The 72,089-nt window shown below is 39.8% G+C and overlaps 1 protein-coding gene and 1 long non-coding RNA gene across 2 annotated transcripts; one reads left to right on the top strand and one right to left on the bottom strand.

The window, feature by feature from the left end:
- Positions 1 to 15,852: 15,852 nt before the first annotated feature.
- Positions 15,853 to 44,766, bottom strand: LOC124174033 (homeobox protein Nkx-3.2-like). Its single transcript, XM_046553174.1, has 2 exons — positions 43,720 to 44,766; positions 15,853 to 18,006 (listed from the first exon to the last, which is right to left on the bottom strand). The coding sequence occupies exons 1-2, from the start codon at positions 43,955 to 43,957 to the stop codon at positions 17,303 to 17,305; spliced, it is 942 nt and encodes a 313-aa protein (XP_046409130.1). The 5' UTR covers positions 43,958 to 44,766; the 3' UTR covers positions 15,853 to 17,302.
- Positions 44,767 to 55,411: 10,645 nt separating this feature from the next.
- LOC124153605 lies at positions 55,412 to 59,503 on the top strand. Its single transcript, XR_006863704.1, has 4 exons — positions 55,412 to 55,708; positions 55,794 to 55,975; positions 57,686 to 57,810; positions 57,907 to 59,503. It is a non-coding gene; the product is annotated as an uncharacterized LOC124153605 (long non-coding RNA).
- Positions 59,504 to 72,089: the final 12,586 nt, after the last annotated feature.

The raw sequence follows: 72,089 nt of genomic DNA, 5'->3' as shown, positions 1-72,089 counted from the left end.
ATAAACAAGACCTTCTGAGTTCGAAAGCCGACAATATGGGCCTGTGAAATGAGAGAGAATTTTAATTTTAATGCTATCAAAATGTAGTTTAAAATAAAAAAAATTACATCCAATATTGTCCTACAGAAGAATCTCTCTCTTATTCCAATAGTAGATATTAATGCCAATGTGTTGACAAAATTCATACTGCTACATTTGGGCAATAGTAAAAATTGTTGGACTAGTGTGCTTCTCAATATTTCTGCTCTTCTAGGTGCCGAGGGATTATAGGTATGAGATCATAATTATTAGTCAACAATCCTAAGATTGATTTGACGCAGCTCTCCATTCGTCTCTCCTACCCGCTAGCCTCTTTATAGCGACATATTTCTTCCCTTTATCATCCTTTATAACCTGTCCAATGTAACTCATTCGGAAGCGTCCCTTGCCATTCTTCCCTTCCACCTGTCCTTCTATGAATGTTTTCATCAGGCCATCAGGTCTCATAATGTGGACAAGTAAGTTGTCCCGTCTTCTGCTTAAGGTTTTTAGAAGACTTATTTTTTATCCCACTTTGTTTGCACTCATTCATTATTTACACGTTCGATCAATTTTATATTCATCATTCTTCGGGAGCACCACATTTCGAATGCTTCCACTCTTTGACTTCTCTGCTGCTATCAACGTCTAAGCCTCACTTCCTTAGAGAATCATACTCCATATGTAGCATATGATGAATTGTTTCCTTACTTCTATGCTTGTATTCTCAGATGTAAGAAGATTCATCTTTTTGTAGTAAGCCCTCTTCGCCAGCGCTATTCTACTATTTCTTTCTTGCTTCGTCCATCGTTGGTAATTCGGCTTCCCTGGTAAGAAAACGCTTTCACCTCTTCTAACTTTTGATTTCTTAGCTTAATGTTTGTCCTAGCCTCCTCTCTTTTGCTCCATACTAATATCTTAGTCTTCCTTTTGTTGATTTTCAACTGATATCTGGCCATATGTCTTTATATATTTGTCAAAGTCTTTAAAAATTCTTCTCTGTCTCGGCTATGACTGCTATGTCGTCAGCGAATCGTAGCATGCTATTTTCTCTCCGTTAATATTGACACCCAAAGCCTTCTCCTTACAATCACCTAAAATTATAAGGTTTTCTTCACCTCTTACCTGTTTGATTACTGCTGTGATATCTTCATAGACGTCTTTAACTTCTTCATCCAAGTAGTCCGTCGTAGGTATGTTAACATGCACCACTACGGTATCTACCGGCTTAGTCTCAAGCTTTACCATAATTATCCTTTTATTTAGCGCGGAGCCTTTTTCTATGAATATCGATCGTATGATCCTTATCTTTTACATAATTAACGGAAGGAGGAATATTTCACGCAGTTTTTCAAAGTAAATTAGTAAAGGCATTAGAAATAATTTATCCCCTACGAAATTAAAGCGGGCCAAATGTTGGCAAAGTCGAATCCATTAGTTCGTAATCAGACATAGTTTAGTCCCAAGAAGATACATTGAATGAATTACACACAATTTGTACGTTGAAGATGTTGTTATAACATTGAAATCTAGGTCACATTAACTTTTCTTATAATCGTGGAAAATTGCAAGTGTTTCTTTCAATATGGAAAAATTCCGCTCCATCACGTTTGAATCTTCGGATTTTATTTGTAAGTTGAATTAAGTATATGTTTTGATGTAGAGCGTTTTGAAAATCATTAATCATTCTACCAAATAAAGTTGTTAAGCATGGAACGGCAACTAAAAATTATCTACCGTGTAGTGGTTAGAGTTATTCGTAAAAGAGGATATTCCAGCGTCACATGCAAAAGGATTTGTGCTCTCACTCATACAAAGTACTACATTGAACAAGCAAATTTGTACGCAGTCACGCGCACGAGTGCATAGTTAAATACACTAGTGCATAGTTAAATAAGTATGATAATCGACATGAAAAAATCATTTGACTAACCTGGGATTCGAACCCGGATATCCCCGATGGCCGGTTAAATATGCTACCACTTATACCACGAAGCAACCTTTTTCCTTGAATATGAAATTCACTGACTCTTCAATGACTCTTTTTACTTGTGTCTTAGATTCGCCTAGAAAAATTTACTTGGTAATGTAACGGACCGGCAATCGGGAGGATCTGGGTTTGAATCGCGGCTAACATAAGCGAAATGTTGTTGAAGTTTATTCGGGATTGCCACCGGTTAAGGTTCTCCATCTCTGCCGACGTTTCGATGGCCGAGTCGTCCATCGTCATCAGGGCATCGTCATCAAGCCCTGATGACGATGGACGACTCGGCCATCGAAACGTCGGCAGAGATGGAGAACCTTATCCGGTGGCAATCCCGAATAAACTTCAACAACAGCATACGCCGGGAAAACCTCAGATCTTTCTTCATAAGCGAAATGTTTTTTTCGTGGCAAATAACAGTCTTGGTATATATGTATTCTCATTCATATTAAATAATAGTGGAGTATAAGATCTAAAATTCCCTTCGAAATTAAAAAAATGGGAGACATATTAAGTACAAGACCTAACTTCAATGCAGGGTTCCATCCCGGAAGGGTCATACAGTGTACTCGAGGGGTAGAGAAAAATTGATCGGGTAATGCTCCTGAGAAATTTTAGTTTCTTCCCAATGACTACAACCGCTCTGCGGTGATGTTAGAATCATTCTAAACTGAAGAACTTTTAATGATATTACATTTAGTTGTCATAAATTTCTAGACGTCTTATTATGCCGAATAATTTCAACAGTTAAATATAATGAGTCTACCTGATCCTGCGCACTAGTATTTTACATGAAGTCTCGCATATTTATATCGCAATGTGGTCGTTTACTCTGGCACGAAATCTTAATTTTAGTTAATAACTCGGTCGATGGATGGGTAAAAATAACTAACTACCTCGTTCAGTCATTCTCACAAAAATTAGCATTGAAAAATCGCGGAAGTTGCCGCCCACTTCTGAGAAAAGTTGCATTCATCATCAGAGTTTCGGTTCATTACGACCTGTAGTGAGAACAATTCATTGAGAGAATCAATCGCTCAGAAGAGTGTAAGCAGCACGTGAAACAGGTTGTTGGTGAGAGATATAACGCGAAGTTAGTTTGCATAACTTCACTCGAGCGAAATAAATATCCCACATTCGAGTTTTATCCGTGTGTATTGTTTGTTTTCTCGTCACTCCTGCTACACAAGTAAAATTCTTGTCTTATACTTGTAAAACTGGTTTGCAGGTTCATTGGATCTCGTGTATCTAATTTTTGCATACAACAAGCATATTTACGCAAATAGTTAGATAGATAGTTAAAGATTAAATTCGGTCATCTAGACGTCGTCGCTGTATTACATCGACCAAACATCAACCCCTGCTTAGTGATACGGTGGTTCAAGTTCAAATTCTTTCTTTTGGGTGACTCATGTAATGATTAATAATATTAATTTTAATAAATAAGAATATTTTTATAAGAAAATAACTTTTCGAAGTTTTCTCCCTCGGTTGCAAGTTATCGAGAAATATATATATGGCGGAAATACGAGACAAATAAACCAACGTGATACTTTTCATATCGTGTTTTGATGACATAACGGTTACTTTTGAAAATATTTAGACACGAAATGAAGATATGCACGTTATATTACCTACTCGGTGAAATATTTATTCTTGGTTAGCGTCAGCAAGAACTTAAAAGGCAATGGTGCAACCTAGAATCTAATTTATAATGTGCAGTATATTCTCTGTATTCATCTTATTTTCAATGCTTGGTTACAAAAAATTAATATATTATAGTCACAGCCAATAAATTATCGAGAGGTAGGTACTTACTTTAAAGCAGTTTCTCCTTCTGTAGTGTAAATAACATCTATTATTGCAGGTTTGTAATGACTAAAATGGTTAAAATAATTTGATAGTCTATTTCTTAGCTGCATCACGTTTTTACAGATTTTACGTGGATGAAAATACGTGTCTAAATATATACTAACTGTTAATAATGTAGCACACTTAAAAAGGATTTATACATTCACCATTATTCCCAGTACTTCTTTTCCACCTTCCCACAAAATATATGCTTCCTCTTTGATTTCCTTTCACTTTCCATGCATAAGAACAGAAAACTTGAAAACTCGCGCTAGCCCCGTTTCAAACATGCCGCTCGCAACACAAGAACACAGGGCTTCGGATAATAACGAAAAAAACTGTTGGCCTGCTGGGGCCCGACCACGGGTCAGACGGGCAAGCTTAGGTCGAGGAAAGCATAGAGGAAAAAAAACAGATGTAGGGGACACAAGAGACGATGGAGGGGAGGTAGTGAGAGAGACTGCTGTGGGGTGAGAAGCTCTTTCACCGAGAGTGGGGGTTCATACAGCAGCGCCATGGAAGAAAAGATCGTAAGCGCTTGACGTTGAGAAAACACGCTCGGGAAATTGAGCTATAGTGTGGTTATTACAAATATTACATTGATGAAACGTATCTTATTTCCAAGAAGAAGGATGAATGTTCTCATTTCCCGAAAAAAAAATTCAAATCGCGTTTTCTACGTGGTAGAATTACATCGAGAAAACAGGCGTTTTATTGTGTTTTTCAGCGCAAATAACTAATTAACAAATGCTTTTCAAATAATTTTTTTTCACTTGCCAATAACAATAATCTTAGCTTAAACCATATCCAAAACAAGTTCTCTCCAGAGTGTATAATAAGCGAGCAAATGGCGAGCAACCTGAAGTCTGCAGAGCCGTTTTTCGCGGAGGTATAGAACACCCTTAATAATATTTAGAACGGTATCATATTATATCTCAAACAACTGCACCTAAATACATCTCACTGTAGTGTTACTGTTGCTCGAAGGGCGATGTACAGGAGAAAAAATTCTCAAATAGCCGACCAGTATCCATACGATGGTCCTCCGTTGCTCGAGTGACCTCCTGCTCTCCGAATTGTGAATTTCTGATTTCAGTAGTCATCTGTTTTGATTTTCTTGCCACTGATTGGCCGGTGAAAGATATCTCGATCTTCAATTGCTATCCCGCCAAAAGTCTTCCCCCTCATCTATTCCCCTCATTTCTCCGCCGGCACCCCTTTCCCTTCATCGCTCCTCCCCTCACCATGCGGGCTCTTTCAGACGGACCGCAGAGGGGCTGGAGCTGGGGGGGGGGAAGGAGAAATGATTCTCAATGGGTGTCATATTACACGTGCCACCGACGCGTCGACGAGCTTCTCGCCTCCGACTGATGTGAGGAAGAACCCAACTCTGTTCCCTTTGCTTGGGAAGGAGCGTCAAGGAATAAGATAGGCGCAAGAAACAAAATTTCGCTGGAAGAGGCGCGGGATCTAGCATAAGTTATTTGTTACCATATTTTACATCCGAGCCCATTGGAATATGCGAATTTCCTCAAACTTTTTTTATCGGGGCGTTTGCATTTATCTAGGCAGGACGAGGATATGGTTCTCTATTTTTTCAAAATTCACGATAAGAATACTGGAGAATGAGAGTGAATCTTACGCAATGGGAGAGGTAAAGGTATTGAATGGCAAATATTCCGAAGTCCTCGCGGTGGTTGCGAGAGCAGTGGCGGATTCATATTGGGGGCGCGCGTCCCTTGCAGGGCCTCCCGCATTGCCGAACATTGACGAACCAAAATTGCAACTTTTTTATATCATGATATACTATTGCCTTGTACATGTGTACAATCAGTTTAAGTAAAAAAATTCTTAAACTTTGTATGTTACTTGATTATTATTTTTATTACGATAAAAGTAAAGGTAGCTCAAGATATCTTTTGCGCCACCCCTGGTGTTTTTTTCTGTATCCGCCGCCGTGCGAAAACTTGAGTCAAAAGAACGAGGTTGACCAAGAAAGTTACCGTGGAAAATAGAAAAACACTCCAACCAAATTGAGGGCACCATAAAGGCGCGATAAATATAATGAGTTTTCCAACACAACAGTTTCGTGAAGCTAATTTAGGTTGTATTTAGATGAAATATAATTATTACCGGAATTCAAGTGTAATTAAATTATTGCTCATTCCTCTTTAAGTAAAAAAAAATCCCATAAACCGTTCGAATGCAGTCATCTTAATAATATTGGCAAAATTCCACAGAATTATATTTGAAGTGCAGCAGAAAAGTGTGCGAAAACGCTTAGAGAATTGCGATGAAAATGTGCAGCCACAATGCCTATTCAAATATTGAGCCGAATCCGACTGGCGAGTATGCCGGGGTGGGCCACTCTAAATATTTCAAGCTACGATAGCCCACAGAGGGTTAGAGATGGAGGAGAAGTGAGTGGAGTAGGTGTGTAATGGGGAAGGGAGATGCAAGATAAGTGGGAGTAACCAGGGATTAAGCAAGTTTTCGACTTCAACTTGCCTTACCCGTTTGATGTACTATCGTTTTCAAAAGTATGTAGACACCCACGAGCCCCACTTAACTGATGTGGTAGGGTCGGTAAAAACTTGAAAGGTTGGCGCATGAGGTAGCCTGCATCTCTCACCAGTACGCCGACAAGAGCCGACGAGAACGGACGCGGGGGCGATCCAAGGTGGTAAAGGAGGTAAAGTGGTGGTGCTTTCTATCACCTTGGGGGCGACCGGGCTAGCGAGACAGGAGTAAAACTACAGGCTCATATGCCTCAGCGGACAGAATACACTGAGGAAACTCACGTCCACGCACAGGTTGGGCCGTCGGAGTGTTCTTGCGAGCTCTGTGGCGAGGATTTCCTCTCTTCAGATTCATATTTGGACTCACCGTGAACATGGAATGTGTATGTGGCTTCGTTGCTGAGTAGGATTACTTCACACGCATTTGATGCACTGAAGTTATGGGGGGGGGATTCGAATCTAGTTCCGACATAGTTCCGACGCTCCGGTGGATGGGAGTCAAAAGTCACCCCCACTTGGCCATAGAACTGTCAAGGCAACTTCCTACTTTAGCTTTGTCATAAATGAAACTAAAAATGACAATTGCCTATGAGTAGAGCTCAGAAAAATAGCCTTTTGACTCTCTGTAAAAAGGGGGCTACCGTGCTTTTAAACATAAATCTTCACGAATTTCATCAAATAAAATATGTTTCACTCTGTGTTAATGACTTTTGTTAGAAACGTTTTGGAATATTTTCGGCCTTTTCGGCGTTCCGAGAAATTTTCTGATGAAAAAGGCTTTTATGGGGCTTTTTATTTTATCGTTCATCATCATCATCATCATTGGTCAGAATTATAAGATTTGTTCTACGCAACTCTCCACTCAACTCTCCGGTCTGTTAATCTTTTCGTGCCTGCATATTCATTCATTTCCACACCTTTACCTGTTTTATCTATTTTACTCGCTTTCGCTCGCTGGGGAAGGGATCTCATTTTTTTCGAGCTCTACTAATAAACATTCGGGATTTTTAGTTTGATTTACAACTTACAATAAGGTTATTATTTCTGCCGTTTATTCCTTGAAGATTTTTTTTCGGTGATATCTTCCCTACTTAAAATTAATCCAAGCAATACCAAATAGTTACTGGCTTCCAGGTTTTCTGACTGTTACAAGGTGTGATTTAATGGTTGTCTCTATGACTTTGGTGATATTAACAAGCTTCTCCGCAAATTTAAATTCCAAATTACATCGACTCCCAAATTCCAGACAAAGAAGAGGTAAGTATAGAGAGAGTTGGCAACACAGAGATAAATAAAAAGTTCTAGTCTTCCGACAATTTTTCATTGAGTTTCCTACGATTTCGGAGGGGGTCGATTGTATTAATTTTAGCCGTTTCTCGTCTAGTTCACCCTGTTTGTATGAATCAGTCAGTCAGTGGTAGGAAGTGGGTTTTATAGTATTGAGGCTACCCATAGACATTTCGTCAAGCCTATCCTTGGCAACTACAGGCATCCCGAGATTAAGGAAATGTGGAAGATCCTAAATACAGGGTGCATTCTGAAAATAATACGATTATGTCTCTAAAAGTAATTTTCTGAATATATTGGAACAAACAATTTAAATTCTTCAGTGTACTCTCCTTGGGCCAATACACATTTTGTCCAGCGACTTTGCCCTGACCAGTATGTGCCCTGGAAGGCTTCATCGCGGACCACTTGCAAGGTCTTTGTCACGGGTGATTCGATCTCCCCTGTGGATGAAAAATGGGTTCATTTCAAGGCTGCCTTAATCCAAGGGAACAGAAAATGCCTGCTGGGGTCACTTGAGGAGTGAAGATTATTTTCGGAGTATTTACAGCACATCCATGTAATAGGCAACGATATCTGAGTGTCCTTCAGGAAAAAAATTCCTTATGATCAACTCATTTGCTGTCGAAAAAGGTAATGAGCACTTATTTCACTTTTCATTACTTCATTCTTGCCTTTTTGGGAGTGAACCTCCCTTTAGCATTAAGTAAAGGCCTTTAACCCAGGAATGGAAAGTGAAAGGAAACGAATATGTTTCATTTCGACCCGGAGAGAAACGAAAATACGAGGCCTAGGTTTAGTTTCGCTCCTGCTCAAAATTAAAATCACCAAGGAGTTTAGTTTCAACCCGGGACGAAACTTTACTCCCGGGAGTGAAACTAAATTAATCGAAACTCCGCTGCTCATAGAAGGACCATGGCTCATAGTTAAATTTCCATCCCAAAAGTTGGTTAGAGGGGGAAAATAGAGAACAGTTTCGATCCATTACGTTTGGCATACGTCTAGAGATTGTCAAAACATTCAGCTATAAGATTGAATGGCCAGTTTGCGTTCACCGTTCCCCCGTTAGTGGTAAAAGTATGAGTGCCTCATGCATCTAATGGCGGTAGGCCGAACCTCTGCTTCATTCAACCATACTTTGTATTCGTTGCGTGGATTGAAACTGAACTGCTCAAAGGTGACGCACGTGGTCCCTCCGGTGCGAAACATTATCTGCGTTTCGTTTCGTCCCAGAGTTTTACTTTTGTTTCGACCCGAAGTAATTTTGACTCCGAGTTCGTTTCGACCCTGAGTTTAGCTGCCCGGGTTAAAATCCATTTCGTTTCCACATTACGAACGAAACGAAAGGAACGAAACTATTGAAATTTTACTGGTTTTGACTTTCGCTTAGTTTCTGTTGCCATCCCTGCTTTAACCACCTCAAACCCCATAAGTAGGACAGTGCAAAGTCTCCGTAAGCCTCATCATCATTTTTTTTGACTCCTCAAGAGATTTTTTTTCAGTTTAGCACAAAACTTAAACTTTGCTCGATCCTCGATTCCATTTTTTTCGTTACACAGGCGACGCTCACAGGTTTGTAATGATAACTGATAATGTTTATAATGTAACCTGACGTGCTGCCGTTTTTACAGCTTATAGAGTAATGAATCTGGTTTCGCAGCAAAGCTTCACGTCCACCCCATCTAATCCACGTGGTTTGATCCCATTTTACCTAATGGGAGTGGCGCGGGAAATTAAATTGCAATATTTTCGGAACGTACCCTGTAGATTGGGCTCAAAGTATTGCAAATCTCTGTGCACAGGTTGCGTTTCATTTATAGTGAGAAATTACAGTTCAAGACGAGATTCACCACAGTGAAATTATAGCAACGGGTGATTCGTTTGTTGACAACAAATATTATCAATTCATAAAAATATATTGACCACTTGCAAGTGCATTTTATTGTCCAAACATAGCTAAAAGGAAACGAGAAATGAAGCGAGTAGTAAAAAAAAGGAACGACCCCATTAGCCGTGCCTCACTCTATCGGTCGAGCAGCTCGGTGGATGGTGTAATCTTCCGCCGAAAGGAAATGGCCTCCGGTCAGTGAGGGCCTAACATTGATGGTGGAAAATGGGCCCAAACCTATATAAAGGAATGCCTACCCGCGAGCGGCGAGCATTATTTTGGAAAATCTCTCGTCGAATGTTTGGCTGAGAGGAGAGCTGCTCCCGGGAGGCGACCAACGGCGCCGTTTCTTCGACCACCGCTACCTCTTGCTGGCAAGGTAACATCCTTACCCTACCTTACCTACCCACCCCGAGTATTTATTTTGTATCTTTAGCGCCACAGTTCAGTAAGTTCTTTTTTATTAAATTTTTTATTCTCCTTTCAATCGTGCCTTTTTTTTTTAGCTTTACACTCCTACGCATCTCCCCCGGGCCTCCAAGTACGTTCCACCCAGGTGAGCTCAAACCTCCAACCTTTAGTTTAACAGCCAAACGGGCTAGCCGATTGCGCCACGGAGGCGATGCGAATAGAGTTATTTATAAATATACATACTGATTTTTTTGCGACATCAAACCTCACCTTAGTTAAAAAAAATAGATACAAATTTAGTGTTTCGAAAATTTTTCCTAGGGTTTCAGACGATTTAAGAGGGGGTAGAAATGACCGTAGACGTGATGGTGAGTGTGAAATCCCAGGAAAATAGTCAAAGCCCCTCTTTTTCGGAAACGTGAGGAAACAATCTCTCCTTTTTCTACAACTGCGGTTGATGATTGAAGGAAGAAAAATGTAAGAGGAAAATATTAGGTGCTTGATTTGGCTCTGCATAAGGTGATGCATGTGATTGATCAGTCATATTCTGAGCTCCGCGAAATCAATTAAAAATAGACGAAAATAGTGACTGTAGTCCGGATTGTGGGACCAAAAGCAAGGTATTTGAGGTTCAAGATAATACTAGGTGGGTAGAAACTTAAGCAGAAAGAGCAATTCGACTACTTGGGCAGCACATTAGAGGAAAACGGATACAGCAGTAAGGACTTACGGAACAGAACTTCGCAAGCAAATGAGGTGTTCATGAATAGGAAAGATATAATGGTAGGATCGTTGTGTGTAAGAGTTAAAGAAAAGGTTGGTGAAGAGTTTGATCTGGATTGTAGCGTTTTACGGTGCGGAAACATGGACACTTATGAGAACGAGAATGACGCGAGGCCTTCGAGATTTGGGTATGGAGAAGGATGGAGAAAGTGAAGTGTACAGAGAGGTGGAACGACGAATTGCTGGATATGGTGGGTGAGGAAAGGCAGCTTATAGATGGGAAAAAGGAGGAGATAGAAATTTTGAATGGAGCGAGTTCTTAGCGGAGAGGGGATGCTGAAAACAGTGTTAGAGGGTAGAATGTTAGGTAAGCGAGGTATAGGAAGGAAGAGAATAGTATTATTAGGTAGAATAAAAGGGAGTTGACCTTATTGTGGATTGAAGAAGGAAGTACATGAAGGAAGGAGAGGCTGCAAGAATGCTTCTTAAATACTCCATGGAAAACTCTCTTGAACGGTAGAATGCTTTTATAATAATACATTGATGATACCTTTAAGGAAAGGAAATGGTTCTAGCCACCGTATACCAGACTGTGGAAAATATTGAAAGGGAAATACAAATTAATGTCAAGTGAAACTGAAAGCGAACGGTAGAAATACATTTTGTACGCTTGTAGGTACTCACTCTAATAAATCCTTGAATTGTAACTAAGGCCGTAGATTTCAAAGAATAAGCGCGGGTAATAAAACGCTACCTACTTGTAGCGAGGAACAGGGAAGGATTCCACGAAGTCATGCAGGCAGAGGAGGATGTTATTTCCCGATCGATCGCCTCTTTTCCTCATTGATACACGCCGAAGAGGACGCCTCCCGCAGCTTACGCTTTCCCAATCAATCGCCGCGGGAATTGAGGCAATGGGGGTCGAGGAAAAGAGGCGCTGCCGTGATGCCTTGATCCAACAACTAGCTTCCTCACAATCTGAAAATCTTAAGTTTTCACAATCATAGAAACCTATACAAATGCCTGAGTATTCCGCTAAGAGAGTTACAATAAAAAATTATGCTAATTTCGGCAACCGTCATCTTGTTTTTTTATTCGGCGTCGTTCTATCAATAATAGTAGACGTTCAATAATATACTTGTTAATTTTCAATGATGAACGGGTCGTAAATTTAATGAATATTGATACATGTGATTGTACGCAACCTCAACTAGAAACACATGGGATGTGAATAATTTCTATTTCAAAAAAGAATCGATTACGAATGCTGAAGGAAATAGTTTGGATAGCCACATTAGTTGAACCATACGATGCTTGGGAGTGGGAACAAGGCATGAGATCAAAGTGAAAAGGATGGAGGAGAGACCGACCAAGAGGCGGTCGCCGCAGTGTATGGGACTCCCTCGATCGCCCGCAACTCATTTGCCGAAATAGCCGGCCGCGACTATATTTGAAACAGATGAATGTTCTCTCCTCTTCCCATTCCTCTCGATCGACTCCGCGTACTTACCACGCACAAGATCGATGAATCACAATCAAGAGGAAACTTTTCACACAAGGGGATATACCTACCATGTTTCGTTCTAATTTCGTTCCTCCGTTCTGTTGAGGGCGTTGTTCTGACGATTTTCGAGAAAAAAATGAAGGGGTTAGAATCCAGTCCGATGCTCCTTAGTGGCAAAGCATACCTGGGCCACTGATAAACAAGGTACCGAGTACATTTTTCTTTGTTGTAAGATGCTGAATCAGACTATTGTTTTACTTACGCGTACCGCATTATTACCTCGGAAAGTTAAACACCGTCCCCAAGTTAAATGCTAATCATTAAATCACCATTATATTTTTTTCTTTTTAAGCCAGCTTTTACCGCAAACGATTGCAAATATTAATCGATTTGACTGTTAGATTTAGGACCTAGTTTATCACTTAAGCTTGAAATAAATTTTATAACATATAGAGCAGGGGTGCCCAAACTGGGGGGCGTGGAGAAAGTCCAGGGGGGGCGTGACACCCAAATGAAATAAATAAAAAAATCACAAAAAGAATTTCCTCAGATACGTACAATTATTGAATCTTTCCATTCTGCGTTACCGCATTCAACAGTGAACAAACAAATCTACCTACTCACCGTATCAAGTAGGCACATACTTGTACGAGTACAAGTACTTGTACAAGTAGAAGTTGGTATGTACGGCACCGTGGAAATAGGGTATTGCAAAATGGAAAGCTTATATGTGTAGCGAGGGTGCGTGGTACAAAAAAGTTTGGGAACCCCTGATATAGAGTCAACATTCATAGCCGAGAAAAACATTGTTACATCCGTTGTCGATGTGTTTAGGCTGCCACATTTGTATTTTACCGCTTCATCCCATACCCTAAATTCAAGGCTGTAGCCAAAAATTCCGTGGTAGGATGAGGGGCGATAATAGGAGAGGGAGCTCACCTAAAGGAGGCAAACCTAAGACCTGTGTTCCTTCCCAAAAATTCGGAAAGGGAACCCTCGCTGGCTACGGCCTGGCCTACATGAATAAAAATTACATAGCCAGTGGCGTAACTAAGAAAATACCTTGGGGGAATGGGGGGGGGGATCTATCCCCTCATCCCCCCATAGTTAAGCCCCTGCATATAGTTGACATCTTGAGGAAACAATGTGGGAAAATGCGTAAAGAGGCAGGCAAAAAGTTCGGTGATAACTGGTATTCTTGAACATAGTTGGATTTACAATCACAGCAACATATTGTGCATGCATATGATCAGTGGCGTAACTAGGAATATGCATTGGGGAGGATGAGGAGGAATGAAGAAGGGCGACCTCCCACCCTTTTGGTAAAATTTTGTAAAAATGACACGCCTGCAAATACATTTTACATAATTTTGGCACTCAAAATTTGGGTTTCATTAAAATATTTCGTTAAAATTTACCATAAGTCAAAAAAAGACAATAGTTTTGAATTTTATTTTTATTTCTCTCAGGCTTTGGGGGGGATCTATGCCCCCCCATAGTTACGCCACTGCATACGACGCGACGATCCTTTACTGGAGTCTAAGTTCTCTCCACCAAGATAGGGCAGGGGAAAGGGAGTCATAGGGGGAGACAGGAAACCCTTGGCGAACCACGCAGGGGGCAAGAGAGGGTGGGTCGCAGAGAGAGTATTGGATTAAATGGCCGACTCTCCCGTCCTATGCGCTGCGCATGTCTCGGATTTCCGATTCCAGGAAGAAGGAAAAACGAGGTCGGAGCGAACAAGAGCAATGGAGGATCCAAAATGTCCAAGGTTTAAGACGGCGCCGCGTGATTGATTATTCGTCGCAGAGTTCATTTGTTCCAGTAAGTAAGATAAAATATGAACAGAGGAGGAACATGAACTCGTCGTCATCAAGAATCGTAGGTTAGCTCTCACCTATTTCTTTACACGATCATACATGGGGATATTTAAAACGCTTCATTACGCCAACGACAAGATAAAATTATTAATTACCTTAAGAGAACGCATTACGCTTTCGAAAGGGCGTTTTTTTTGTCTTTTGCGTGGCTAATAACTTGTTTAAAACTTACGTTAATAATATGACATTTACCAGGAATTCAGATATACTATAATCCAGATTTTCTTGTATCCAAAATATAAAGATTTTACACTTGAGAAAATACTGATGCGAAATTTTAGTAACAGGCCACTATTCTCATCTAGGTACCCTGTATCATTCAGGTCTCATCTACGTACCCTGAAATATTCGAGACAATATTATATGTTTTAAATGGGTATTTAATCACGAATAAAGACTGATTGAGCGGAAGAGATGCTCCCTCCGAAGCATTTTTCACGGTCATTTTTGACCTATGACTGCAGGAATCGTGGTTTGGGCAGCCAAAATGACGGTTTCCGGTTATCGCCATTTTCTAAGACATGGAAAGTGATAAGAGACTATTCAAATCTCTTTTCTCCATCATTTGTGGCGGATGTTTTCGGCATCATTTAACGCGCATGACATGCATTGCACGTATTAGGCGATCATTTTCCCCAATATTGAAATGCTTACCTATCCTAGAATTGTTCATGAGACATGATGCTAGCTTTTAGCTGCTGATGAAGCTGGCTAAATATAGCTATGGAAATATTTGTTTTTTTAAGAGGTTTAAATTTCTTAGAGAGTTTGGGGAAATCGCTATACATCAGAGCAAGACAGGTTTTCCGGCGCGCTCACTGTAGTAGAGATATTATAATGGCCAAGTTTTCGTTCGCATAACTCAGCGACTAAGGCATAATGTTCCCATGATACAGAAGTGAAGTTTTAGAGATCAACTCCCTCTCAGCTCATTAAAAATGGCATGGTCCTTTCCATAAAACATGAATACTTTTAAGACCATCTCTGCCATCACCTCGTAAAGTATCAGGACAGGCATCTTTGGGGTTGCGACCACGTATCTGTTCGTCCCAGGATAATTTGGCCAGCTCTCTCGAGGGAGTTTTCAGGCGAAGAATATTGACGTTCCCTTACAAGGAATGACTTACTCTTTGCGCAGGAATTTTAATAAAGTGGCAATAGATAGATTGGAACCTACTCATTTGACAACTCACGCATGTATTTAAAATTCAAATGCTAACGCTGTGCTGAACACTCTATGTTCACATCACTCAGTATGCTCACCACCAATGGCCTCAAAAATCGCAGATTCATGCTCATAGTTGCGATTTTTATTGGAATATTTTGTGAAAAATTCTTCAGATCATGATGATGAAATGATCACTTTTCAAAACACACCTCATGAATAGGCACCAACTATTTGTACGTTTCAAAGTAAACACGAAGTGCTCAACGAAAAAAGGGAAAGGAGATTTTAACATTTTTGTCGCCTGAATGTGTGTTTCAATTCTCTATTAACCCATAAATTATTACGAAAAGTTAATATTCCCGACATCAATGCATCTAGCGCTATCAGGATTAATCATGGAGACTTCAAAAGACCCAAATGATATCTTCCGCACGTTACATCTCAGGATCTAGGAAGAGGCGCACTATTTTCTGCAAAATGCACAGATTACGTTAACAACAATTCTATGTCTTCGTGCAATTCATATTCCTTCCTAAGATTAAATTCTTACCAGGTAAAATAGCATGCATTCGCTTCGTCACCTCAAATTTGTTTCTTGCGACCCAAGGAAAAATAATCATTAATACTGGAAGTGATTTTATTGAAATCAAACAATGTGCACTTAATATTAACACAGAAACATTCGAGTTACATCCAAAGTAATGAAATATTTGGATGACTCAGCACATTATCAATTTTAAGAATTAATTTTCTTTAGATATTGCTAACACGGTGAATATCAACCCTTTAAACAGTTCGGCGTAAAAACGACGAAATAACGCGTGATGACACTCTTTGTACATGGTCAGGGAATAAACACAAACAGCATGACATTCCGAGGCCGACACGAAAATGTTCATATCAGCTTCCAAAGTAATTGAATGACGTAAAATGAATGTACATGACATGGGCTTCTATGACGACACTAAAATATTAGGAGGCCTTCTATTACTCTCACATTAGAAAAAGAATTTTTAAATAAAATAATATCAAATTTATTAAAACATTAGGATGCAGCGTTCGTTAAAGTAACTCAAAATAAAAAGATTATCTAAGAACTAAAATCGTCATGAAACGATAAAATTCAGAAAAGGTTATCCTCTTCATAAAGTTTTTCCAGCTACACTTATTTCTTTCAATTATTCACCGTTGCATCTACCTTGACCTTCATGGCTTTTGTCTCGATAACATCTTTGGTATTGAATACTGGGGGTGCATACCTTTGAGACTTCGTAAAAACTAATTGTCCCATTAACCATTCCAGAGAAAACAGCACGTAACCAAGGAATGGTGAATTATCATGGGCAAAAGTAACACACTTTCGAACGTGCCCGTTTCACTTTACTCGGACGTCTTTTTCATTGACAAGCCGATGCCAAGCAATGTCATTGGGACACACTGATAAAAACAATCCCTTGACTATAGAAAGAGAAAATAAGTTTCGCGAGTTTTCCGCTCAGGACGGTACATGGAATTCAGCACAAACAATTTCACGAGAAGGATAATTTAAGTGTCTCCCTTAAGCGCAAATCCGGCGTATCTTAAAAATATTATCAACAAATAAAACGTTACGCCAGTCATTTGGTGGATCGAATTTTTGCACTGCGATATCTTTGGCTTTGAAGAATGAGGTCATTTTGCCGTTGCTTCCATTCTTCGCATCATCAGGACGACACTTTTCTCCATCTTGAGCCACATTTCGCTCATATAGTCTCATCTTTGGCTTTAAATAGCAGAAAATTGCGTTATGGTTGCTATATTTCATAAATAATACGGATCGAGACAACTTCACCTCAATCTTGAGATGGATCAAAATAATCCTGACAGAGGTGAACATCTACCTCTATGGCTCTGAAACATCGCCAATCAACACACAACAAGTCCTTTTTGAGATGCATCGTAACTAGGACAGGGTGAAGTCTTTGGCTTGGAGAATTGTTCATCGTGGTTTCCTTTCTCCGAAGATACTGGAGTATGTCCTAGCCTTTCAACATAAAAAAAACACGTCACTCAATAGTTAATGATCGATTTCACTGCGAGCAAGGAACGGAGGATACAGGTGGTGGGGGCGGTATCCCTTGCTGCAGAGGAGGTAGGCTTGAGGGTGGTGGAGGAGGTACTGGTGGAGAAGGGGGTGGCAAGGGTGGAGGCAAGGGAGGACAAAGTAAGGGATGGGGGTAGTAGTAATAAGGGAAGGTCAGCGGGGGCACCGATGCTGGGTGAGGTCCGTGAGGGAGGTGGTGATGGTGATACACCATCGGTCGAGTCAAGTCCTCCGGCTTGTACACCAACTGGTCGTCTCTCATGAGCACTTTGACGGCGACCTTCTTGGCCGCTGCCGCCGCAGCAGCGGCCGCCGCGGCCGCTGAAGACATCGCCGACGCGGAGCAGTGGACGTTGGGGGACATCCCGCCGTTCCCCCCGCTCCCCGTGTCCTGCTGTAGCTGCTTCCTCTTGGTCTTGTACCTCCTGTTCTGGAACCAGATCTTCACCTGAGTCTCGGTGAGCTTCAGTGCATGTGCGAGGTCCGCCCTCTCCGGTCCCGAGAGGTACCTCTGGTGGTTGAAGCGGCGCTCAAGTTCGTACACTTGGGCGTGGGAGAAGGCCGCCCTGGATCTCTTCTTCCTCGGCTTCCCGCTGGGTGGCTGGGAGTTCGATCCCCGCTCCGGTCCGGGCAGCACGGGTGACGGTGGAAGAGGGGGCACAGCGGAGGGGAATCGGCTCGAGAAGTCGTCTGAAAAAAGAAAATAAGAAAAGGAAATGAATGAGGCAACCCCGCAGAAGATAAAATAATTATTTGATTTATTCTCAATATCTTCCCAGAGACAGAGATAGCATTCGAGGATCTGCTGACATTTTATCACCATTGCAGATGACGTGTCACTTAATCTTATATCACTTAGTTTCTTGATAAGTTTTTATAAAATAATGTCGTGTCGTTTTTGAATGGAAGGTAATGGTATTCCGAATCTCATGGTGTTTATGTTCGATCCATGACCAATGATTAGAGACTATTTATGTACAAAGACTTTCAACGCTCGTCGATTTGCGCCGAACTCTCTCAACGGTTGATCTATGTATTTTGTAAATAATCGAAAATTCAGATATTAACGGGAGCTAGGTTTGGGTGAAATTATGTTTCGATTATCAATGATGAATAACGTGACACAGTGTGTCACTGACACACTGACCATATATTTCTTCATGTCAAAGGTTTGCGGGTTGACTTTCATTCCAGGAAGACTTTTCTCATCTCAAAGCACAATATAATGTCACGACTGTAAATTGAGAAGTTTCCAAAGAACCGCTGTTAAGTAATATTAACCAATTAATAATTTCACCGAATGTTATACCTAAAAAATCAACATAACAAGATAATTATCATTATACCTATCTTATAACAACTACAAGCTGTAAAGACAATAAAACGCATGAGTAATTGCTCAGCCATTTGAATGTTGTCAGAATATTTCCAGGATGATCAACTTTAAATCAAAAATACTGTTGAAGTTACAATTTCAATCTCAGGGGAGAATAAGCTACGTAGCTATAGCAGTCCTCCTAAAAACTATTCAACTGAAATCTACAAACTCAAAATCGTATCATAAACCAAAAAATTACTTCTCTTTTCAATATGACGATTTAATTCCACAGCTCGGACGGTAGAAACTAGACTAAAAATCTGGAATAGTTTTAAACTCAATTTCCTCACTATTACTATTAAAAAATCAATCCTCTTGAGCCAATTACAATTTTCTGACAAAAGGAAGATGAAAATTTAGCGAAAATTCAGAAAATCAATAGCAACACATGGACTGTATGAATACAGATCATCTTTTATGCATCCTTGCTTAGAAGGGATAATAATTTTATCCTAATCAAAGACAACTAAAAAAATCACTAAACAATATTTTGGCAAATCCCCAAATTCACTTCTGAGAGATAAAAGTCCACTTCAGAACAAATGATTGATGCATATTTATTTATCGATTTTCTGATCAATGGACTCTGTTAGAAGCCCAAGTTTTATTTTGTTCAACATACCTCAGATCTTACGTTCTGCTTTCAAAGTAAATCGCCACAATCGATCTACATTTCTATGGCAACACAGGCTGCTTTATTTGATTTCCCTCTGTAGGAGACACTGAGTAAACCATCAAGTAGACGCTTTCTGGACCTGGTATTTAATATCAAAGGGAACCGCAAGTCAAGGAAAAAAAATAAATAGCGGACCACGCAAGATCGGCGGATGGGGGTCGTTGGAAAAGGATGTATCACCTAACGGGAAACCTCAAATACATGGCGTGAAAAAGACGCATATCTACACACAAATATAAAATAATCCACAATCACACGCTATTGTGTGTACAAACAGTGAAGTCTATGTCTCAGTATTTGCATCCAAAGCTTCTTGAAGGACGGTCGGAGTGAACAATGAGGGTTTCCTTTCGCAAGGCACGGATGAATTCTAAAGAGCCGACGAAGGAAGAGGGGAATACTATTTTCACAGCTGAGCGGAGAAATAAGCCGATGACGGCAGAGATGGCGGCAAAAGTGAGAGAAACGAAAAGGAGAATGCGAGAAGAAATAGCACTGGGAAGCCAGCGAAGAGAGAGAAATGGTAAAGATCTGATTTTTGAATGGTTGAGAGAATATCTACAAACTTCAATTAATCCAAATTTATGTACCGCACAAAATGACTGAAACGGAACAGTTCAGGGACAGAGCGAGTGAAAATCGGTCTCTTCAATGCATAGATAAAAATAAATGTTGATAGAGAGATTTAATACAAACGCATTTATAAGATAAACTGTCCAGTGATGTATTGATAATTATCTCAAACCTAACGACAGATTAAAAATACATAATGGTAAACATAACACATACATATATAACCCACTATTTCCTTACTTCGAACTCTAGCGCTTTTTCGTCGTTTGCAAAAGATGAAAAACTAGGTTTGAAGATAACACCAAGCTTAATATGGAAGAAGATAATTAATGCTATTTAAGTGAAAGGAGGGTAATTTAAGCGCGCTTGAATGAAGTTAAAAAATCCTCTACTCCGCTGCTAAAGAATCCGTAAGAAGAAAAGGACTGACCAAATTACGCTAGAACCATCTTCTTGCGGAAATATTTATAGGAGAGTGAACAAAAAGCATGTTGATCAGGAAAATCCAATCGCTTCGAGGGATGTCAAGAATAGGTGGCCGGCACATGAACAACGTGGAGAATTTAAGAGATATAGAAGAGGATAAGAAAAGGATTGGAGAGAGGTGTGAGGATTTACAAAGCCAGCTGTGTAAATGAGAAGAGGAAAGGGCGCCATGGAGTATATCTGACGAGAGAATGGAGAAACCAACGCTAAATAAATGAAGAAAAGAATGAATGGGACGCGGGAGGCAAGAGGAAAAGTCATGCCCATGGAAATGAAATAGAAATGGGAAGGGAATGATGGACGGGCATTTCCGACTGATATACTGAATTATTGAAATTAAATTGAGTTTTAGATTAAATTTATTCGACATTCTTCGCATACATCCGGAAACAGCACTATACCGGTCTTTTATATCGTTTTTTTTAAACACGTTGACAATTAATCGTACACACGAACATGGACGCCTTGGAGAGGGGAAACCCACCCAGGAGGGACTCAAACCCGCGACCTATTGTTTGGCAATCGAGGACTTTACCTCACCCCACCGAGGCCGGAAAATTCCTTAATGGAGATACTGCATAAAGGTTAAAATAAAGACCAAGCACATTTCATTCACCCCTAGCATTCCCATTAACTGGAGTGAAATAACTAAAGTATAATTTTTGTTTTTTTCCCTGCGAACAATTGTAGAAGTTTTCTCGGGTTTCGCACCGGGTCAGGTCCTCCATTTCTCCTTCCAACGTTTCGATGGTCAACTCACCCATCGTCTTCAGGGATTCAGGATTCCAATTGGATTGGCTTGGATTCCTGAATCCCTGTAGATGATGGGCGAGTTGTCCATCGAAACGTTGGAAGGAGAAATGGAGGACCTGACCCGGTACGAAATCCGAGAAAACTTCACTACAAATAACTGAAGTGCTCTCTTACTGTGCGTCAGCATATTTTGTACGAATAGCTAGGAACTAATTTAAATCGTAAAATTATTATTTTACGAACGAGAATTATTTAAGAACCCCAAGAAAAATGCCTAAGGAGGGCGAAACCTCTAATTGGTAAGGGAATAATAAATTTCTTCCTTGAAATGACGGATGTGATTTCCAGTCACATAAAATCAGGGTACGTAATACATCATTTTGATTGTAGCAAAAACTAGTTAACTTAATCTTTTCTGTGTCATATTTATTTCTTCAATTTTTTATTGTTTTAATATTCGTATCCTAAAATAAACTCTCAGTTACGGAAAAAAATATAGTGAAATAAGACCACTACAGCTTTTCTATTACCAAAAAAGCATGAGTATTCTAGAAAACATGATAGATTTAAGGTAAATATTATTCACTGCAAACAGATTATTTAAACCACGAGGGACGCGCGAAGAAATGCTTGCCTCGAAAACCTTTACATCATTATAAACCATTGATGTGCAGCTGTGATTAATTCACGCATTAAAGATGTGCCTCGTTGCATACTTGCCTGCATCCAAGGTTAAATGAAGAAAAACGGCTAGAGGTAAACGGGATTGTGGAACGCCCACAAGTAGGCAAAATACTGGACGAAAACAACAAGAACAAGAGAAGGATAAGCTAATAGGAGGAGGAGTGATCTCGAGAAAGGAAAATTTTCAGACTGGGAACGCGCGATTGAGAACTTGTGTTGTATATTTACCCTCAGTCTGGCCTCTCTTCGGTCCAAGGAATCCCTTTTCTTCTGCTGCCCGGCGGAACACCTGACTATCTACCTGCGCAATACGAGGATGGTGGAGTTCCAACTGACGTGAATGCGAAATTCTAAGGAATCCGAATTGCGTGTATTCTCTTTTTCTCTTTTCTCCTATAGTTTCCTTTCTCTAACTAATTTCCACAAAACAGCAAACCCTCTGCAGCCCTTTGTTAACAATTCACAAATTTTATTCAATACGCAATACTTCCATGAGCTTGTCTTCCGCAGCAAGGGATAGAGGCGTGTATAAGCTTAAACAAAATGTATAATTGTAAGATTAATTTTGGAACATACATATATTCTATCGTCAAATTTGCGAGGCATGATATGGTGCGCAACTCAATTTCCCGCATTTCAAAAGTTCCCTTGGAGTTTTATTATCCAAGAAATAATTAACTCCTCGACAGAATTTAAAAATACGAATCACATCTCTTCATCAGGATAGTCAGCTCTCATACACGCTTTCTAATGCTGTTACAAGCTTTCAGATCCGAAGCATCGATAAGGTCAATCAGATTAAATCATAGCCAATTTTCATTGATGCCTAAGGAGTCGTTACCACACGAAAATGGACTGTGTTTATTAACATCCAAAAGGACAGTTGTTCTTCTGTATCTAAAGTAGGAGGGAAAATGCTACAACAAAACTATGTCCATCCTAATCATGTAAATAATAAAAATAATATAAAAAATAAATATAATAATATCCAAATATTACGTACGTCCAAAATAGTATTTGTTTCTGTTTCTTGGACATATTTTTTCCAAATTCATTCAGCAGAAGTTAAAACTCAGTGTTGGTAAAATTAGGTTAACGAAGTGGTAAGAATATTGTATCTTTTTTGAGTTTTATAATCCGAAGAGCATATATATACTTCTGGACCGAAGAAATAATTTGGATCACATCTCCCGTCAAAGGGATGCGTTGGCTCTTACGCAAACACAAAAAATCCCATCCCTTCATAAAATCAATATGTATGCTAATGAAGTAGCCCTGAAATTAAAATACCACCCTCTTTCTCATAAAAGAATAGGTCGAAATTTTTTTTGCACCTATATCTTATGAAGCGATCTGGAGCACGAATTATCCGTCACCTCAAAAGCTAAAAGGTCGACAAACGCGATATGGTGCGAGCAGAAAAAAAACCTCTCGACTGATAGCTTAAGAGAGATAGTTGCGACCCGCAATATTTAGAATGACGAACGCAAGCGGTTTTCCTTCAAAACCTCAACATTCGCTCCCACTCACAAAACCCCATTCATTCTTACACGCACCAAGTCCATCTGGGTGGGAGAGGGTGTATAAAAAAATGGATGGATAACAGATTACTCTAGGGACAGCTTTGTTGATTCATCTCTTTCATACGTGTCTCCATTATGTCGGAAAACTGGCCGAGGAGGCGTAGACTAAACGGAATTGATGGAGCTGAAAAAGAGAGGAAATGAAAGGGGTTGGGAGGAGTAGCGCCTGGAGGGGAACTCAGCCTCCTTGCCATCATCTTTACGCCCTCTTCTTGAGGTGGAGGGGTTAGGGTGGGGGCAGGGAGGGTGTTGCGTCTGCGCGCGGGAGAGGGTTACGCCAAAGGGGGGGGAGGGGATAGGATATAGAATGGGGGTGGGAAAGGTAAACACACACACGGGAGGAGAGACGGTGAGAAATACAGTTAGAGAGAGAGGGAGGAGTGGGTTGATGCGTCGGCAGTTCATAAAAGAAAAATCAAATGAGCACACGCCACTCAATTCTCCTACTGATCATCAACTAGAACGAAATTTAATGAAGTCTCCTCGGAGATGATCACTTATACAGGATTTTTTCAGCATTCGGAACTCGAAGAAATCTCAGTACAGTAAATAAAGATGTCTAAGGAATGAAATATATACGACTACTATAAAGTTTTGTAATCGGAAAGTTACTAAACATTCGCAAGTAATTAAAAAATGGGACAACAACTCTATTCACGAGAACAAGCTAGCACTAGCACAAATACAATAAAAACTCATCCATCTCAGGCTGCATGCAGCAAACAAAATAAATAAATCACTCGGAAAGTAATAGATAAAATTTCCACTCTCTCTTTCCCTCTCTATTGAAATAATAGTTGAACAAAATTCATTGCCTTTATATCTTTGACGTCCCTTAGGAGCGAATATTATTCGTCAAATGAACAACAACCCTTTCTTCCCTATTTTCTTCATCTTAATATTAAAACTCCTCTTGACAAGTGGAACAGATGAAAAATTTTCGGGCTATCATGCGGATCGGGATATCAGAGGCCGACACGAGGCTGGCAGGAGAATTCGTCGAACTGTTGATATCATGGCCAAAAATCCTTTGAGAGTTCATCTTCATTTGCATGCTAGGATTAGCTTCCTAAAAGGATTTCAGAAAATATTATTAAATTGTTCGGCGGATCGGAGTAGCAGAAGGAGTTAGGCACCCTCTCCAGCTACGGTAAAAATTTCATTAGAAGAGTGAATAACGCGGAGAAAAGTGATATCAAGTTGATTCTGATTTCAGCATTATTATAAAGTAAGCTCTCTAATAAAAGAATCTTAAAAATATTTAAAATAAAAATGGAAAAACTTAAAAATCAACTCAAACCGGAACCAATGAGAGGAATAGGGAGGCCACGAATAATACGCAGAACGCATTGAAGAACAGACTACGCAAAGACCTGGCGGACATCCCTACACTGCCAGATAACAAACTGATGAGATAATGCCACCCTATAGGTATTCATGGCTTTTAACTGCAGAAAACATTCGAGAATTGGGCTGAACGCAATCCAACCATGACAAAGAATTAACTTACTGGTACAGAATGGGCACAGCCGGGAAAAGGTCCGAAAAGAAACTTGTCAAATACTAAGTGCCCTCCCGTTATATTTCTGAATGGCCAGTGAGTATAATGCATTGTTACGTCCATACATAAATAATTTTGAGCACCAACAAACGGAGTCATCAGGAAATATATAAGCTTAGGTAGTGTAAAACTTAATTCATTTATAACATAATAATAATAATAATAATAACTGTTACCTTCCCAATTCCATATAGAGTACGATATGTTCTAACGTCACATTCAGAAAATTATCTTCATGAATTAGCATACATTTCCCAGTGAAAAAATCAACTCCATTAGTAATCAATGCTCAAATGAAAAGCTTTTGTTGTGCCTCACAGAATTTTAATCGTTTAATTGAGGAACAAATTAAAAGAAAAATACTACTCGGAGAATAAAGAGAAGTATAAATAATATCCTAAATCCAAGCGTAATTACGGTTGGCATCAGAGGCGAAACCGATTGAGAGATTGAAAGTTCCTGAAACCTAATCAGAGATGATAACTAAGTATTGGGTCCCAAATATATAAAAAAATAAATGCTCGCCCTTCTTGAAACTGTTACGATTTAACCGGATAAATATGTCACCCGTGCGATAAAGCCTAATTAAAAAACGCATGATAAAAAAGAATAAGCAAGAAAATACACTGAGAAATACTAGGGAAAGATAGTTGAAGATGGTGATCCAGTGGAAGAGTCTACGATGAGAAAAAAGTGTGGTCCTGAGATTTGCACCTTCTACCGAGGGCTGGAGGAGAGAAGTGTGCAGGAGGAACATATGGTAAAGATGACAAAAAATAGGTTTACGAATGTAACCAGTGGCTTACGAGATGCACGACAAAAGGTAATAGAAATACAGAATCCATAAAACGAAAAAATATTTTTAAAATTAATTTTATATTAATAATAATTCTTATTAGTGTTAATAATCTCTATTACTTACTGTGAATATAATAATCATAATGACTGATTTAAACTCCACGCCTTTCTAATGAAACTCAAACCTTCCCTGGGGCAAAAAACCTTAGTAATGGGATACAATTGCTGCATATCGAGCCGTGATGAAAGATTCATGATTCTACATGTTTCCTTGACGTGTTGGGAATTGAAGGGGACGAATATTCTCATTCTCTCCGAGATTCAACCCGAATTTCAGTTTGGATGGGTAGAGAATAACCGGAACGAATGCACACGTCGCATATTGCTAATCCTTGAGCCCTCCTCGATACCAAAAAAATTTCCTCTACATTGCGGGAAATTACGATGTCTTACTGTGAACAATCGGATATAGTAAAGCAAGGAAATCCAACCGAATCCACGCGACTTCGGAAAGAGTATATTTTAAGGAAAAAGGGTGTGACGCAGGCGTGTGGCGCGGAGGCAGATGAGAAAAAGGGGAAGAATGAAGAGGAGCAAAATATACTCCACCACTACTGCGCCTCGCCTCTCAACGCCAACCCCTCATCGTGAGCACTCCTCGCCCTTCGGAATTCCCCTTCTTCCCCGCCCGCGGTCTCCATATAACCCTTTCCTCTCTCTCTCTCTCTATCCTATTCCTCAGAACTCCCGGCACCTCGTTGGAATAAATAGAAAAACAAATACATTTCCTGGGGATGGGAGGACCCAGTGGGCAGTGAATGGAACAGAAGGGGGGGGGGAGAAGGAGGGAGCTGAGGAAGAGGAGCGGTTGGCTGGCATAGTGGAACGAGGCGTGCGATACCCCAGGGTCCTCTCTGCCCAGTCCGCTTTGAAATCCGAAGGGGTCGCGGCGTATATGCCGGGAAAGAGGTCTGAATAGATCACGGAGAGGGGAAGGGGAACTCTAGGGTTTAGTGGGGGGATTAGGGGGGATGGGGTAGGCCAACTGCTCCGCTTGTTGTCACTCCTCCCTCACACGCCTGTCAAACAACCGCACACGGAGGCGACCAGAAACCACGCGGGGCACTGTTGTGTCGTGCGGCGAACGCTCGTCTTTTATCTTCACTGAAGCGATTTCTTCTTTCTCGGGTTCCTACGATGACAACGGCATTTAAAGCAATCAAGAGCACTACCGTTGGTATTCTTGGAGTTACGAGGTGGTGACGTGACCAATGACGTTTTTCCTCCACCCTCGTCGAACTATAACGACCAGTGGTAATTGTTTTGAGTAGAGTGCGTTGAGGTCATTGAACACAACTAATCGTCATAGTTATTTAAATCGTATGGAGTATAAAAAACTGAACTATGCCAACAAACTGATATAAAACAATAGATAAAATTGCTTTACATTTGTACTCTCCCAAAAATATTGACGTTCACTGAACGACAACTTTCTGGGGGCAATTATACCATAGAATGAGATCCGTTTCTCTTCGCTAGTCGATAATATTTTATAAGAAGTAAGCGACTTAAAATTATTTTAGATTTACGTACGGGCTGACTCACTAAGTTAATCCCACAATTGATTCCGTTTGAGTAGGAAAATTATGAAGACCAGAATAAAATTTCATTTTTGAAAATCCATTGAAAATTCTGATAATTGGTCGAGAGGAAAAAGCGAAGTAGTCCTCGCAAGATAATGCATGAATGCAGATTCGTTCATCCAAATTCTATTTCCCATCATTCATTAAACTGAGGAATCAAATTACTATCCTGTGCTCTTCGAGATTATCTCCACAACAATTGCGTTTCCTTGACCAACCTATTGACTATTGCATTCTATCATGGGTGAGCTACAGGGCCGTAGCCGCCCGACCTGGTCAAATTCAACTCCAAAAAATCTATAAGTTCATCATTCATTACACCCTCCCAGTAACGTATACTTGTTGCCCTACCTGACAAACTGTCTGCCCCCTCTGGCCAATAATCCTGCCTACGGCCCTGCTACCGCAGGAATTTTATCCAAGTAACTTTTATTACAATTTAATACATTTCCTCTCCGGTGGGAGTCCATTCAAAAGTGAGGAAGAAGTCGAGAGGGGCCAACAGAGCGCCTCAGGGTCGGCGGCGAACCCTTTTCATCCCTGAAAGAACGTCCAGTCAATCTCCGCTTGGATAATAATAGCAGCCCTTTGATATCTCGGAGGCTGTCTCTAGCATTGGTCCCGTCGGACGGTATGCAAACCCCTTTGGAGGAAGACCAAAATCTAACGTGCGCTCAAAAACGAATAAAATAAACAGCCGATTTTAAACACTCGATAAAAGTGCCCAATCCGATGAGAGGAGGCATCCTTCCCCAGCTGGTCGTTACTGGCCCTTCCCTATCTATCACCGACGCTTTCCGCGTTCCTTTGATCAAGCGCTTTTCCCTAAACGTATAATACCCCACTTATTCACAACTTCAATTTCAATCACCCACATCCAATCAAAGTCTCATATTTTATTATAAACTTACGACTTCTAGTACGAGGTGGACAAAACTAGCCGGTATTTCAATTAAATATCTTGCTCTAAGACTTGCAACCACAGGTTTCGAAGGACATCGCCAGGACAAGGGGCAGTGCAAATAAAACAAACCAGATTGTTAAAATTAAAAAGAAGAAGTTTGTTTCACATTCACACATTTACACGACCATGGTTTCAACGTTAGACGTCATGGTCCTGTAAATGTGTGAATAAATATTCACGTGAAAGCACAAAGTTGAGCCTGACACCATTGAACGCACAAAGTTCTTCTTCTTAATTTTAATAATGAATCGCTTTCACAAAGTTACGCCTCAAACAATCAATTTAACCTGATTAGATAGGGTCTTGACTCTCTGAATGAATTACCATTGAAAATAAACTATTTCAAAAATTTAAGCAACCACGGATAAATAAAAAATATGATCGAATACCACGTATGACCAACCAAAACTTATGCTACCGAGAAAAATCTATCCAGAAAAAGCTATTTTCCGTGTTAAATCCGGAGCGCAAGGGTATATTTCAACCATTTGTCCATCGATGGTACACAGGGCCATCACAACAAATTTGATATCCTTACATGAACAATTTTTGAATGACGGAAGTATAAGATACTAGTAATTGGTAAAAAGCTACTTAGTCAAACACTGGGGTTAAATACGAATGAAGGATGGAGAAATTTGTCACATCCATTGATTGCAACCTGCTAAAGTTATAGCCCAAGCCATAAGAACAAATTTAATGTTCCCTCTATTTCATTTTCGTAATGACAATGGTAATGATAAAGATACTGTTGATGATGATGACACCGTCCAGTCGATGAATACTGGCACGAATCATTTTAAATTAATCATAATCGTGGGGTAAGGTGTAAATGATAAGACAAATCAATCCGGTTCCTAAATAATCACGTCCTCCTCAGTATACGGATAGCCTTTAAGTACCACTTAATTACGATGGGAAGTCAATAAAAATCTAAGAAAGCGTATCAAAAAAAATTTTTTGACCAGATTTTCACTCAATTAAGTAGAATTAGTCACAATGTTTATTTTCTTTGTCAATGATAAATTTATTAGAAAGATTAAAATTTCTTGTTTCCTGGAGGATTGCAACACAGTGGCGCACTGTTCCACACTTAAAATTTAAATGTGATTTTAAAATTAAATTTATTAGTTAACAGAGACATTCAGTATTTTCACAGGATTTATTTGAACATGACTCGTTTCGTTGTTACAACAACATTGATAATAATAAAAAAACATCATTTAGCCCTGAGGATGAGCCCCGAGTCGAGGCTTGAAACGTTGGCCATTATGGAAATCTTAACCCGGTGGGAACCCTGAGAAGAGTTTACCCCAACTTTGATAATTGATAACATTGTTGTAACAACGAAACGGGTCGTGTTTGAATTAATCCCGTGGAAATAGTGCAATGTTTCATTTAACTTATGCTAAGAACTTCCACCGCATCGTGACGAATATCATGCAAGTATAAATTTAAGGTGTTGAAAAAGGAGTAAACCTACATTTGGAATGCATTGGCGATGGCCAAGGTCAGCCCTTAGATCGGTACATCACTCCATATACTTCTTCCGCGCGAACTCTTTGAAAATGCGCCACAAACACTCCTACCAGACCAACCTCTTCATGTACACAATGCTAGGTGAAAGTGCGCACCCACCCCCGAGTCAAGAAGGGAAGAAGGTTTTAGAAAAAAAGGGAGAGAAATCTCTGCTTCGGATTTCTCGGATCGGATATGCAGGGAAGCGCGCGTGGAATTCCTGAACCGTTTCTTCGACGAAGTCACCCTCCTTCAATCCCTTCCAACTTTTATCCTCAGAAGGGGGAGCGAGAATGGAGCTGCTGGGGTACCCGCGATCCAGCCTATCGCCCTTCACCTCACTTCCTGCGTCATCTTTTCCCTCCTCCACATCTTCCTTCTCCCTTACACTCCCATTCCCTCTACCGTACCATGTAAGGGAGTGGAAAGATGACTGTATATTGAATGACAAAAGTTTAAACCAATCCAAATAAAAAATGATTGCATCTGATACATAAATGTTTAGTATGTGATTGATTGCTTTCCTCCAGATTTTCTTCACAGAATCGAATCCAAAGTTCGCTAAAGACTATTGTATTTCCGTACTTATTATGTTAATTAAACTTCATAATATACCAGATAAAATATATATTATATATTTTTTATTGCAACAATATTTTGGAATTATTTTTAATATCGCACTCTTTAATCCAAATAGCTTTGTTTATTTATCAATTACTTAATGCTTAATGAATTAGTTCGAGAGGAAACTTAATGCAAGCAACAAATTTTTATCCTTTATTTACAATTAACCCTTCGAAACTTCTCCATCCCAACCCCCACGTGAAGACTCGGAGAAAAAATAGCCGCCACTCCGCTACTCATTTTTCCCAATCCCTTGCGTCACACACACACACACACAAACACTAAAAGGCCGAGCCAGGAAAATCCTTCAATATTCAGGGCGCACATCTGTCTTCAGATGAGTGTGATCGGGGAGGGGGCTGATCGGGGGAGTTTGGAAGATGAGAGGGGGGAAGAAAGCGGGAAGAAAGCCTTTGAGACACCCTCACCCCTGCCTTTTACCCTTCCCTACTTCCACCCCCACAATGCCCCTCCCACCTCCTCGCTGGTCCTAAAGTGAAAAGACCTGTCTGAGAGTCTTCTTCGAGGAGGATGAAGAAGGGTAGAGAGGGGATATATACCATTGGATGTTGGGGCTACCGGGGTTGGAAGAAGCGGAAGGACTCCCGATGCTAGAGATAGAGACGTTCAAAAGGGTTCCTTCAATTCCATCCCCCCACTCCAACCCCTCCTACCACTCTTTCGGAAATCTTTCCTCGTCGATCCTTTCCTTCAATCTCTCCCCTCCCCACTATACCTTGAACAACGCCCACCCATTCATCGGCACTGCCATATCTAGCACTTGGAGTAAGCAGGTAAGTGTTTCCTCACTTGATCCACTACGGTAGGGTATACATTGAGGATACAGGGAGAAACAGGTCAGGTGCCTTAATAATGATCTTAATAATACATATTCACTCTTTCAAAGACAATTCATGGGTAATATTTAAGTCTGCATCAAACATTATTTCAGAAATGTATACCCATCAGCTACCAAAAAGTTAATTCAAAACCAAGCGAACAAATCAGGTTTTGGTTTACATCCACACCATCTCAAATCTAAATAAATTTTCTCTGTGAACAGTATGAAGTAATTAAGGAATATTAGACCATTTTAAATGCACAAATAACTATACTTTTATCGTATCATAAAAACATTGAGTGATCTTCCTCGAGGAAAAAAGCTGAATGGTTGGAAAAATTGTATACATTTTAAACCTGGATAGCTGATACCACTAGGAACAAAAAATACCAATGATTTTAGGTCAAAAAAGCACTATTTTTAAACCAACGAAATTTTGAGCCAAGTGCTCCGATTGGCCGGGAGTTTGCCCTGTTGCCGGATGTCTTGGGTACATAGAGATCTCCGTCCAGGATTCGAAGTCATTAGTTGGCCAGAGCATTCGGCAACAGGACGAACTCGCGGCCAATCGGAGCACTTGGCTCGAAGCTTCTGTGGCTTAAAAATAGTGTGTTTTCGACATAAACATCATTAGTAATTTGGTCCCTACTGAAATCAGCTATCCAGGATTTAAATTTCATGACACATTTTTTTTTCCACCCCGCATGCGTGTGATAAATATCTCCATGACATACTCCTATACTTAAGAAATATTTCAGCAATATGCAGCCGCAACTCATAAATGTTGCCAAGCGTAAAAAACTCAATTCTGCGAAGTACAAATCATCTCCTTCAGAAGCTGACGTCACCTCCATGCTGAAGGCTCTCGCACTGCAGCTCCTCTCCGCGGGGAGTCGTTGAAGTTGACAGTAGCACGTGTCTCTGCGCTCGACATCCTCTTAGCGTCGTGGGAGTTTTAGTTTTTCATTCCTCGACTCTAGGCGTGACCACATTAAAAGTGATGACTAAAGCTTTTTAAAAAGAGATTCCATGATGCTGTCACTCAGCATACTTGAAGCTGAGAAGTAGTGACATATCTAATAAGACGATTCTGAGGAAAATATATTTAAATAGTGACATTTTCCCTTGTACTAAAAAATAGTAGCGTAAAATTGGTGAAATAATACATGATTTGACATTTTCGTGATGTAGTCCATGTCTTTATTATTTGATAGGGCTGTTTCGTAAATGACGATACCACCATTTGTAGAATAAAAAAGAATACTTGCATAAAAAGTATTTGAAGCATAATTTATTCTTAACACAGCCAACACCATTCAGAAGTAATCTACTTACTGACTGTAACCACATACTGCACATACTGTAACCACAAATTCGTACGCAGGGACTTCAATTACCCTTTCTATACTCAATCCTCATCTAAATTTAAAAGTAGATATAATGATGTAATTAACAAGTAATGAACATATCAAATAGCTTTGTAAGGTGAGGGACGAAACATGAGATTTCAAATTACAGTGAAAGCTGTGGCGTCTTTCACAACTCGCGGGGGAAATAAATGGTCCTATAAGAATTCCTTACAGGTACCGGAAAATTTTACGAGTCACTGCACAAAGCGCAAATAATTAACTGCAAAACGATATCCATTAACGACCTTCATAAGCTTCTAGGATGGTTATCACCTTTTCTGGCTAGCTGAGGGAAAACTAAGGGTATCGAGATTTTTATGCAGGGAAGTTCGGCAAGAAGAGTTGCAGCGTTGAGACTGACCGTTTTTATCATATCGTTTGTAGGCTGTACCGTTAGATTAGAGGCCTTTCCAGTAAATATTACCAAAGAATATCGAGTCAGTCCCAGGGAAGCACAGAGAATTCGGAGATTCGGAGGCTTCATTGCCACAAATAAGGTAAAGCAGGCTAACAACCATGATGAATATACTAACAAGTAACGGGAAAAGATTTTAGATAAAATTAATTACTAGCCTTAGGATTTCGGCGAAGTATCCATTCCCTCGCGAATTGTACATAGAACTAGACGCGAGTATCATCAAAATTTCTTCAAGGGGAATGGCATTTTTTAAATTTTCATGCATGGCAGGACAACATTATCACCAGGCATGTTTGTGACATGAAGACGTATTTCCATGGGAAAATACTGACGAAAAAAAGCTAAGAAAGGGGGTCAGGTCCGTGAAGTGGCTACAGTTTTGTCTTCTTTGTGCGCTCCGGACTCTCTCTTGGCGTAAAAGGAGATTTTTTGGCGGATTCTGGTGTGTATTTCAAATACAACACTCCACCTATTCGATGGGTGTGTAACCCTTGGTCTTCTTGGTGACTTTCGCTAACAGCAAGCTTGCGCCATCGCCGAGTTTCCCTCCATCCTTCCCTGCCTGCCCTTCCCTATGGCGCAAATGATCGAACTGAGCTGGCCACCTAGAGCATAGGAAAGCCTTCAATTAGCTATAAAAGACAAATTATCCAGATGTTAAAGAAGAAAAATAACGTGTACATTGTGGGTAAACTCTTCTCGGGATTCCCACCGGGTTAATTTTTTTCACAATGGGCAACGTTTCAAGCTCCGAGTCGGTGCTCATCCTCAGGGCAGATTAGGCTAGTTTCCTTCATCAAAGAAAACGAAAGGCATTGATTGCGATTCGTCACCTACCATGTATGCATAATATACTAATTATTTGGTTTAGAAATCTCAGTTTAGATGATTGTTAATGGTCAATTTTAACCTCATATGAAAAAGGCCAGATTGGCGCCCATACGATGCAACTCCACGTTACGTCACAGTAACCTAGATACTATACGACAGGAGTTGTATATAATCTGAGATAACCAATGTCTGCATGAGACAGAGCTCCGGGTAACATCCCTTAATAATCACCTATTAAAATTGCCTAAGGTCGGAAAGTTTCCTTCGTCTGATAGGGTATTAATAATCCTTACATAAGCCAAGCGCAACTGCTAGCAGGGTACTCTGCTACCTGCTAGCAGCTTGTATCGCAGCGGCTCTCATAGCCTCGCGCCAAGGTGGCCTTACACGGCGGCAGCCGGAACCAGAATGACCTCACCAGTGGTGGATACAGATGGGGGGCGCGTCCCCCCTTACGGGTCCGCCCGTATTGACGAACATCGCTAAACCACAACTGTAACTTTTTTATATCATAAGATGGTATTGTATTTTACATGGGTATAGTCACTTTAATTAACATTTTCTTATACTCTGCCGGTGACTTGATCATTTTTATTACGAAAAAAGTAAAGACAACTAGAGATATATTTTGCGCCCCCCTTCAGTTTTTTCTGTATCCGCTACTGGAATTCACACGAGCTTTTCCCAATATTTATACTTAGCCGTCGCGTTTTCGCGCGCTTGAAAATTTTCACTTTTCATTTAATCGCGAAAAATAGATATCGTACTTTAAAAAATCCAAAATCCAGAAATACGTGGTCCAGGAGTAATAATCTTTCGACTTAGGCAATAAAAAAAATAAAAGGAAACCACCCTATTCCAGGCAGAGCTTGAAACGTTGGCCATAATGGAAAAATTAACCCGGTGGGAATCCCGAGAAGAGTTTACCCACATCATCCGCCGGGAAACCATTAAATCATACTTAAGTTATAAATTAGTGTAAATTTAATTAAATGAACTATGTATACGACATCGAGAAGAGCTGGACAAATAGGGCAAAGGATAGCGTACAATTAGTTACTTATAAAGGACAAATTATCAACGATATTAAGTTAAATGAACATTAACGGATAGGAGAGGTATGTAAAGAGCGGTGTTCAGCCAACTTCTCTCATCAATGATCCCATCGAGGTCGATACATCGAGATACATTCATGAGAGGTAGCGTTCATGAGTCGTAGAGAAATAATTTCGGAAAGAAGGGTAGATTAGATGAGTGTAGAGGAAAGACATAAACGCTAGAGGATGCAGGAACTGGTAAGAGTAGAGGGGTTGAAGGAGGTTGTGGAAAGGAGAGGCTCTGCCCATAGCCACAACAGTGTGTGTGTGGAAAGTAAAGAGTTAATGTTGTGCGAGTGTAGGGTGAGAGAGTTGAGCACTCACTCACTCCTCTCCGGTCTTTTACTTGTAGTGTCGATGGACTTGGCTAGAGGGAGACACTCTATCCGCCTATTATCCCTTCGAGTGAGATCAACATGCCACTCACGGCCGGGAATCGAAAAGAAGAGCACCGGCAGAAGGGTCACTGCTTTGCTTGGACTCGGACCAAATGGACCCCCACCCCCCTCCCGCCTCGCCTCCCCCCGTCCCCCCTTCCACACGGGGAAGGTGACAAGGGAGACATGAGAGGGTTCCGATAAAAGTGGAGTGGGGGGTAGAAGATGAACGGGAGGGGATGGGCGAGAACCGGGAGCGATGGCGGACGTGGTTCCGAGAGAGAGAGGAAGAAAAAGAAATTGGAGATGGGCTATCATCCTGAGGACTAGATCGGTGGTTCGATAAATCGGAATCGCTACGAAGATTTTGGGCTAGGGGGTGACCCTTAATGACGTGAGGTGATTTTGACGATTTTTGGAGCCGCCTTAATGAGATATCGTGAGATTTGGCTTGAATTCCTCTCTCTTATCTCACGTGAGATTGTTCAAAATGCGTATTTTCAGTGTAAATTTATTAATTTATTTCCGACTTCCCCGTAAACAGCACATTGCGGCCTTTTATAACGGGTTTCCAACATTAACAAAGCACAGCACAAACATCCATGCCCTGGTTAGGGATCACCTACCCAGGCGGGATTCGAACCCACGACCTAAGGATTGGCAGGCGAGGACTTTACCCCACTGTCACCAAGGCCGGCAATTAAATACGTTAATCAATGCTTCTTTGCATTGGGTATATTATTAAAAACTCTTTTTGAAATAATTTTTATTTCATAGTAGTTAAGAATAGTAATTAAGATGACTGAGATCGTAATTTTACACTGTTTTTTGCGGAAAAAAGAATTACGTGACACTTTCCAGGACTCTGGTGAGAATCGGCTTGACCCTCTATATCCCCCTTTACGCCTCACATAATTAATAGATGCCCCTTGACGACAGCTATTTGTCTTTGCTTGATGGAAAAAAATAGTCCATAGAAAAACCGTTATTGGTGACCAGAAGGTTGCCGGTGGTCAGATAATAAAAATCTTATAAATTAAAGGCAAACCTGGGAATTTGTACTTTATTTATGTAAAATAACTAATATCCAGTTTTGGAAAAATTACTGAGAAAAAGTAACTGGGCTCAATAACACTTACTCTGTAAAAAAGTATTCAATTACGAGTAAAAATTATTAATATTATAAATAAATAAGTAAAATTACCGTAAGATTAAAATTTTCTTCATGTTAGATTGTCCACTTTAAAGACCACCTGGCGACTGTCAAATATTGGAGTAAAACTGTGGAGTAATTGAGTCGTAGAAATTGCTAAAGTTGCGACCTCACTTTCGATCACTGGCATAAATATGGGTGAGATGAGGGTAGGGCAGGGGAGGTTCCCCCCAAACCCTCAGGGAAATTAAGAAAAACATTTAAAACTACTGTCTAGTTTTGATATGTAGTAACTGCATCTGCTTTAAGTTTTTAAGAGACGAAATGATGCAAAATGTATTACCAGGAATGCCGATTTTCAAAACTTTTTTGGGGAGGAGAAAGGACATGGGGGTCGCCCCTCTGGCCCCTACTCTCCCCCAAAGCATATTCCTAGTTACGCCACTGCTTTCGATACATACAAGTATACGTGCTGTGACATCACAATGGGTGTTTTTAGACCCATTATAAGTAGGCTACAGCATAAGTGTAGCTGAGCCTAGGACAAGGATTTTATGGTACTCAGGGACTCGAATTATCTGTAGGCCTCATAAAAATCAGTGAAATCTGTAAATCAATTGTCTATTAAAAGCAAGTAACGATTACAACGAAAGTATCTATTCCTCTTTCACCGTTTGGAGTAAAATACAAAAAAAATACATTTCGCAAAAGTAATATTTACAAGTAACCCGATTACTTTTACCCGATTACTTACCAGCACTGCTAATATTCGATTAATAATTCGATTAATACTGATTAAGAAATCAATTGAATAAAAGAGTCCCCACAATGAATGCGAACCGACGAAAATCGACAGAATTCTCCTTATTCAACGGCCGCCACTGACATTATAGCCCATCGACCTACCGTCGACCTAAAAATAAATAATTCTCCAATCTCCATAAAAAATGTACCTTGCAAAGTATTAGTATTTACGCCCCAAACACCCTAACAAATTTGTACATGTAACAGTCATCAATCATGGCTATCATATCATTGATAACCCAAAGGGTGATAACATCCGCCAACAATTGATCTCACAACGCACAAAGAACTGAGACTGATAGGAAAATCTGTGGGAGCTAAAATGTCTCGATGTATTAACATGAAAATTTTCAAAGCACACGAACAAAAAGACAACTGCAAACTTATGCAAGGGATGTCAATTGTCAATTACAGCCAATTTTTCCTAACGCACACGTGACAAAAATTCAAAATAAATGGAAAAAGTCAGTTTCCTACGAAAAATGACAGATTGCGCGACTAGTGATGCTATAAAAAATTTTATTGGTTATAAAATGACATCAAATTTTATTCATGATGTTTATCTTCAGAGCAGCTTAGTACTGTGTCCCATGCGCAGGCGAGAATAAATTTTTCAATGCAATCACCCATCGCAACTCTATCTTATTGAGGCACTCTTCAATTCCAAACCTCATGCATGGCATTCCCTAACTTCTTTTCCTTAGCCTGCTCTACCTCCCTTATTCCAAACAGGGACCATTCGGCCGCAGCAGGCGAAAGCAAGAAGCCGCGTTATTTGTATTCGTCAGAGCGCGTGCAAGAAGCACCATTACGACTTGAGCATCAGGGGTCTCGGAAAAGCTATACTATATTGCCTGGCGCTTATACACTTGGCTCTCTTTTAGTGACTTCCCAACCGATGATCGGCTGTGTTTAAAACTTCTTGAATTGGTAACAAATGGTGGATATTCCATTGCCCCTTCCAGCTGGTGCCATATCGTCAACTTGAGGGGATTTTTTGTGGGCTTAGACTTTGTAGGGGTTGAGCCTCTGCATAATAGCTGCGGTCAGAGATGCTCATCGAGTGCGTATCTTAGCTTCAGAAAAACGCAAGAGATTTTTAAAAATTAATGTGAAAAATCCTTTGCTAATTTCTGACGAACTTTATCACTTAAAAAGTTTTTTGTAAGCAACTTCACTATCATTAGTATTGAAGTTACCCTATAAAATGTAAACCCTTACAAGATAAGTTTATTTCGACGACATTTTAGGAACCAAGGCCAAAATCCGCATGTTGTTGACAACTAATGAATTAAAAATTGCGTTACATAATGGCATATTAGGGTTTACATTCTCTCCGTCAGAGGATTGCCGAGCACGATTCTATTTCCGGGGCCACAATGCAGATATGACACCCCTTAAATATTGTTCCAAAGAAAACCCTTCGTATGAAATTCGCCGTTTCAGTCTGCTCGTTTCATCACTCAGAATTAGGAAGCTACCTAAATTACAAAATGCCGTAAATATTTCAAAGTCACGAAAATTCCTATTTCTGTACTTTCTATTAGACAATTTTTTAACCAAATTCAATATCTCATTTACCTGGATTTAAATTATGAAAAGGAAAAACACGATACTATCACATATCAAGTACCTACACCTTACATTGCATAAGTTGCAGTGTTCCATTAAAAACTACACTCTTGTTCTAGCTTATAAGTTGGGTTTATTACTATTTCATTCATAAACTTTGTACGCATATCTTCACTATGGAAATTAGACATGACAAGATTGTACCTCAACACTGATAAATTAACTGTGACATCCACTATTCTTCTTCAATTCACCTTCCTAACACAAGTTTGGCACAGTCATCGTTTCTGAATGAGTGTAAGAAATTTAAGCTGCAGAATCTTCAGAAACGTCTTTGAATTGATCAAATGGTGATTCTGAAAAATTGATAAAAGAAACCAAGTTTAGCCTACAAGGAAGTGCGAAACCATGAGCGAATACACGTAACAATAAAAAAGTCGCCAAATTAATTATACTTATTTTTTTAGGCGGTACCACCTTCTATGATTTGAGCATGAATCTAGAGCATAAGAATAACTTCAACTTCTATTGCCCAGGATTCAAGTAAAAATTGAATATATCTTTCAATGGTAAATCAATTGTACGTGCCAATATAATATAGAAAAAATCATAGAAATTTATATTTTTTATCCTTTAAAATCATTGCACAAAGTGCCGTTTACACCTAAATCAAGAAGACGGTGTCATTTGGTGTTTATCAGGGTGAGAGTTAAGACCAGGGTTGACCACTTATTCAATAGTAGAGTCACAGCGCCTAGATTATCATACATGCAAGAACAGTGTCTCTCCGTTTACCTTATTTTCGCAACAGCAAAATATAAAACCATGGAAGATTTCAACAAGTAACTATGTTCACTGATACTTTGAAAACCATTATAACAGCAATAATTGGTTTAAAAAAACCAAGTACCTAAACTTTAATTTTGTGAAATCCTAACTGACCCTCGGAGATGTGACATTGACTTTATCATCTTTCTATGATGTATTTCTCAAAATACTGTCAGCCTAACAAACCAAGATAAATAACGTCCCGTAATTTGTTCAAGTTGCTTTTAAATACATTTCCCAGGTATTATCTAGTAACTCAAGGTTTTAAACGTCTCGACGTTGCGTTTTGACAAGGAATTTCACCCAAATATATAGGATAAGTTACCAAAACTAATTCTGACTGCGGTTTTCACCAGTCAGCACACTTATATTTTAACGATTTCGGTTACAGTGTATTTAAGTATTTTCTCCTGAATTAAGTGAACCCATGAGTCGCCACCGTTTGCTAATGCATGATTGTCTGGAGCCAGACGCTGGCGGGAAGAGCGTCGGCGAGACCACATTTAAAAAAATCAAATAAATCGATACAAAAAGCGTTCCACAGCGACAATTTTTAATGCTATACAATTATTTGAACCTCTCTCTCAACCACAAACCAACGAAATGATTGATGGACTCTTCTGATTATAAAATAATCTTCTAATTTCGTTTGCAAATTAAGCCATGGTTTCGCCAGCAGCGGGCCCTATTGTCTCCATGGTAGCGCGGTTTTGTCCATATCCATTCCTTCCATTCCTAGCAGTGGCGGATACGTATAAGGAGCGCAGGGGGCGTGTGCCCCCCCTTGCGGGGCTGCCCGCATTGTCGAACATTGCAGAACTACAATTGTAACTTTTTTATAAGTAAAGATAACATCAGTTTAAATAAAACTCTTAAATTTTGAATGCAACTTCATTATTTTTCATTACGATAAAAGTATGGGCATCTCAAATATCTTTTGCGCCACCTCCTTGAGTTTTTCCTGTAACCGTCACTGATTCCTAACCATTCTCTGGAGGTGTCGTCGGGTTCTCATCGCGGCGGTGTCTCCTGTCCTATATCCTTCTCTGTTCTCCCACTTCCGAGGTCTGCGGGTGAAAAGCAAAGGCTTATAGAAGAGTAACCCCCCGAGCCCACCTTGGGTCCTCGTTCCACCTGTCTCAACCACAAATCAATTCAATTCGAAGGATGTTTTGGATTGCTGAGGGCAGAGGTCACTTCAGCATAAAGTTCAATGCGTGGATTTTACCTATTGAAGTGCTATTTCAAGAAAGTAACGGAGGAAAATTATATATGTTGCTTCGGATACGATACCCATAATTTATGCGTGCTTATTCCTCACCCTGAACTAAATGAAAGGCGTGTGGCTTAGTAAGGGGTGAACTCTATCTTAGCTAATTTTAAGGTAGAATCATTTAGAAAATAAAATGGGTTTGCATTCACTAAGCTAGTACTCGGCCCAATTCCTATCTTTTCGAGTTACCCAAAGGATTCACCCTGATTTGAATCTGGAATCCCTCGATCAGTAGCCTAAGTTTCCCTTAAAACTGTAAGTACTTTGCGGTTTTCAAAGGCAATCAGATAAATAAGAATACCCCCGTTTATGTAAAATAGGTTTTCTACGGTTATCAAACTACAACTACAACAGTAACTCATGGTATCCCTCACACACTCTTTAGTTGAGTCAATAAGGATACCTTCCCTGTATTTTAAATGAATAAAATAAGAGAGATAGAGAGTAAAATACATAGATTTAGAATGTCGTATTTTTCCGCGATCAATAAGAGACTGCAATGGCAGTATTGTGATGTAGAAAACGGTTAGTTGACTGGTAGTGTAGCTTGCTTACTCATGCATAATGCATGCTCCTTAATGCATGTTTCTGAATTTTCATAGTAGGTATTTCTAACAGTATAATTTTTATGTTCTAATTCCATAGGCAGATTGCCTACATAAGTAGAATATATATTAATCCCATAGCGCATGTGCCATATGCAGCCTACATGGAAGTAAATTTGAATCCTCTAGTGCATGTTTGTGATGGTTCATCCCCTGCCAAGCACCTATGTAGGTGGCATGTATGGTATTATTTAGATGCAGAAGAAGGTTTCACTCGTGATTGTAACTTAATAACCTTCGATTAACGGCCAAGCGCTCTGCTCGGTAGGCAACCAAGCTTGGAACATTTATGAGCTAATTACGCCCGTAATCTTTCAAGTCAGAAATTACCCTTGAGTGTTCACTTAACAGCTCTATAGATTGAGATGAAGGGACTTAAACTGATGAAGCTGTTATTTTTATTCTGACCCTGCTGACGAGTCGGTAAGAGCCTAATTTTCATTATCAGTTATCAAATGACCTCTTTATCTCTCATATTAGCAGCGCATAATACGCACCCCCATAACTCTTCTAATTAAAATCACCAAGTATTCAGATACCACGGCAATCATGGTTATAAAACTTCTCAGCAATTTTTTGAATGCGCCCGATAAGGATTCAAAGGATCTTTGTCTACCACGGATAAAAACTCCTTTAGATACCATTCCATTAAGGGCAGCATCTAAGATAACACGATAACGTAATGAGCAATCGGCCTTAGGATTGCAAGATAAAGGACGAGTAGACTGAAATACCTAAGATGCGATGCACGCTGACCATGGTCATTGGCACAACGAGACTCTCGTTGTGCCAATGACCATGGTCGTAAATATAATCACGCTGATTAGCGCCTTTTGATGATCAGAATATGAGATGGAGAGTGAGGTGGATGACGTGGAAATAACTTTCTTCTTATGGATATACTTCCATAACTCACCTACTTACTAGGATATCTTTAAGATAAGGAATAAAAATAATAATTCATGATAAAAAATTAGATTAATTCAGGAAAACTTGCCACGCTTCCATTTACTGTGTACTGTATTACCTGGGAGGGAAATAAGAGAGTAGAATTTTATTATTAATACACATAAAGTTTAATCCAGCTATTTTCTCGCACATATCGTGCAGATGTTCACCAAATATGTGCTAATCTTTACCCTTCAAATTTTAGCAAAAACATACAGTGAAAAATCACGTCAGTTTTTTTTCTTTTAGCTGCAACATAGAATTAACTTTTTGATAAATTACTGATCGCCTCAGTAATAAATATAGAGAAATATTTATCTGTGCAGTTGAAAAATAAGTTATAATTAAACACTTATTAACCCTTCGTTTCAATGTAAACACTCACGGTAGCCATGCAACCATAATTAGCTTAAATTATTAAACTATCACGTTAAAATTGCAATTTTCACCTGAACGACTGGCCACACAAGCAGCCAGATATTGATAAATGGCACAAATCACTTGTGACTGCCAAATACGTTTAAAAGAATGCATTATTAATTTTAAAAATAGTACCAAATAGCTGTCATAGATGAGAATAACGGCAAAGGAATGTTAGAAATGAATGTAACAGGACAAACTATCAAGAATAAAATACAAAGATATCATTATATATGAAACTATTGCGTCATAGGATAGTTGAAAGGAGATCTGGGTCAAATTAATCCTTGAATTGCTGACTTATGATGATGCCAATGTGAGTTTTCATGGTCGAAATACTAAAATAATAAAACTTATTTAAATAAAAAAGAAATACATCGCTATGAAAAGCCTAGCGATAGGGGAGAGGAATGGAGAGCTGCGTCATACCAATCTTAGGATTGTTGACTAATTATAACGATGAAAACTTCTTTACTGTGCGACCCTCTCGACATTGTTTGCTGACCAGTACGTGGCCTGGCCTGGGGGTTGCTGACGGCTGACATAAACGAACTCCTTTATTGCTATTCGGGTGGCGAGTACTAACCGTGTTTCCTTGACTTCCTCGTCATGTCGATGGCCACGTCTTGCAGCAAAACGGGCCGCCCGCCTGTCCCGCAGTCTTCGCACCCGTCCAGGCGACCCCGCCCACCTCCGCCACCGACCACGCCGGGGCTGTCCGCGCCGCCGGCCGACCGAGTGAGGATGTCGGCGATGGAGAAGGGAGTGACGGCCGAGGCCATAGCGGCGGCGGCCGCAGCGGAGGTGAACCCGGTTGGCATCATGTCAACCTCCTCGAACGGCAGGATCCGGGAATCGACGAGAGCCCAACCGGGCAACTTCCGATGGATCTCCAGCGCAGGGAGGGAAGGTGACTCCGCGATCGCGTCGTCTAATCACGGTAAGAAAAATGTTTCCAAATCGGAAAACAAAAGAAAAAATTTCCTTTCACTTCGATCACCTTTCATCCATCGTTACACGATCTTGAAATAGCTCAATCGAAATTCAACTAGACCGTTCCCAGTTCGTGATCATGTCCACGCGCTCGGTAGTTAGAATGTAGTCAGTTTCTCACATTTACGAACTATGCAATAAATTGTACCGGGTCGTCTTGAAGTGGTCCCCTAAGAATGGAAAAGTCACATTCACAGGACGGATTCTTCGAAATTATCAACTCTGATAATGCGGGTGAATCTCACACCTTGGGGTCCTATTTTGAGTATTCCACTTCTTCAACACCGATTACTGGAGGTGAAGATATTCCCTCTGTTTCGGATGGAGCAGTTCACGAAAGTCACCTCCGTCAAATATAAGCGACGGGCACAAACGGCGGGTCAAAAGTACAGAGTATGGAGCGAACCAGTCAAATTTGCACAACACAACACGATCGACAGGATTCAAGGCGTCTACTTGCGGTATCGCTTCATTTGTGAAAAGTCCACGCCTCATCAAAAGGTCCTCCTCTTTCAGTGCTGGAGAACTGTCCGCAATTAAACCAAGCGGAGCGGACCCGCACGGGTCTCACACGTGACTGAAGTAGCCGTCAGACTGACGACCCTCGCGTCAACTTGGCCCAAGCACCCCCGTGAGCAGGCAGGCGACGGCCACACTTCGTTCGACTGCGCGCCGCCGAAAAGGAGGCGGGTGGAGAAAGAGAGGGACCCCACCCCTCTCCATCCCTTCCCCTCATACACCCACCCACACACTTACACAGACTCCACGAGTGCTGCTTCTGGGAAATCCTTCTCTAGTGGTGATAGTACAGGGGAGGAGAAGGGAAGGAGGGGTAAGAATGAACCATTGGCGTTCACCAGGGGCCCGTCCCCCCCAGAAATGAGGAAGCAATATACTAAATCAGGTATCAGGGTCTGTATTAATGAAACGAATCATAAGCGAAGGGGCAATTATTATACATCATGCATTTAAAATATGTACTTGATTCATTTATATTTAAATAAAAAAATATTGTGTGGTGTGCTAACTTAAATTTAGTGAACGTAACCTCCCTCATCTAAACTTCATCATCGATCTATCGTATTCAGATATTGCTGAGCATTACGGACCCATTTATTCAATTTAGATATTGAGGCAAATCCGAAGGGCCGAAATCGCTAATCTGAATATCCCTGAAGTGTCCTGATAGGCGCGTTCGCATGTTGTAATCGACATTACGCGGTCACGCCCCGCATTAAGGCCAAACCAAATTTTACAGCTGCAATACTTGTAGTTCCTACGGAGATGAATGAATGGTAGGTGGCGCAGAGGTCACAAATATTGGGACGTATGGAGGGACGAATCCAGCAACAAATTTGGGGGGGTCATGACTTGGGTGTGGGAAGATTGGAATATCACCCGGGAGGAAGGGGCGTTTTTACCGTAGGGAGTGCTACGCTCTACGATAAATACAGCTCACGCATCTCTCACGTCTGGGGACTTGTAGCCTTGCATTTGCATATACGCTCCCTTTAAATTAAATATTTTTGATAAAATTAGGGGAGGGGTCAAGACCACTGTGACCCCCCCTAAATCTGCCCCTGAACGCATGGTGATGTTTGCAAATAATATGTTCGGTGGTGTGTTGCAAAGAGGAAGAGGGGTGAAAGGAGAGATAAGCAGAGACTAGAAGGATTGGAGGATGGGAGTATGAAACAAGGGCGCGCATTGCTCCAGGGTTGGTGGGAAGAGTAGTGCGCTGCAGTGCGCGTAGGAGTTGAAGGCGGGGAGAGGGGGAGGGAGGGGTGTAAGTGCCCTCAAGTCCGTCAGTCACTAGCGCCAAGTCCTACGCTCTTAACTGAGATCGCAAGTCTCGTGAGGAAGGAAACCAAGCAAGGAGGGGTAGCCGTCCCCTGTAAGCAAAAATATACTATAATATGTTAAAATAAATATATTACGATATGTTACTGATTGTAAAGTTAATAACAATTTTCTTTAAACCTAAGAATAATTGTAATCATCTTAGCATAGGACAGGAAACGGGAATGTAAATTAAATTTAAGATTATAAATATAATTACTTCTCCATATATACTATGATGAAGATAAAATATTCTCCGGTTTGGAACCGGGCGAGGCTATTTAAGACCTTAAAAAGCCTTAACCGTTGCCAAAGTGGAGAAGATTATATCAATAGTCTTCGCCGCGATAGCCTACGATCTTTTACTCCGACGTGTATTTTTTTTAAATTTCGGTTTCATTCGCCTTCTCCGCGCTGAAACGAAACGACCATGTTTCCCCTCCTCCCTCGCTAGTTTTGGCCTGCACAGTAGGGCGGATCGCAAAAATCGAATTTTTTCAAATCCATCTGGCCCAATGAAAAAAAGTTGTGGGACCGATCAAAAATAAGGCCTGAAAAATTTGAGACGTGTACGTGAACCCCTGACCCTCGCTCAAATGCAATTTAGGGGGGGAAGGTCAAAATTCGAAAAATATAATATTTTATGGTCATTCCCTATAGATTTTGCCGAGTTACTGCCCTTCTAGGGCAAACATTTCGTGCATTTTGACGTATCTGCCACCGTTTAGCCACAAAATGCCTAATTTGAGTCCGCGTCCGCGAAGAAAATACTCCAACGCCCACGCAGCGTCGCGGATACCAGAGCCGCAGGCCGATCCCTTCCCCTCCACGCTCGCTTCTCCCCCTCCCACGCCTCTAACACAGCATAATTCATCCCGCGCATGCTGCTAGGAGGTCGTTTATCTTTCATAATATAAATCAGAAGATGGTAGACGGTAAAAAACGATGCGTAGTGAGACGACTTATCCCTTCTTTGGCGCCTCGTCGGCGTTAAACAAATCGATGTTACCAACTTTTAGAGAAGTGATGAAATAATTTTAGAACTGCGCGCGCACGAAAGGAGACTACGGTCTTGAAGACGCCTCTCGAGTGGCTATGAAGGTGTGCGAACTATGGTGACGCGCTTCCATTATGAATGTGACTAAATAGATTTAGCGGTACCACAGGAAGTACTAAAACTTACGGAAAATCTAATACTACTAATAGGCAAAAAGTAGGGTTTTATTGAAGTATAAGACTCAAACAATTTTAAAGGAACATTTTAAATTATGCGATATTTTTGCGTGTAAGTGCATGGAGGAGCATAAGGTTCCCCCAGTGAGAAGTATTTTGAGAGACAATCTGACGAAGAGAAAGATCATGGCTGCTGGATTGATCCCTAAAGAAACTCGACAACTTAGGAAAAAAGGGAATCGTAGGCGAGCGTTGAGTCATCATCGTCAATTCTTGCACGGGAAAATAGTATCAAAAGTTTTCTTCATCAATTCATCCGAAGAAAATTAAAATGGCGAGAAATTAGCCGATTTGTATCTCTACTTTCCTCATGAAATAAACATTAAGGACTATAACCTCAAATTGGAACTTCTTCGGGGAAAATGCGTCTGCCAACTGTGATAGAGGTATATGCAGGAACCAAGCAACAGCAATGATCGTTCCCGCAACTTTAGCTGACGCAAAAGTCATAACTTCGTAAGATATATCAAAGCTAGTGTACCGGAATTAATTACGTAGACAGAAAATGATGCTAATTACTGTGAATAAGAAAAGAGAGGTGTCACCAAAGGGACTGTCTCATTTTATTGGAATGAAAGACTATACTCTTGTCTGATGAAAAAAGGGAAGAGGACTTATCAATACAAGTTTATAGGGGAATGTGTGGTGTTAGTTGAAGAAACAGGGTCCCACTTTTGGAGGTTTGCCTTCCCCGTCGGAGGATTAGCAAAAGTTATAAAATCTGCGATTATCGATTCCTTTCCGAGTGAAAATTAGATACACAGAATTAAAAAGGATTTGATTATGATGGTACCAAGCGAATACCGCCCAAAAAGGAGGCATCATCCCTTTGCTATAAGCGTAATTCCAACATCCCTTGCAGTGTGGGTAGACTCTTCTCGGGATTCCCACCTGGTTAATTTTTCCATAATGGCCAACATTTCAAGCTCCGACTGGGGGCTCATCCTAAGAGATAAATTTTGTTGAACCTCAAAAAGAGTTTACCCACACCATTCGCCGGGAAAGCATCAAATCGTATTTCATCCCTTACAGTGGTCTATTTGCTAATTGCACTATGTTGGCTTGGAATAGCGACATAAACGTTGGGAGGGTAATCTAGGGACCCAATATGCGTTTCCGCAAGGATGCGTTTGGCGACCAATTCGAGATATTTTTTAATTGCTGGATTTTAATATCGACGTAAAGTACTACCCGCTGATGATATATTGGATAGATACTCCGGTTCCTTCGGCTTTATTCGAGCTTAGCGCTGTGGAATTTAAAAATCTATTGATGAAAGTTCAAATTTAAATTTCAATATTCCTTTCATTATACATACGGACGAGAGATTCGCGAAAGAATTTACCAAAACTTTGTTGACAGCAGCAAAAGACAAAGAATGACAATAACATAAGAAATACAGACTGGAAAGCAGGTAATTGAATAATTCCTTCGTGATTGTTCCTCACTGGACGATGCTGATAAATCAGATATTAGTAAGACTAACGAAGAAAGACGCACTTGGTGTGAATTTTGCTGCATCTGGGGCGTTCGAGAGGGGAGCGGGGAGGGCACGCCGGCGGCCTTCACCCTTATTCATCCATTTAGTCACAGCTGGACAATACCGGAATAGAAGTGCATAACCTAAGTTCCCAAACCTTCATAGCCACTCGAGAGGCGTCTTCAAGACCGTAGTCTCCTTTCGTGCGCGCGCAGGTCTAAAATTATTTCATCACTTCTCTAAAAGTTGGTAACATCGGTTTGTTTAACGCCGACGAGGCGCCAAAGAAGGGATAAGTCGTCTCACTACGCATCGTTTTTTACCGTCTACCATCTTCTGATTTATATTATGAAAGATAAACGACCTCCTAGCAGCATGCGCGGGATGAATTATGCTGTGTTAGAGGCGTGGGAGGGGGAGAAGCGAGCGTGGAGGGGAAGGGATCGGCCTGCGGCTCTGGTATCCGCGACGCTGCGTGGGCGTTGGAGTATTTTCTTCGCGGACGCGGACTCAAATTAGGCATTTTGTGGCTAAACGGTGGCAGATACGTCAAAATGCACGAAATGTTTGCCCTAGAAGGGCAGTAACTCGGCAAAATCTATAGGGAATGACCATAAAATATTATATTTTTCGAATTTTGACCTTCCCCCCCTAAATTGCATTTGAGCGAGGGTCAGGGGTTCACGTACACGTCTCAAATTTTTCAGGCCTTATTTTTGATCGGTCCCACAACTTTTTTTCATTGGGCCAGATGGATTTGAAAAAAATCGATTTTTGCGATCCGCCCTACTGCACAGCCGTCAACCAACCTTAATCCCTTATCACCTTGGAACGCCTTCTCCTTTTTCCCAGGGCAGCAGATATAAACGTGGTTAAATGGAATCACTGGTATCTTCGGCTGTCCTGGGATTGGTAAGACGCGGTAAATTGAAGCGTGGCTTTTCTCGCTTAACGGTCAAGATCCTGTTCGCTAAAATATTTCGCACATTCCTTTCCCAATTATTATTGTTTTTTTAAGTTGAAATTACCCATCAATGCTCTCCCAGTAATAAATTTTAATAACCTCGGTTCCACCCCAGTCTTCTTTCAAGCAGGCTGCAAGCGCGAAGCCTTGGGTTTCCGTTCTTCCCTACTCCCATTCAAAATTGATCACTTTTCCACCTTGATTGGTATTGAATTGTGTAATGAAATTCCTACAAGAATGCATTCCTCTTGTCCAACCCTCACCGACTCTACGTGAGCCCTTTTAGAGATATTCAGGGAATGCAGCCCCCACAACAAAGCCCGCGCAAATATATTTGAGAACATATTATCACTTTGAAACTCCTCTCCTCTCAATGGTAAAGAGTGGATTCGGGAAATTAATGCACAAAGACCATTGAAAGGTGGTAGCCGAAAAATAGCCGGAAAATAATAAAAAACATCTTTGCTAAAAACCTCTTTCTTTCCTTCGAAGCGGTCGAGCCCTTCCCTCTCCACATACCTCCCCGCCTACCGAGATCATTTCCCCCTTCCACCGTCTTTCCACCCTACCCCTCTGCTCAGTGCGCTCGCTCGTGGGAAAGTGGGCGGGGCTTCGGCGGAAAGATATCCAATCCGATCGTTTCCCCACTCCACCGGCCTCGATTTTCGTCTGCTTGCTTTCGGTCGCCGCGGCCCGGTCGACTTGTAGCGCGTATGAACACTGCCTTGCTCTTTCTGCTTGCCTGGCATCTTTCTCGTTACGAATACTTTCTAGGCTCGTATGTCTCCCCAAATTGCCAAATCGCGACGGGATTATCGAAGAAAGAGTTTTGGAGCCGAACCTGCCGATAAGATCTCTAAGGAAAAGGGCTCTTACTTCTTGAGTGTTTTTTTTTCTTTTTGTGCAATCGGGTACCAATCATTATTTTGCTGCGTATTTTTTTTGACCAAAGATAGATTTGTCTTCTGGGTGGCTGGAAATCTCGAACGTCACTAACATAATCATGTGGCCCAGCAAAACCCCGCCGACGATGAGCGTTCGCCTCAATAAGCCTTTTTAAATCTTCGGTAAATTCGCCTCAATTTCTCAAGAGTTCAAGTCAGTAAATAGAGGGCACCCGGCAAATTCGATTCAAATTAATTTACTAATAAAAATTTTTAGTATGAATACAAAATATTTCATGAAGTTCCTATCAAATGGTTCATTTTAACCTTTCTTAATGATATTTTTAAATTACTTCATTCAGTAGCATAGATTTTTTTATTCATGCTTTTTAGACATGTATACAAGGGTTAATAGCGGGTTTGAGAATGTTCATTTACGAGATTTTCAGCTTAGCTTTTTTACGGAAAACTAGAGCATTTATCGCTGTAAGCATGGCAAATGATTACGACTGTAGCCTTAGTTCCTATGAAGCGTCTGTTTTTCTTTTGATTTGAGCAAAACTTATAAGCGGTGCTACTTTTTTGAGTGGGAATAATAAATTAATTAATTCAAGGGACTTGCTATCTTTTGACGCTGTCATCGCGAAGGGGGTGGAGAAAAAAGAATATAATCATCATCGCGACACGCAAACTCAACTGCACAACCATTAATCCTCAACTGAGATCAAGTTAAAAAATATTTCATAGCAGCCTATATGGTATGGGGTTTGTAATGAGGCGTTAAAAGAAAGGATTGATGTTGTATGGCCAACAGTTATTTTTGCGACCTTATATCGGAGAAAAATTAAACGTAGATTATCCTTCCTAGCTATAAATTTTGGTAGTTGGAGAGGTTGTACTTCAGCTGTATCCAAGGCTTAAGGTCGAAGAGAAAAAACATTATGTCAGAGAGGCCACAGTCCCAGCAATATGTGGCGACGCTTATTTTGTCTGACCCGAAAGAGGAAAAGAGGCAAAAGCAGTACTAGGCAGACCGAAAAACACTTCCGTCTTTCATGAAGGTAGGCAGGCGCCGCATTGGCCAGACATCGCCGACACTCAAACCACATCGGTATAAAATCCGAATCATCACTCACTCTTACAACGAGAGAGGAGTGTATTTTGTTGCGTGATGACGCCTAATCCCTATAGAGTTGAGAGTACTTAAATTTTTAAAATTCGCGCTGCACGCTTGCAATGACTGTTGCGAAACGAATTGAGGTCGCAAGCTTCGTGCGTATCGGCTCGAAATAGTCTTATAATGTTCCCAAATAAAAAGTGTATCTTTTGTGATTTCTCATCGGTCACTCGGACGGCTATGCCCATCGAATAACTGGTACAAGAGACAGGGAGCATGGTTAAGTACCTACGTAAGCCCTAGCTATAATTAGAGTAAAAAAATACGTCTTATTTGTATTAAAATTATAAATTCGCCAAATTATTTTATTTTTCGGCCAGAATCTTTTTCGCTTCTTTTTCGGGCTCTTCCGGTTTCCTCTTTTTTAGTAATTTTGTGCAATCGAATATTGTAAAAATTATCAGCAAGTGGAAGTTAATTTATTTTTACCAATGAAATTACTTTTCCCATGTGAGAATGTGACTCATTGTCAGTAGGCTTTTCAAACTACACAATCGATATGGGAATTATTGATGTCGTATTTAAGAAAAAAGGAGACGATATAAGTTACTTAATTTATTTTCTGAAAATTGCAACTACATTTCGAACTCCCATAGAAAAACTAGAGATGATTTAATTCTAATATTTTATTTCAATCATAATATGCCACGTACATTGATTAGAAAGGAGGCAGCGAGATGAGTAGGGGAATAGGAGGAAAGAAAGCATGCTGGAATGGAGTAACCAAGGAAATATTCATGGACCATGGAAATATTGTAATTATTTGGGCGCATTTTAAAGCATGACGAACTTACAAGGTACTACATAAAAGAGATAGCCAAGTGGGGAACTTTCACTTTCCATTATAACTTATCTACGGGTATGAGACGGGCACGGATTTATTCTTTTCGTCAGAACAGGACATCATTTGTTTTCTCAGCAACAGGTGCTGAATGGGCATCTTCGGCCCTGAATCGGGCGTGTCCGGCGAAGATAAGGGCAGGAATATGACCTGAAAACACCCTCATATCACCAGTGATAAGTGAACCATATACATCCCTATGATTAGCGTGGTGTATCTCATTGTAAATATCTGCGTATGCGTGAACGCATGCGATGGTTTTACTGAGGGGCGGTCGGGGCCCCTCGGCTGGAGCTCACGAATGGGCCCCCAAGCAAAGGACTCGCCTCCCCCTCCCCCTCGGAAAATTTTATGAATTTGCATGGCCGGAAATGGATTTTGACGGTAATATATTAAAATATAAATTAAATATACCTAATCAAATTTCGTAAGATAAAATACTATGAAAAGTGAGAACTTAACAGCTTATAATATTTAATTGTTTATCATGGATCTATTATGTATTTAGTGAATTTTTTCCTTGAAATATCATGAAATTTAATAAATCTCTAAAATAAAAATTACGAATAACCCATTCCATAAGCAAAAGTAAAAATGTAAATTATTACGAACCACATTTTGGGATCAGATAATGACTTTTGGTTGTTATGAATCAGCTATATCCAATTCATTTTTGCATGGCATATAGATATAGTTACAAGCACGTAGCTTTTTATCCGTGGTATGTTTTAAAGTGCTGATAAAAAACTCGTGCAAAACTGGAGGACTATTTTGTAGAGAAATTTAAGCCTGAATTAGCTAACATAACTCAAACTATTTTTAAGGATAATGTTTAACAATTTGTTTCGCCCAAATAAATCAGCTGACCAATTAAAACTGTCGGGTAGAGAAAAAACAACAGGTTAAATATTTGGATGCATTTTTAATATTTTTATTAATTTTGATTTTGATCGTTACATTAGAGAAGCTGTCGTAATAAAAGTATTTTTATCTATAACTGACAAATATTAATGGACCAAATGAGTAATTCAATTATCTTTTGAGTGATCATGTGTTCAGGGACTCATAAAAAATACTCACGCTATAAATTATTAAAACTTCATTAATACTACCAACTTCTACTCTCATAAGATAACAAATAAAATATGAGCAATAAAGGTTAACTCTAAACTGTTGACGTTCTTTAAATATTGCTGATATTTGACGCGAAGCCGAACTTGTATTCAGCAGTCTATCCGAAAACTCCCTTCAAGTTACAAAAGAGCTGGGGTTTGAAATATCAACACCGAGAACATGCATACGTCAAAGAAAAAGAAGCAACGCGCTCGCAGAATATCCAGAAGATCAATTTCCTTCCTTTTTTGGGTCATTTTACTTCAGAGACAGATTGAAGATAGACAGCAGAGGTTTCCGTGGGGTCCTTTCTCTCGAATAGCCACGTTCCCTTCAACCTATCAAGATTCGCGTTTCATGAAAAACTGCTACGGGCGGAGAGAAAGCATTAAAAAAATGTTAATCGAAGTGGTTTGGGAGCCGCTGGAGACTCGGAGGATGCGCGCTAGGCTTTGATTGCTTGAGCAATTGAGTATGGATATCTTTAAGAGCGACAAAAACGATAAAGAAATGGAAATATTTAGGCGAACGGATAGGTGCTGGAATTCGTTATTTTCCCCGCATGACAAAGGACTTTAATAAATATAACTGATAACTTCAGGTTTGACTATGTAAAACCTCTCCATGTTGGAAATAAAAGAATGAAACTCGTAAGGTTCACTCGTGTATTTAAATGGGCACTAAATTAAATAGGCACCGTGCCTATTTAAATACCCAGGTGATCTTACAAAGTTTTATTATTGTATTTCCAACTTTAATAAACGCTAAGCGTAATCTCGTAAGAACATTTCCTTTCAGTTTTTATATGAATACGGCGGATGTCTGACATCCCCCGCCACACGCCTATTGAGGCAGCTTGCGTAGTAGTATGCAGATGTAGATGACCACCACGAAACTTTTATTAACAAAACGACCTACTAAATGTAGTAATCTCTTTCTTTATCGAAGAATTAGTAAAAAAACAGCCGTTTTTTAGTATTGAAAATCCCAAATATGTTATATCCCCGAATCCCCCTTCGGCAGGGGGGAATTCCCCAGACTCCTGGCCCCCCCTTTGTTTCAAACTTAGATTCGCCTCTGGTATCAGGGTATAACTGCAGGTTTTGCAAAAGTAGATCGTTTCTTTCTTTTCTTTGCGTTTGGCGCAGTACATTGAAATTAAGCGCACAAAAAATTAAATTAAATGTATGTGTGTAAACGAACTAAATAATAAACGTGATTATGGAGAGAAAAAAGAACCGCACGGCAAATTGACTCGAGGCGCGTCACAAGAAGGTTTTTTTTAATCTTTTAAAACGAAAATACGAATATTCCAGCGTACCTGAATCTGTATGTAAGCTCTTATTGTGTAGTAAATCGATACAGGAACCACTCAGCGAAGGACTTAAGGTAGTTTGAGCGAGATAGATCCGTAGTCATAACAGCGACTGTATCTTCTCAAAATTTACAAATATCATGAGTTGTTAAGGCTTTTGATACAATTTTATAATTTTTTGTTGGGAAAATATTTGCTTCAGTTGCTTATTTTTCTCGATAATGAACAAAATATACGTATTTTAAACTCTATCTTGACTTATTACCAAAGGTACCAACGGTACTTTTAGTAATATAATACTAAGTTTCCTTAATATAGTATGGACTTAATCCCGACTTGGAGTACGATATCCTGGTATCTGAAATGTTCAAACATAAAACTATAAAGGTTACTTATATTAGAAAGCAATTTTAAAGCATTGTATCCCAAGAAATGACATATGTCAAAGAGACGTTCGACTTGGCAACAACGTCAAATTTCTTAGGTTGGTGCGGCTCTCAACTAGTCAGAGAAACAAGTGAATGGCTTGAAGCGTTACAGGAGTGCATAGATTTCGGTGTTGAAATATACTTTAGAAAGTCGAGTATTTTTCTAACTTTTTAGTGAAATATGCCAGTTTTTCAGCCTTCTCCGCTTTAACGATGAAGCCATCCACTAGTAAAGCGGGGCGGTTTGTGCGGAAGAAGGAATTTACGAAGAGACAGAAGAGTTCTTCTCGAACGTTCAGTGAATATAGGTAAGTGCTCTAGTAAATACCTCATTGCGAATTTAAGAATGGAAGTATGTTATTAGCTGAAAATAAATTTTTGTTTCATTTATAGTGTGCGTCCTGTCATGTGTTGAGAATGAGCAAATAAATCGGGTTTTGGCAACCCTAATTATTCCGTCTGTCGCCAATTCCACTTGGAAAAGGTAGGAGCGATCTGTGGGGTCAAAGGTTGAAGATGCAATCGAGTACGGAAGCTGTGGAGGTGGAGAAGCTTCTCGCTTTGGCCTTAACACCGTAAGTTTCACCGCATCAGTTAAAAAATGAGACTATAATAAATAGTAGCGTTATTGGTCCCCCGAAACCCAATGTGAATGTTAATTCATTTTTTTTTAATGTTCCTTGTGGTTGCATAACGTTCTTTCATATTTCTTGGAAATATTCAGTCGGTGTGCTTTTTATTTCCATGTACATTGCATTCCAAGAACATTACCAGTAGTAGGTCCAATATATAAACTAAAATTTAGGAAATGCAGAGGCTTTAATTTTTTTGATGATTACTTTGTTCAAGTGTAATTTTAAATTACTTTCATTTAATTTTTTATTGTCCTTCAATGTAATTTTTATTGGTTCCTTTGGATGAAACCATAATTGATTAAGTGACTGTTGACTGGAATTTGGTGATGTGAGCTATATAAAGTGTTTGATATTTAGAACCAGAGAATTACCGCAGATTTGCTGTTTTTAACATAGAAAATCAATAATTGCTGGATTGTGTTAATGTGGATTATAAGTTGATTAATTATGGTGATCTGTTATCAGGTCATAGGATTAGAAGTCTATCTAACATATATTTTCAACTATAGTATCCATATCTTAAGTATTTATTCAGCAATTGAAGACAATCTAATTTCTCCTTGATTATTATTCCTTAGTCATTGTTTCTTAAAGAGGTAAAGTAGTCAGCACAGCCCTTTTACTGGTGTGCTCAGAGTTGCAACTATTATTCTATGTCATAATTTTACATGCTACTTATTTATCTAAGACTTTCAATATTTTTCGTGGATCAAAAACTTTTTCTTGATTTCTTAAAGGGATTACCTGTCTCCTCTAACAGCTATTTGCATGTGCTTGCCAGAAGAGGAGTATTAGTTATAATTCAATCAGTTTTGTTTCCGTGGCCATACCCTTTCCACTTATGATGTTCATCCTTCTCTCACAACCTGTTTTTTATGCAATGTGAAGAAATGTTTTCTCTGTCGTTAATTTTTTAATAGTCACGGCTGGACATACTATTTGCAAACCATTATTCATTTCAAATTCTTAATGTTGTATTGAGTGAATGCTAATGATCACATTAAACTTATCTTTCTAAAATAATTGCATATAATCATATTTTACTAGTGGAAATAATATTGCAGGGAAATGTTCCAATCCATCGACATCCATCTCCCTGTTGTTCTTCATGGTTCTGTCCTGATTGTGGTTGCTTTCCTACATTTATCATAATTACAACCTACTTCACTATATCTGGTATTATGTTGGGCACAATATGGTGGAAGTCTTTAATATTACCTAGTACAATTAAAAAGACATTGCAATATTTCCACTGAGTTTTATTATGACAACAACACTTGATAATGTTGTTTGTAGCAATGAAACGCGTTTTGTCATAATAAAACTCAGTGGAAATATTGCAATTTATAATGTTAGTAATACTTCATTATACATACTGATTAATGTTCTTGTTAGGCTAATGAGTTCCAAAGTGGCAAAATGTATTTGTGTCACATTAACCAATGATAGGATATAAGTGTCTGACACATATACAATGTCCTCCCTAATGTTGAATTCAAGAGCATCATAAGTTAGGCGGTAGATAACCTCCAATGTTATCATACTATTTCTATTCCTTAGTTTTAATTCCACCCAGTCACAGAAATCTAAGTGCAGTGCATTGGCTAATTAATATGTGGCCCCTCATTCAGTATACATAATTTATTTCAGTGGCATGACTCCCAGTGAAGAGTCTCCAATGCAATGCAATGTTGGAGCTGAGGTAGATATCATTGCCTCTTATGATTATGGATGGCAGAAGAAAGGCAATGGGTAATCATATGACAGTAAATCTGGTAAATTCCATCATATTTTCTGGGAAATAAATAATGTATAAATTGTTCCTATTTATTATGTTAACAGTTAAAATGTCTTTCTTTTTACATTTACAGGGCATGGGTCTGTCATTGATTACCACTCCAAAAAATTACTTGCGTATGATGTATGCAGCACTATCTGTGCAATGTGTAGAAGACACAGAAGGTGGCAATGTTACAAACCCTGTGGAGTGTTATTTCAAGCTTAATGATTTCCCAAATGGCTACGGCTGGCTTAATATGGAGAAGTTGGTGGAAATACTCAGAATATGTGGAACTGAGGGAATAAGATTAAGTACACATGGGAGAGAGTATCAATGGTAAGCCCCATGTTACCATCCAAAGGAGAATAGAGTTTCACAAGTCTATTGAGACTATTAGTAAATATTTTGAGGAGTTGAGAAAATTTAAAGAGTATGACTGATGAATAAAAAGAGAAAATTAAAAAGAGTAAGACTGATAAATTATCTTATGCCTTATGTATAGCATGTTTTAAATGTACATAGTAGAAATGGTCATACTGTAAAGTCTATTAGAGATTTTTTAGCTTCTTTAAGATTCTCCCCACGTCCTCTGGCTTGTGTTAACAGGTGTCTCCTGAGTATTTTAACTAGTATCTTCAGGTTTGCTGCAAGGGTCTAAAGGTTAGCGTGACATAATATTGGGCAATTTTTCCATGTTTTCTTTTGGGTGATTATCTTGTATACTGGTTAATGCGTCAATGCCTTTGAGTGAGAATGACTCTTTAGAAACTCCCTCCTGAATTGTTAGTGGGATTTTGTCGATAGGGCTGATCAATTTCTTTGCGCACCTTGATTGGCAAGAAAATTATGCTGTCCCTCCCAAGGGATTGTTGTTACAAGGGTAGCAAGGATTTTATTATTATTTGCATCGGTGAAAGTTTTTTTAAAGTACTGTTTAACTAATTGCCATCTAATTACTGAAAGACATTGTGTTCCACTCTATGTATATAAATATCTTTATATATAAAATTAACCTGAAAATGTCCACCAGCTTCTCCATATTATGTAGAAATAAGGTTAAGGCAAATCTGGTGGTCTCCATGTTCAATGCTATTGGCTCCTGAAGTTAATCACTATCAAGATCAGCTTACATAGCTAACATTGGTAACATATTCCCTTTCGTATTATATCTTTTGCTCTTACAATGACTTCGGGAACAACCTAAGTTGCTTCACAGGGACTGTAACTTGCCTCCTTACTGTAGCCTTCATTTTTTCTTCTATTCTGCTGGAGTGGGGCACATGGCATATGCAGTGTTGAATGCTAACAAAGAAATGTTTCTTTTTAAGACTAGCCTCTGCCCATTTCTTCAAAATTTACTGTGAATGCCTGAAGTGTATTTTTTAACACTGATTTGAAGGAAAAAATCCCACTACTACGTTGGAAATATGAGGGAACATTATCACAAGCAAGTTAGAGTGATAAGACAGCAGAGAAATACCTCATATACAAACAAACAAAGTATATAGTAGCCAATTTAATGTCTCTTGGGAGCCCTGGCTCTCCTTTTTATGTTCTTAGCCAACACTCACTGAAACTGAAATGTGTATTGCTGCATTTATGTAACATTGTAGAGTGCTTTTCTGTAAATATTTTGTAATTTTTGTTATGTATTAATAATAAATATGTATACCAGAAGTGTAGTAATATATCATTTTTTGTCTGATCCCTTCCTACAAACCCTAAGTTGGTAACTATGTGCATATATTTCCAGAATAGGGCCTTGAGATGAAAAGCAGAATATTGAAATTGTATCCAGTTTAACTAAAGGTAAGGGGGTATTGCAGTAGGCATCAAGGTGAATGGCAAGCTTCATTTAGAATAGTGTTATGGAGATTTTAGTGGTTGAAGCACAATATTGTGATTTTTTAGCTTTTGATATCTCTGTACTGATGTAAGCAGAAGTCCATTTGGTGTGAATTTCTTGTTCCTAAGGGATTGTTGTAAGGAAATGGCAAGATGCACTTCCTTTGAGACTCAATATGACTATTATTGGAAGATTAATTTATACTTCGGTTACGTTCTCTCTAAAGATTAGATTCATTTGATTGCTTCGTGGTTAGTAGACAGCTCTGCATTCATGACGTGGAAATCTACAGTTACTGGAGCAAGAACTTTCCAACAGTGCAATCTTGTAATTTTGCATTACGTGGAAGAAAAGATAGGTAATTTAAAATCGATGTCGACCAATGTTAATATATTCGGAGGGCTGGTTATACATTCATTTTTTCGAAAGGTTTCCTCAAATTCGGTTAAGGCAACAAGATTTAGTAGGTTTTATGCATTGTGGGATGAATTCTGATTTCCAAAAGGGAGATGATTCAACAGAATTTTACCATAAACGAAATGTGTTGTTTGACTTAAGTGTAAACGCATGTCTACACTCATAATATCTCGCTATGAATCCTGTCCTTTCGTTTATGTAAGGTTCGGACTGCGTTGACTTAAATATGAAAAGTACCTGTCAATAACTACCTGTTAACGTTGTTCAATAGGTTTCACGCGCGGCTCATACCTAAAAGATGGTTTGAGCCACTCGATTTCATCACAAATAGCAAGTTCATTAATGCGGATGGAGAATTGTACTTGTGAAAGTAAATACGCAGACACCTTTAGTATGCGTAAAATCGGTAATATCTTTCCTCCCAAAGCATGCCAAATAATATTTACGTACACATAAGAAATCTCTTCATTCGAAGTTTACAGAAACCCAAATAGTATCAGGAATCGCGAATCTCATATTTCACTTCCCAATGCCCACCACGAAGTAATTTTTGTACTTGGAATTTACTGCGACAATATGGAAAGTCAGTACACTAAACTCTTGCGCAATCAATTATATCCAGTAATGCTTATTCCTTGTATGCGATCATGTTTGTTTACGTTTAATTCTAAAGCAGCGTTGCCAAGCCGAATCTTCCGGCATCCGGTCGTCTGCAGGAAATGCCTGTTCGACGAAAAGTTTTTCTTTTATATTTTAATTATACTACCGGTGACCTATAATTTTAATGCAACCAAAAATTCATAAATGAAGTTTACTACACTCAGTTAGTTTTTCGTCGATTTCTATGAACGGGAAATAATTCTTTTTAAATAAATTCTGTCGCCAAGGCGCATGGCTCCTATCTACGCCATGTAAATCAGCTTCTCTTTGCTCACAAATATCTCTGAATTTAGCCCGGTAAGGGGTGTATATTATGATATCACTGGAAAGATCAAGACTTTTTCTTTACAATGAGATAAAAATCATAGAATTCTATGATGATTGATTTTTCGCTCAAACTACCTTAAGTTTTTTTAAAGAAATTATTTAGATAAAAGAGTTTTTTCTTCTTCTCATTTATTTTATGCGCACCGCTTTTGTAAACACGTTTCATATAAATACTTGAAAGAGGATTAAACTCTCTTGCTAGCAAAACCCGAAACCACTGAACTACTTCGGATTTCGCGATCTGTGTAAGGAAAAATAGAGAATGCTTGTGCTGTACGCGCGCAACTTCCCGCCTTCAATAACGCTTCCTTCCCAACTTCCCCTCCGTGGCACTGAGTCCCGCAGTAATAGACACCCCTTACAATTAGTGAAAAAGTGAGACATGTGAGATGTGTAACTATAACCAAACATTGTAATCTAATATTTTTTATAGATGAATAAATTGGTGTATCGACTACCCAGAAACAGCTGCGGGGATATCGGGTTTCGCTACGAAACTGGACACTTTTGGAAGAGTGGAGGAGGGGAAAAATGCCATGTCACAAGATCCGTAGCAGTCCCCAAAACATACTGATACATAGGTATACGGTTGCACTTGCGGAAAAAATGGGGAAGTTATTCGTTGGCTTCAAGAGACAGTTGAAAAAAATGTTAATAAGCAAACACTGTGGAAGTTTTGTATGTATATATCTTGGTATTCTACTAAGTTCAGGTCGCTAGAATTAGTACGATAAGGGAGATTTGTTGAAGTGACCGAGTCCTGCTGGAGTAAAGGAGGACGGAAAGAAACTGGCCCTTATACCTTTAAATGGTTGAAATCCACACGCTAGTGGCTTAGTCTAGTGAAGCACCTACACCCTCACCAACTACAACCAACTTTTGCACAGAATTTATGAGTTAAGTAATACACTATTTCAACTGGTAATCTCATTTCTATTACTATAAAATTATCGATAAAAATGATTTGTAGGAATGTCCCAAGTAATTGGTCCCGAAAACTCATGCGGCTCTCGAGTCCGCCAAAATATAAAAAAAATAACTGAGACAGCCTTTAAAACGCTGAGCATTCAAACAGAGCGGAGGAAATACAGCAAAGTTTGAGAATGAAACCAACAATTTGTCTCATTCCAAATGACAATTAAAACTCCCTCTAGTGACTAACCGCAGGTTCCTGCCTTTAATGCACTAAGCTGACTCACCATGAAAAGAGGGGAGAAAAAAATGTGCTCCGTCCCTTCCTTGTAATCACATTAGTCCTCCTTGACCATTGAGCTGGTAAGTAGTGCTTAGAGAGCCCACAGCAGGGAGAGAAGGGGAAGGAGACACGTGCCTTGACGGAGAATTTGCCTCGAGCGAGGAGAAGGGGCTGGCCCGGGGGGAAGCATGATGGGGGAACAAGTGTAAAACGCTGATCGCAACTAAATGGTGAAAGGCCCAGCAGGGGTCGATGGCTTTCCTGAGTTGAAAGCTCAAGAGTGAAGTGAAATTGAAAGACTCCCAACGTAATGGCATTCGGTAATACGCAAAGTGAAATATGCATTGCATGTCACCCTCCTGATTTTCGACACGAAAGCCTAAAAAAAACTAGGCGTGAGAAGAATGGGGAACCGCTATCACTGGGAATCAACCCAAGTTTAAAAGCTCCCTGATTTCTACGTTATCTAAGAGTACTCTAAAGTGTTTGTCGTCATTTTATTAAATGGTAGTGTTTGGTCTTCGCGCCCTAGGTCTATTTAAATTTTTGGCCTAAAGAGGGCAGTGAGGGACTTGCCCCTTATCCCGACACCTGTCGGAATATTTCGTTGATATGTATTGCTTTCCCGGGACCATGAGGCGACGAACCCGGCCTCACTCACGGACGAACCGACGAAAAGGTATCACCATTATCATCCAGGCGTCTGACGGTGCAGCTTCTAGCCTGGAGACCTGGGGTAAGTCACTCAGTGCTCTTGTGCAGGCCCATTAACTTTTTTTCTGTTTCTGTTTCATACGGTCCACTTTTCTTTCCGTAATAATTATGAAATGTCCGGCCTATCTGTAGCTCACTCGAATTCCGCCCAATTGCGGACGGAACGAGGAACAGGTAGTGTGCTGAATTGATCAATTGTTCCTCTAATTCTGTGCGGGTTTGAAAATATCTCCACCATTAAAACTATTCGAATAAATAGTAATGACGCCTGTAAACTAATTTTTCTATGCTTAGAAATGTGTAAATATGACCCGCCCTCACCAAAAAGACCACCACGGGATAATTTTTCGGTGAGCGGTTTGTCTGTTTATCTATGCCCAAATAGGCCTGTGCGTTCAAAATGTCCTTTCCGGTTGAGATACGCACTCATAAAACAAGTGCTGATATGTGCATAACAGAGAACTTATGAAAGTGTGATTAGATGACTAGCATATTGGAAAAAAATAAGCGGAGAGCAGCATTAAACAAATCCTAGTATTGATGACTAATGATGAAGACGACAGATTCATTAACGATTTCTCTAGATTTACGAGATCATAGGTCGGAGTGAATCGCCAAATATGGTAGACTTTATTACAAAACATCTATATATATAAAAGAAAGTCGAAAATCGTGTTAGTTAGAACACTTATAACTCGAGAACGGCTGCACCGATTTCAATGAGATTTAGTTCTTTGGATTCGTCTCAGGCGGGGTTAACATATAGGCCATTAAAAAAAGGATAATTTCACAAAAAAAATTCATCTCTTTCCTATGGGCATGCTTTTAGGAGTTATAGTAACACAACAATTGATAAGTCGGTCAAAACTACAAATTAAATAATTTGTTTTGTTTTTACCACTTTAATAACTGAATTTAGTAACAATATAACATTTTAATTACTAATTATATTCAAAATATTAATTAAATTGAAATTACATTTAAAAAATTTAATTCGAGCTGATTGTAAGCCCAGCCGTGGCCCAGCTCGAGTTGACACTTCACTACCGTGTTTGTAAACAAATCTCCAAGCAATTGTTGACAAACGGTAATGTCCGTGTTCCTGTCGAGGAATCGAGTAACTCATTTCGCAACGAGGTAAATTCAAATAGTTCGTACTCTGCATGGATTCGAATCTTTTAAATGTGTAACAAACGAAGACGAAATCACCAACTATCTATCTGAATATTTTAAGTCCTTGGACGTACCTGGCTTACCAAGGCACGATTTACAGAAAAATGTAGTTTCTGTGCTCATGATCTTTCGAAGCCTAAACCAACCATAACTATCCAACGGAACGTGTTTGATCATTAAAAAAATTGGTGATGAATGTGATTCACGCAACTTTACTCAGAGGAAAATTCAAAGGCTAGGAAGTCCTCATTCCGTAGATTCCATGATCTCAACTCATATGCCCTTTTGAGCTAAAACGTATTCAATTTACAATTCGTGTTGCATTCGTGATAACGATTAAAAAATCGCATGGTCATTCTTTCAGTTTTTGTGTTGTTTGTGCTCATGTGGTAATGAAAACCCATGATTTTCTCATGGTCAATTTAGCGTGCTATGTTCACGAGTCGATAAACCATCCTCTGTATTTCTTCCTTCGCTTCAAGTGCGTAGCTAGGATAGGGGGTTTTGGGCGCAGCTAATACCACGGGTCTGTAGGGTATAGAAAAATCGCTAAGGTAAGCGGGAAGTGTGGGGGCACTTCCCCCAGACATTTTTTAAGATAAATGGTTCAAAATAGTGGGTTTTGTGGCTGTGTGAATAGTTAAATATGTTTTGTTTGTTAGTCATCCGTCCCCCAAATATTAATAACAAAATCTTTCATAAAAAAATTCTCTAAGCTCTTGGGGGGGGGGGGGGTTTATCCCCCAAAGCCTCCCCTCGCTGCGTCACTGCTTTGCTTCGCTATATTTATTTAGCTTCATCCGCTTCATCTTGCGCCTGATAACAAAACAAAAACTGTTGTTTCTGAGAAGGTGCTTGACGCAAGACATTAAACCCGAATGTGTAGGGCTCACCGTGGTGCGTTTACGCATGCAGTGCGTTTACGCAGTGCATTTTTTCCAAACAGAGATACTGAAACTGGCGCGCCTTTAGTCATTTAATGCGAATGCTGCTTCATAGGGGCTTTTCTTGCACGATTTTGAGCATCAGTCAAGCGTCGGTCTGGGGTCGTGTCAACCTGCCCCCTGGATGGGTCAAGTGTATGCAACAGACTTGGACCTAAAAACATTTTTTTACAGCTAATAACGCAAATAGCCAACAACTGAATGCGTATAATTTTTATTTCATGAACTGCTTTATTAAACCATAATGCCCAAAATTTCTTAAGCTAAAACGTAAGAAAATTTGTTGAAAAAAATCCGCGTAAACGTGGTCCGATCCACCCTATGTAGATTCAATAAAGAAAATGTCTTTCTGACAAGCAATTTTGGTACTCATTTACGTAGTTTTATTGAATTTGTATCCTTATTTTATTCTAATAAATTAAACATGATTAAAAACGATACAGCCGCTCTTGATTTATAAATGGTGTAAGTAAACTGTAAGTTCATTGATTATTAGGCGGTACGAAGTTCGCCGGGTCAGCTAGTTTTACTATGTATTCCGATTGAGAAAAATAAATAGATACGGTATCTGTCCTCTATTGTTGTTTCCAGGAGAAATATCATTCTTGATTTAACGGTGGTGAAACGTCAAAGTTTTATGAGCACTAGTCCTGCAACGTAAGACAATTCAAACGTGATTTCCTTCGCTTATCCTTCTGGATCGACCCAATTGTCGATTAACCCTCTGTTGATTTACCCTCTCTCCCCTTCTACACTTTCCCCCTACCTCCCCAGTCCTAGCTCCCCTCCTTCTAATACTCCTTCGCCTTTTAACCCTTCACAATGTATCTCCAATCGACTCGAACGACTTCAATCCTTCTCAACTTCCGTTTCCGGAGGTGCTCATCCTTTTTGGTCACCCTCTTGATTAAAAGCTATCGGCGCAATGGCATGGGTGCATTTTAGCACTCCCTCCCAAGCCTCAAAAATAGTGTGCCCAGGTTTTAATCACGGAAGAAAGTAAAAATGAGAGATGAAATCAATCTCCCATTTTATTGTTTTGCATCATCAGAGTTGATTTAGAGAAAATATTACTTACCTACGAGTACACTTATTTCCCTAGAAAAAATTATCTCGATTAGGTATATGTAAATACCGTCTTGAATTTTATTTTTATTTAAATTCCTAATCAGTGTAGTACCTAGTTAAAACATAGCGCGCGGAACATAATATCCGAAAAAAAATGAACACGCACTGTAGAATCGTTATTTCAAGCTATTTGATTCCAACGTATAGATGTGGTTAGAAACGCTTAGCTTACTGCTCTGTTAGCTTACTGCCTAGAGCTCATGCGTCGTATAACTCGAGTAAGTATCATTACCGGAGTAATGACTTATAGTACTTTTTGGCATAAGGCTTCGAAGAAAGAGACTGCAGTTTGGGCCTACGAAGTTAGGCAGCAGTTTAGACCCACGATCACTCAAGAAGACTCAACCGACAGGCACGGTCATAGAGGTGATCCACTCCAAGAAATCAATGCGTAGAGTCCATTAATTTATGTGATGTAAGTCTCCATTCGCTTGCCATTTGATTCAACGCCCTGAATCTGCTTTGTGGAATTTTGCCATGATGGGGGTGATAATTGCCTTTTAATACCTATGGGTTCGCAATATACATGTTATGTATGTTTCGATATGTTTAAAAAATGCGCTATATGTTTCAATTAATATGTAGATCCAGTATTCAATTCAAAATAAAATTCAATACAGGTGTCCATATAATTGAGGTTATTTTTTTCTCGGGATATAAATGTGTAGGTACTATTTCCTCAAAATCATCTTGTGTGATTCAAAACAACAAAATAAGGCCTATATTAGACGGGAAAAAACCTGCTATGACACTTATAACCTAAAGATCCCGGCAAAATTGTCGTCCCTAACAATAAGACGAATCGACGCGGAGGACGACCCGGAAGCCTTGCTGCGCCTATGGGTTCACAAATTTGTCTGAAATACTGCAAAGGTGTTGATACTTCCTTAACTCTTAACCTCGGTCATAAAATCCACCAGTGACTCCAAATATTTAGTAAGTGAGCGTACTTTTTGAGATTCACGTCACGAAACGAAGTCCCTACCTTAACACTCAACCCGGCGTCAAATCACTGTCCCCTTGGACGCTGCCCCAGATCTTTCACCGCATTTAAAAAGCTTTGGCCGTCGGCATTCCCTCTCTCGTCACGTCATTCAATGGATACCTATTCCGGTGGCTCATCGCATTCCGGGTGGCCAACCCCTTATCTTTTCCAAACCACTGGGGTAGCAGCAGCAGATAACGACCATCCCTCCAGCTCTCTTTTTTTCCTCATCCTTTGCTTCACATTCCACTTCGGGCCCTCTCCAGTCTACTCCTGTAGTGAGCTTCTTCATCTTGGAAGTCATTTCGCTGTGATTTACTTTAGGCTAAGGTGAGTGCAATGACCAAATGGTTTGGACGCTAGGCAACTAATCGAAGAATTAAAAAAATGGAAACTACTGGATTTCCAATTGAAAAATAGTTTTACTTGATCACCTATACCAACACATTTTGTATTATCTCCATCCGTAGGATAAAACAAAATGCATTGAAAATGGTAGTGAGATTAAACTATTTGTGAAAAATTACCAGTAACTTTTATTTCATCAATATGTTAAAATTCCATGAGAGTAACTCGGAAAACACTGCCAATGATCAAAAACTTCCCGACAGGTGAACCTTTTTCGATTGGTCGATGAAACCTTTGGACACTCCCATCCAAAAATCACAGGATTCGAGGTATCCACGGAATTGCATTTGAATCATTCGCGATTTTTCCGAACGTAAAACAATTATATACGAGCACTCTAAAGTATTTTTTAAATCTCTTACATATCCCGAATGTCTCAGTTTAGTCCTTTTTGATCTCATTTTTCTCTCATTATTACATCCATTACATCCAGAGGATCTACTAGTCAGATATTCCAAAATATAATAAACTCCTTGAGACTGAATGTTCAATTTGTTAACTATTTTTATTTTGATCATTTTTGAATGAAAATATTATAACATGCATCAATGAAGATTCAGAGGATGACGAATAAAATTGTTTAGTGAAAATTCACCAAAAATCGATGTTTGACCAGATATTGTTTATTATTCACAAGTTTTTTTGTTATTTGTATGCAAAACAGTAAAATGGTTGAAAAATTGAACATTTTGTACTCTTCATTTTAGCACGTGCCTAACATTAACCTATGATAAAATCCCAAGGGTTTAGCGTAGTTGGGGTAGTCTCAAGGAGTTTTTTTCATTTTGGAATATCTGACTAGTAGATCCTCGAGGATGCAGGATAAATCTCGTTCACTTACAAATCAAATCTATTCTCAGCTGTGAAGGAGTAGGGAAGGGGTTTGGGTGTGTGGAATTTTTTTTTGAAATATCTTACTCGGAGGTTTTCGGAGTCTTCAAGCCATTTTCGGCACCAGCATCCACAAAGCTCTGTCCCTTGAGGTTGGAATTACAATCGGTATGAGTTTGAGCGTTAGTGAGAGGACTATATATGTGCATGATGGTATGAAACGGGTGTTATGGGGGCAAAGGTCACGGGAAAAACAGCAAAAAATTGCCAAAAAGGCATATTTTATTTTTTTTCGGGGTGTTCCACCACTTAAATGTTCTTTTTTCATTGCATTAGCCGAAAGTTATTTAAATACTCCTTCGAAACACATTTTTTAATTGTGGCCTTCTCAAAAATATTTTATGAAAACTAGCGTTTGAAATTTTCAAATCGACGCCATTTCTCCTCATGCCCCTGAAAAGTTGTGAAAAACATTGGGCATATGCTCCAGTAAGAAAGCCATCAAATGGCGCAAATTGCATTGAAAAATATGCTTTCTATCTCGAGATATTTTAAAAAGATTGTAAATCGAAATTTCGAGCTAGCCGGCCCTGGTGGGCCTCTAGCGGGCTGGAAGTGTGGGGAGGTTAGTCCTATTTGATCCCAAATCCTATGCCCCAAGTCTGGGAAAAATCCGTGAGGGGGGACTTTTCAATCTCTTACTCGGCTATGCCCTTCCATCCATGATTCCATCGCTGTCGCATGTAACTTCCGACCTTAACGTATGACCACTTTTCTATCCGGAGACGTCAAGCAATTTAAGCAGGAAACAGACTGTTTCAACTTAGTTTTGGTATGCGACAATATGTCTCGTTGCCTATTCCATCATGTGTGGTCAAGCATTCCAGCAACGTCACTACTCTGAATCTCCGATGATTTACTGCTCCGGCATGCCTGTATGTCCCCTGACCGCCCCATTTCCCTTATGAGAGCTATATGCGATGGGAGAACCCTAGCGGTTTGCGGAGGTCTCCAGTTGGCAGGGCGGCGGTTGAAGAGTTTAGAGGGGAAGGCCAAAGGTTAAGGAGTTGACAAGCAAATAGGGATGGTCCTGGGTCGTGCGTGGAGGGTGTCAATGATAAATCCCACGTTTATGCCTCGTCGAGTGTGGCGACTTGTTCCCAAAGGATGGAACGATTTTGTCTTCGAAATTTCCCAAGTTTGCGGACATCCCGCCACTTAAAATGCTTCCCCTCTTACGTGCTAAGAAATAGAAGACACACCGTGTCAGTTTCGCTTTCAGTTACGTAGCCTGGGGGTGAAGCTCGTGCAAAGAATCTATGACTGAATGATTCTAGAGGGCAACTACTTCAGTTAGTTCCTGAAAAATAAAATATCCCTGGAGAGCAACTTGCTCCTTGCACTGAACTGACGAGTCTAGATCATCGTGAACTTCCGATGCCAAATCGCGCAATTACGAGTGAAGCTCGACATCAGATTTTCATTATTTTAGCGTTATTTAGGGGAACAATATAAATAAGTTTGACAATGTTAAAATATCCATAATGTACGCAAAGAACTCATATTTCATGAAACATACTGCATTGGAAGGAATAATATTATTTTATACTAGTAGCGATTGCTGTGTTCTCCATTTTTAATAATCACTTTTAATTCCACTGTTCTGCGTTGACTACAAACTACCAAATAAAATTTCAATACCTACCATTCCATTTAAAAAGAACCACTGAAAACATATGTAGAGGATCAGAGCACGATATTCAGAAAATAAATTGAAGTGGAAGGGGTTGGTGTTTGCATATCACAAAAATGGAATTGATGCTTTTGTCACAATTAGGGTCGGAACTCGGAGTTTTGTCGGAGGGGAGGGGAGAGGGCAAAGATCAGTTTGCCGCCCACTCTCCCCTGATATCCCCTCACTCCCTCCCTCACCATTAAAATTAATCAAATTTGTACGCTATTTTTTTGAGAAGCGGTAGTTGAAATTACACACCGTATGTTCGCTATTTAGGAGTTTTATCAATAATATCGCTTAATTATTTATAAATGAATAATTATTTGTAATTATTCATTTATAAATAATTAATTAATTAATTGCTAATTAAATGTTAATTAGAAAAATTAAATAAGCTTTTAATAAGTTTTTCTAATTTCGCTCCCCATGAAATCTGCCGCCCAGGGCACGTACAGTGCCTTCTACCCGGCCCTCATTCAGGGCTTTGCCACAATAATGCCATTTTGTTCAGGGAAGTTCGAACATTGCAAAACACCGCATTGAATAATCTTCTTACTTTTGGGGTAAAGGGGAGCTCCTACTTATATCTTAATTCATCATGTTTCTGTAGTACGCCCTCGCACATAATCATAAGTCAGCAATTCTAAGATTGGTTTCACTGATACCTCCGCTCAGTTCTCATATATGCTGTTATTTCCACACCTACGCAGTTATTCCCTTAAACAACCTTTTTCTCACTGCTCCATAAATTTCATACGAGGCCTTCATTTGCATTCTTGCCTTCCTCTTGTTCATTGACATCTTTATAAGTTCATAATGCCCGAAATTTTGGTCTATTAATTTGTTCCGTCTTCTTCTTAAGACTCAAATCACACTTCTCTTTGCTCCTACTCAAATAAGTACTTTCTAAAACCTTACTGCCTCATTCCTGCATGCATGAAAAATCTTATTTCCCCTTCACAAGAACTTGATTTTGAGTAAATGGCTTAATATCACCCACAATTACAAACGAACAATTTCACTTATCTAAGATTAGCCCGTTTTTTTTAGTAATTTTTAACAGAAATGTCGATGGTGCAAATGATTATCGATAGACATTAATTCTTTCCTTGTTACTGGCTTCAAGAGATATATTTCGTCAACTTATGATCGTACAAAGTTTAACTACGCCACATTAATTTGTGGTGAACATGTAGACGCTCCACTCAATTCCATAGTTAGGTACGCGAAAATAAGTCACGTTGTCGTGGAGTAGGCTTTATTGTTATGTGCACAACCTCGCAGCTGCTCGTGGATAAAATCGAAAAAACTCATGTCCACAGTTCACTGGCGAGTCGTTCACTTTTCTGCACCCCCTCCTTCCGCTTTCGTGATAGCCAACCTTTTTTTTCCTTTTTCCACCCTTCGAACGGGAGCACATCCTTTCTTTCCTCCTCTCCTCACGCAGTCGGGAAGGGAAGAATTTTTACGAAATGGGAAATCGGGTCGGGTTGAAGTTGCTGCTGATGTCCTTTCCGGACGAGGTTTCCGGCAATTAAGGGGGGATGGGGGAAGAAGGAAGATTGGGAAGGATAGGAAAAGAAGCCGGGTAATCTCGTCCGGGGTCTGCGGTGGAGGAGAGAGCTCGGGGACTTACTATGTCGAGAGAGAGAGGAAAGATTGAGAGGTTTAGGGAGTGGGGAAAGAGCACGGCGAGGAGCACTGGAGCGGAATTATTCCTTGCTTGGTGGAGACGCTGCTGTGAGTGGAATACCGGTGGCAAGTCGGTGGGTACTAGGAAGCTGCAAACCAGGAAATGAATCAAATATCAGCCCAGTACGTCCTCTTCATTATTAATGAATTAGTACGGAATGTAATTGATTGTACATCTGAATACATCTAAGATGACAAATTAAATTATAAAAACAAATA

This window comes from Ischnura elegans, chromosome 2 (genome assembly GCF_921293095.1).
Source record: "Ischnura elegans chromosome 2, ioIscEleg1.1, whole genome shotgun sequence".
NCBI lineage: Eukaryota > Metazoa > Arthropoda > Insecta > Odonata > Coenagrionidae > Ischnura > Ischnura elegans.
Note: the sequence above shows the minus strand (reverse complement) of the source record. Positions and strands in the feature narration are given on the sequence as shown.

Bases quoted from the DNA above. Each gene is read 5' to 3' on its own strand.
- LOC124174033 (XM_046553174.1), bottom strand. From the start codon at position 43,957: ATGATGCCAACCGGGTTCACCTCCGCTGCGGCCGCCGCCGCTATGGCC. The intron at 18,007-43,719 runs GTTAGTACTCGC...TTCTTTTTTCAG, and splicing joins GAGGAAGTCAAGGAAACACG to ACGACTTCTCGAGCCGATTC.